The 71,146-nt window shown below is 51.2% G+C and overlaps 1 protein-coding gene across 1 annotated transcript; it reads right to left on the minus strand.

The window, feature by feature from the left end:
• Positions 1–1,282: 1,282 nt before the first annotated feature.
• Positions 1,283–56,180, minus strand: LOC113840669 (scavenger receptor cysteine-rich type 1 protein M130-like). Its single transcript, XM_072030366.1, has 16 exons — positions 56,054–56,180; positions 11,671–12,051; positions 11,168–11,476; positions 8,434–8,757; positions 6,925–7,233; positions 6,381–6,695; positions 5,946–6,272; positions 5,551–5,865; positions 5,079–5,425; positions 4,578–4,611; positions 4,182–4,490; positions 3,783–3,818; positions 3,365–3,505; positions 2,614–2,709; positions 1,771–1,923; positions 1,283–1,539 (listed from the first exon to the last, which is right to left on the minus strand). The coding sequence occupies exons 1-16, from the start codon at positions 56,178–56,180 to the stop codon at positions 1,283–1,285; spliced, it is 3,780 nt and encodes a 1,259-aa protein (XP_071886467.1).
• Between the last annotated feature and the right edge of the window lie 14,966 nt (positions 56,181–71,146).

Here is a 71,146-nt window from a genome sequence, read left to right on the forward strand (position 1 = left end):
AGGGTTTTGGTGCTTGAAAATCTCAACGTGTGTAGCCAATATGCACTTGTAGCCCTGAATGCAAAGTCCTGGGCTGCATCAGAATAAACACAGCCAGCAGGTCAGGGGAGGTGATTCTCATTTTCTCTTCCTAACTTGTGAGACCCCACTTAACATAGTGTGTTCACCTCTGGGATCCCCAACGTGAGAAAGACATGAACCCATTGTAGCAAGTCCAGAGGAGGGCCACAAAAATGATAAGAGGGCTGGAGCATCTCTCCTATGAAGAGGGAGAAGAGAGGAATTAAGAGCAGAAGGCCCTGGGCCTTTGTAAGCAGAACGTAGAGCAACCTTCCAGTAGCTCCAGAGGGCATAAAGGAAAGCTGGAGAGAGAATTTATTAGAGGATGTAGTAATAGGACAAGGGGAAATAGCTTTAAACTCAAAGAAGGTAGATTGAGATTAGATATTCAGAAGAAATCATTTACTCTGAGGGTGGTGAGGCACTGCAGGAGGTTGCCCAGAAAGGTTGTTGGATGGTGTCCCATCCCTGGAAGTATTCAAGGCCAGGCTGGATGGGGCTTTGAGCAACCTGATTTTGAGGAAGGTGTCCCTGACACAGCTAGGACAGCTGACCCTAATGGATCAAACAGATGTTCCAGACCATCCAGCACCACCTGCAGCCCACCACCCTACTACTAAAAGCATCTCTAATCCTGCAGCAGAGGAGTCTGCTGGGGAAGAGCTGGGGAGGACCTACCAGCAGGATCAGGGAGGGCAGTTTGGGTACCAAGTCCTGCCCAGGGGTCCAACACTTCTCGCCACTCTGATCCTGCAGGAGAGGTTCCTCTGTCTGTGGGTGCTGGGCAGGAATCCTTGGGTTCCATGAGGGCCCAAGGCTGTAGAAGATGGGCACTACCAGTGAGTGCATCATGAGGCGTCACACAGAGCCACTTTTGCTGGAAATTGCCTGTGGCTGGCAGGACGGAAATGCCTCTGTCAGTAGGAATAGTGTCTAGGGACTAGGGGTTCTGGCAGCCCTACAGCCTGATCCCAACCCTGTTGGTCCCAAGAAATGACCATTCCCCACTATTGCATCTTTGAGCTCTACTCCAATTGGTTAGCCTCAGAGAGACACCCCAAAACCTGGGCAGGAAAGCAATGGATCTGGGACAAAGCCCCCCCCCAGAGTGTTTTAATATAAACATTTGCCAATACAAAACACAAAAACAGGGGAATACAAAGACAGGAAATACCCGTGTGTGTCTGCTGACCGCTGGAAAAGGGAGACCGTTCCCTGGCACTCACGGCTCTCCCAGTGGCACTGAGCTCTCCTCCCTCCCGGCTGCACTCAGCTGCTCAGCAGGGCTGGGCTCTGCTGGCATGGGGCTCTGGGACCCTTGTGCACTGGGCTTCGGTGTCACATCCTGGGTGTCCTCATGGGGACATGCCAGAGACATCTCTTCAGCATCATCATAGCCCATGTGTACCAGAAAAGGGGACAAGATGTCTCCATCAGCTCCAGGGTCCTCAGCACTTCTCCGGGAGTGCAGGCTTCCCTCTGTAAGCATCAAGACAGGCTGTTGTGGTTGATCCTATGGGGTTCTTCTCAGGGCTGTACAACACCTTCCCCCTCCTCACAAGCCTGAGACATTTGGCACATCCACCAGCGTCCTGGAAATATCTCAGGCCAGGTTCCCCATGTCAGGAGATCAGGCTCTAAATACTTCATGGATTCTCCTGGCCCTGGGGTTAGCACTTATGCAGCAGCAGTGCTGCATTGCCCTCTCACCTGTGGTTGTATCCTTGGGCCCATCTCCTTCCTCTGGTGTCCTGGGCACTTCCCAGTCCCCCTGCCCAGGGACAGGATCCTCCCCAGGGTCAGAAACCTCCCCAGCATCGTCGTAGCCATCCGCTGGGTCACCTTCAGGCAGGACAGGGACATCTGAAAGGAGAGGGAAGGTGGTGGCAATGAGAAGAGATATTCTGCAGAGCAGAGGATGGGAGGGTGTGTGGGGACACAGGGCTGACATGCTGCTGGTGTCAGGGCCAGAGCAGAGCCCTCATCCCTCCAGCTCTGAAAGTGGCACTCAGTGGCACTGCTGTCTGTCTGTCTGCAGGGAGGAGAGATGGAGCCTCTCTTCCCGTTCTATCCCTGTGGCTGGCCCCAGGCCATCCTCCTGCTCATGTGTCTGGGATAGGGCTGCAGTTGGGTCAGGGACCCCTCTGAAAAGGAGCCTGCAGGGAGCTGCAGTGAGTGCTGTGTGATGAGCCCTGCTGCCCCATCTTGTGATCAGCACTGCTGGGGATGGGCAACCACAGAGCTGAGGGTGCATGGGGAGGAGACCAGTTCCCTTGGGACAAGGCACTTCCAGAGAGGTTCCCAGAGCTGGCCTGGGACAGTGCTTTGCTTAGCCCTTAGCTCTCAATAAGGTGCAGGGACAAGCAGAGAGGGGCTGTCCCCTCTGGGATGGGCAGAGCTAGTGCAGAGGAAGACCCTCTGTGGGGGCCAACACCTGGATGCTCTCCCACAGACCCCATGGCCCAACCATTTCAGAGACCATGGGCAGGAGATGCAGGGGACAGCCCTGATCTGAGGCAGAGAGAAAGTGCCCCTTCAGGAACATAAACCCACCTGAGAGACTGAACCTCGCCTGCTTCTCCCACGCCAGGCTGTAAGCGATCTCCTCATACACGGCCTCAGGAAAGGGCTCCCCAGCTCTTCCAGAGCCTGGGGACAGAGGCAGGGCTGGTCTGGGCATGGGCAGAGAGGGACAGGACCCCAGTGGGCTCCCTCAGCCCCATTCCTAAGGCCAGCACAGGGCTGTCCCCACAACACAGCCCCACTGTGTTGTGTTGGCACTGCAACCACATCCCCAGGGAGGGCAGCATCCCCATGGAGATGGTCTGGGGCAGAGTCAGTCTCGCATTTGGAGACAGACTTTGTGCCCCTTTGGTCCCTGGGTCATGTCCCAGTGCAGACCCTGCACCAATTCCATCATTTCCCCTTCCCATGGAGCTGCTCCATCTCTGCCCCACACAGCAATAGCACAGCCCATGCCCTGTTGGGGGGTGGATGACACAAAGGTGATGGACTCTGCTGCCCCGTGCTCCTCCTGCCAGTGCTGCCCAGAGCACTGCCAGCAATGCATCCTCCCCTTCTCACCCAGACCAGATCTCACATTTCTTTTCTCACCCCAGAACTGATGCCTCAGGGTCTGGGCTATCTCCATCCCTTGATGTTGGTGCCCCATGATCTGTCAGTCAGTGGGGCAGCACATGGGGCAGGAGGCAGCACATGGCTCTGTTTCTGTGCCCCAGGACACCAACACTCCCAGCCCTGCCAGGAGGCATCTCCCCCCCAGGACCACTGGGGAAGGACCCACCTCTGCGCCAAGCCCTGGCGCTTTGCACCTGCCCAGCCAGGAGGGCCAGGAGCAGGCAGAGGAGGGCCCCCAGGATGATGCAGATGACGACAGGCACCGAGAGTCTCTCACTGCTGGTGTTTGGACGGCCCCGTGGGGGATCTGCATGGGCAGGAACATGGCAGGGGCAGCATCAGACAAGGGAGAGGTTCGGGGTGGGACAGAGCACTCCACAAGGCAGCCACACAAGGCAGCAGGGGCTGGGGGGGGACACAGGGCTGGGTGATGGGGCAGCTCCCACCCTGCTGGGTGCATCACAGACTTCCCACAGCTCCATTGATTTCCTGGGAGTCTCACAGCCCAGCAAGGAGCCCCTTCCCCTGGATGTGGGTCACAGCCTGTCCGTGGGCAGACTCAGCCCAGGGGAAGGACAGCTTACCTGCTTGTGGGGGGGTTGTTGCTGTCCTTGGTGCAGCTGCAGGGGAGCAGAAGGAGAGCTGGGCTGAGAGGCTGGGGCTGTGGCACCAGGCAGCCTCCCTGGCAAATGGCCCCAACATGGACCACCTGAATTTTCCCTCCTTTGGGGCTGGGCAGGGTGGCAGGGACAGGGCCCAGCACCACTGCTCTGGGCTGCTCACAGGACAGTGCAGGCAGCCCAGGGGATGTGCTGGCACATCCAGCCCCACAGAGGCTGCTCCCCACCCACCACCAGCCCCCCACTCTACAGGGACAAACTTGCTCAGGCCTGCACCAGGGCCATGCCAGGATCCAGCAGGGCATACACCCAAGCCAGCTCCTTGCCACGCCCCCAGCCATGTCTCCCAGCCCCACTGCTCACCTGAGCAATGCACAGCCGCATCTGCCTTATGCTGGCAGGCAGCGCTGTCCCCTGGCTGGGCCCAGCAGTCCTGCAGAGACAGCTCCGTCCCCCTGCACTCCATCAGCCACATGGGGCCCGTCCCCTCTCCAGCAGCAGCCTGGCCCAGGGCATAGAGCGCGGGGCCACAGCCCAGCTGCCTGCACGCCACCTCAGCATCCCGCATGTCCCAGGCATTGTCACACAGCGTCCCCCAGGTGCCGCGGTGCCAGATCTCCACTCTGCCCGAGCAGCCATCCTTGCCTCCCACAGCGCGGATCTTCTCCCTGTCTGGGGAGGCAGAGACCTCCCATGGCACCGGGACAGCTGGGACAGCCCTGGCAGGTGAGGGGGGCACGTGCAGGGGCATCTCCCTACCTGTGCAGCTGGTGGAGTTGGGGCATGCAGCCACCTGTGGCCTTTCTGTCCATGTCCCAAAGGAAAGAGAAGTTGGGCTGAAAAGGGCTGCTCTAGGTGTTGTGCAGAAGAGCGCAGAGCTGACCTCTGCTCACACATCCCCATGCTCCCTGGGTCAGGGCAGCAGCAGAACCCTGTTCATTCACGGGACACACACGGCACTGCAGGGTGGACCCAAGTGCTCGGCCCCACAGGGTCCCTGATTCACGGAGCAGCAGGAGGCTGTCCCAGGAGGGGGGACTCCTGAAAGCCCTGCATGGACTCCTCTGAGACCTTGCCTGGAGATGCCTCTGCATCCCCCAGGGGCTTCTGGCAGCCCGGCTGTTGACTGCTGCTGGTGGACATGGGTGGCTCTGTGAACTGAAACCACCGTTGTGCCACCAGCAGCAACAGGGTCTAAAGCAGGAAATTCAAAACCCGTCTGCGTTCTTTCTCTGCATTTCACCATACTCAGTGGGGAACGGGAACCTGGTGCCTTGATGGCTCAGATTTACCATTGCAGGTGATGTGGGTCTCTTCTCGGCTGTCATCACACGACTGCGGATTCCAGGGATGAGAGGGACACTGCCAGAAGGAGCTGTTGCTCTTCCCACACTCCACATGATCCAGCCACGCGGTGCCAGACAGCTTGGCATAGTTAGAATCTGTTTCCAGTTCCCCTTCATTCCCACAGCCCAGCTCCTTGCACACCAGTGACACCGTCTCGGTGGTCATGGAGTTGGAGCAAACGCTGCCCCACGTCCCGTTGTAGAAAACCTGCAGGCGCCCGGAGCAGCCGTCGCTGTTCTCCAGCCTCAAGGCCATGAACTCTGGAAGGAGGAAAGGCCCCAGGGGCGTCCTTGGATGTCAGTCACTGATGGCCTTGGCCCTACCTGGCTCTACCCTTGCCCCAGCCTCACTGGCCCCAGCTCCCAGCCCCACTCCCAGCACAGACCTGAGCAGATGACTCCAGCATCCTCCTTGTGCCTGCAGTCGTGCTGCCCCCAGGCCTTGGCATGGCAGTCCCAGAGAGCAGCTTCGGTCCCGGAGCAGTTGACGCCATCCAGCCAGATCTGCCCGGAGCCTTCCCCAAACCGAGCAGAGCTGGCTGCCTCCAGGGCCCCTCCGCAGCCCAGCTGGCGGCAAACAACGGCGGCGTCGGCCAGGTCCCAGGCGTCATCGCAGACGGTGCCCCAGCGCCCCTGGTAGTAGATCTCCACTCTCCCGGCACAGCGCCCGGCCCCGTCTGCCAGCCGGACCCGCCGGCTTCCTGCAGCGGGGAGAACCCTGACCCTCAGGGGCTGGCTGCCCTCCGGGACCCACACCTGGGGGACGTGCAGCACCACTCACCCCGGCACACGACCCCCATGTCCTCCATGATCCCTTCTGTTGGCATGCTCTCAGGCAGGGAGGTTTTGCAGAGGCTCAGGTCAGCCTCGTGCCCTGCACACCGCACCCCACGCAGCCCCACAGGGCCTCGTCCTCGCTCGGCCCTCACGGGGGTGTAGGCTGCCTCTGCCTCTCCGCACTGCAGCTGCCGGCACACCACGCTGGCCTCCTGCATGTCCCACTGCTCATCCAGGACTCTGCCCCACGTCCCGTGCTGGAAGACCTCCACGCGCCCGTCGCACCGGCTCCCTCCACCCACCAGCCGTACAGACATGTGGTGAGCCGGGCCTGGTGAGAGCAGAAATTCAGCCTGGTGCTGCCGTGGGGTCCCCAGCTGTGGGTGGCCGTGTCACACACCAGGAGCAAATGGACTTTGCAGCACTGCCCAGCACTCACCTGAGCAAATGACAGCAGCAGCGTTCTCCTGGGAGCACGGCGAGGCCCCCAGGGCAGTCACTGGGCACTGCCCCAGGTGGGCTTCAGTCCCGTCACAGTGGAACGAGTCTCTCCAGACGGGGCCGGTTCCTCTCCCAAAATGCCCTCCTCCAGGAATGGACTCAGCAAAGCCACAGCCGAGGTGCCGACAGAGAACGTGGGCGTCCGAGAGGTCCCAGCGGGAGGCACAGAGCGTCCCCCACGTCCCCAGCACCTCCACCTCCACCCTGCCCTCACACGCTGTGCTGCCGTTCACCAGCCTGAACCCTGTGTACTCAAGGACAAAGGAGGGTGAGAGAGGCCACATTTGTGCTCTTGTTCCCACAGGAGCTGCAGGAGAGGCCAAAGGGACAACGTGCCTTTCTCCTCCTGCAGCACTCTAATTTTAGGGCTGCAGACCACCACCTCACCCCACCTGTCCCCCACCTAGCACAGCCCAGTTCCCACCCTGCTCTCCTGCCCCCACCACAACCCCATTGTCCATCATCCCACTGCGAGTCCTTACGTGTGCAGGTGACATGAGTGCCATTGCTGTGGGTGCAGGCCTTGTCCTTGGAGGCCCCCATGGGACAGAAGGAGAGGACGGATTCATTCCCCACACACTGCAGCTCTCTGTCCCAGACAGGACCGGCCCCTTCTCCCACGTGAGCTGCCCCATGGACAGACAGGGCTGTGCCACACTGCAGCTCCCTGCACACCACCTCGGCAGCTTTGGCATCAAAGTCGGAGTGACAAACAGCTTTCCACTGGTCCCTGTCGTAGACCTCCACACTTCCAGAGCAGGGGCTGTCCCCTCCGACCAGCCGGACAAATCCTGGAGCAACCAAGGAGACCTGTGAGTTCCCAGAGCCCTCTGGCACTTCCGTGCCCACCTCCCACCTCATCCCTAAGGTGGCCATAGGCAGAGCCCCACGGCCAGCCCAGCAGCTCTCCGTGGTTGCTGATGGCACAAAGAGGTCAGCCCCCCCCTGCTGATCCTCAGAATCCAGCCCAGCACCCATGGGCTACCCTCTCTCCCAACCCCCAGCCACAGGCACCACTCAGACAAACTGCTGCTACCCCGAGCCCCTGGGCTGCCTGTCCCCAGACCCAGCACTGCAGCACCCGCACCATGTTGGCCCAGGGAAATGGGCTTAAGCATTTAGGGCTGCTGCAGCTGGCTCTGCCCTGCCGGGCTCAGGCCAGGCTGAGGAACCCTTGGAGCTGCCAGAAAAGCTCCCTGTTCCCAGGGAATGCTGGGGCTCTTGGGGAGCTGCTGTTACATGGGGCACATCTGGTGAGCAGGTACAGGGGGGTCCTCAGGCAGGGATAGTGTGTGGTGCCAGGAATGCTTGTCCCCACCCACCAGCCACACATGGAGCAAAAGAGTAGCCAGAGAGCAGCCCTGGGCTGACACGAGCTCCTGGTATGAGGGCAGGCAGGAGAGGGTGGGCAGTGGATCAGCATGTCCTGGAGAGGCCGTGTCCCTGGGGACTGCCTCTCATGGGGTGACCCCAGGATAGGAACAAGGTGCTGCTTGCTACCCTGCTCCTCTTCTCAAGCCCAGTGCTCCTGCCCTCTGAGCAGCCCCTCTGCTTTGGCCGAGGTTCTCTTGTCTGCTGGGGGTACAACCCAAAAGTCCTGAGCTATTGCACGCCCTTCCCCGAGGCTGCTGGTGGCTGGGTGAGCTGCTCTAGATTCCCCCAGCCTAGGGACCAGCCTGCCAGACAGGGCCTGGGTGAATGGGAGGAGAAAGATGGGAACCAGGCAGCACACTAGGGAAGGGTGAAGGCTTTCCTTTTCCAGCCCCAGACACCTCCCCAGGGTTGGCTACTCCAGCTTCAGGGCCAGGCTCAGTGTGCTCCCATTGGGCTTTGCCCAGGGACAAGGGACACCAGCAGTGACAAACCCAACTCAGAGTAAAACTTGATACACAGAGCCATGTTCTGGTGTCCGCTTGTTGCTTCCTGAGATCACAACCAGGTCCCTTAGAAGTGTCCTCATCCCAGAGGTAGGGAACAAGTTCAGTCCTTACCTGAGCATGTCACTCCAGCATCCTCTTCGTGATAGCAGCCTGTTTGACCCCATTCTGTGTGTGTGCAGTCAGACAGGACAGATTCAGTGCCATTACATTCAACATCATCCATCCAAATGGAACCAGATCCTTGCCCAAAGTGTGCTTTCTGATGAGCTTTGAGAGCAATCCCACAGCCCAGCTGCCTACAAACCACTGCAGCATCGGTCATGTCCCAGCGGTCATCACACACGGTTCCCCACTGGCCCTGGTGTTTCACCTCCACTCTTCCAGCACAGCGACTGCCGCCATCCACCAGCCTTACCTCTGCAGTCCCTTCAAAGACCAACACAGGAAGGGTCAGGAGAGTTTCGAGCCCCACAATATGGGTCTGTGAGAGCCCCCTGCCCAGGCAGAGTCAGAGGCCCCAGGGTGGGATCCCTGTCCCCACAGACTGTCACTGGGGTATTGGGGGGGGTCCTTCCTCTGCCCATGTGCTGCACCGGTCTGGGGGTGCCCAACTCCAGCCCCCCTGGGCCATTTGCTGCCCACAGCCCTCATAACCCTCTCTTCCCACCCCAATGGTCCCCTGCCACTGCCCATGCCCACCCACACACCACCCCCCTGTCTAGAACAGGGTTCCCACTCCTCCCCAGCCGAGTACCCTCTCCAAAGCACCATGACTCTAACCCCATAATTATTCCTGTCCATCACCTGCCCCAGGCACTTCTCAAATGCACAAAACCCACAGGGGCTTCTGACAGCCTGGCCATTGACTGATGTTGTTGCATTTGGGTGGCTCTGTGAGCTGAAGTTACCGTTGTGCCACCAGCAGCAACAGGGACTAATGCAGGAAGTCAAAGCCCCTCTGGGTTCCTTCTCTGCATTTCACCATACTCAGTGGGGAACGGGAACCTGGTGCCTTGATGGCTCAGATTTACCATTGCAGGTGATGTGGGTCTCTTCTCGGAGGTCATCACACGACTGCGGATTCCAGGGAAGAGAGGGACACTGCCAGAAGGAGCTGTTGCTCTTCCCACACTCCACATGATCCAGCCACGCGGTGCCAGACAGCTTGGCATAGTTAGAATCTGTTTCCAGTTCCCCTTCATTCCCACAGCCCAGCTCCTTGCACACCAGTGACACCGTCTCGGTGGTCATGGAGTTGGAGCAAACGCTGCCCCACGTCCCGTTGTAGAAAACCTGCAGGCGCCCGGAGCAGCCGTCGCTGTTCTCCAGCCTCAAGGCCATGAACTCTGGAAGGAGGAAAGGCCCCAGGGGCGTCCTTGGATGTCAGTCACTGATGGCCTTGGCCCTACCTGGCTCTACCCTTGCCCCAGCCTCACTGGCCCCAGCTCCCAGCCCCACTCCCAGCACAGACCTGAGCAGATGACTCCCGCATCCTCCTTGTGCCTGCAGTCGTGCTGCCCCCAGGCCTTGGCATGGCAGTCCCAGAGAGCAGCTTCGGTCCCGGAGCAGTTGACGCCATCCAGCCAGATCTGCCCGGAGCCCTCCCCAAACCGAGCAGAGCCGGCTGCCTCCAGGGCCCCTCCGCAGCCCAGCTGGCGGCAAACAACGGCGGCGTCGGCCAGGTCCCAGGCGTCATTGCAGACGGTGCCCCAGCGCCCCTGGTAGTAGATCTCCACTCTCCCGGCACAGCGCCCGGCCCCGTCTGCCAGCCGGACCCGCCGGCTTCCTGCAGCGGGGAGAACCCTGACCCTCAGGGGCTGGCTGCCCTCCGGGACCCACACCTGGGGGACGTGCAGCACCACTCACCCCGGCACACGACCCCCATGTCCTCCATGATCCCTTCTGTTGGCATGCTCTCAGGCAGGGAGGTTTTGCAGAGGCTCAGGTCAGCCTCGTGCCCTGCACACCGCACCCCACGCAGCCCCACAGGGCCTCGTCCTCGCTCAGCCCTCACGGGGGTGTAGGCTGCCTCTGCCTTTCCGCACTGCAGCTGCCGGCACACCACGCTGGCCTCCTGCATGTCCCACTGCTCATCCAGGACTCTGCCCCACGTCCCGTGCTGGAAGACCTCCACGCGCCCGTCGCACCGGCTCCCTCCACCCACCAGCCGTACAGACATGTGGCGAGCCGGGCCTGGTGAGAGCAGAAATTCAGCCTGGTGCTGCCGTGGGGTCCCCAGCTGTGGGTGGCCGTGTCACACACCAGGGACAAATGGACTTTGCAGCACGGCCCAGCACTCACCTGAGCAAATGACAGCAGCAGTGTTCTCCTGGGAGCACGGCGAGGCCCCCAGGGCAGTCACTGGGCACTGCCCCAGGTGGGCTTCAGTCCCGTCACAGTGGAACGAGTCTCTCCAGACGGGGCCGGTTCCTCTCCCAAAATGCCCTCCTCCAGGAATGGACTCAGCAAAGCCACAGCCGAGGTGCCGACAGAGAACGTGGGCGTCCGAGAGGTCCCAGCGGGAGGCACAGAGCGTCCCCCACGTCCCCAGCACCTCCACCTCCACCCTGCCCTCACACGCTGTGCTGCCGTTCACCAGCCTGAACCCTGTGTACTCAAGGACAAAGGAGGGTGAGAGAGGCCACATTTGTGCTCTTGTTCCCACAGGAGCTGCAGGAGAGGCCAAAGGGACAACGTGCCTTTCTCCTCCTGCAGCACTCTAATTTTAGGGCTGCAGACCACCACCTCACCCCACCTGTCCCCCACCTAGCACAGCCCAGTTCCCACCCTGCTCTCCTGCCCCCACCACAACCCCATTGTCCATCATCCCACTGCGAGTCCTTACGTGTGCAGGTGACATGAGTGCCATTGCTGTGGGTGCAGGCCTTGTCCTTGGAGGCCCCCCAGGGGCAGAAGAGGATGGTGGATTCATTCCCCACACACTGCAGCTCTCTGTCCCAGACAGGACCGGCCCCTTCTCCCAGCTGAGCTGCCCCATGGACAGACAGGGCTGTGCCACACTGCAGCTCCCTGCACACCACCTCGGCAGCTTTGGCACCAAAGTGGGAGTGACAGACAGCTTTCCACTGGTCCCTGTCGTAGACCTCCAGACTTCCTGAGCAGGGGCTGTCCCCTCCGACCAGCCGGACAAAGCCTGGAGCAACCAAGGAGACCTGTGAGTTCCCAGAGCCCTCTGGCACTTCCGTGCCCACCTCCCACCTCATCCCTAAGGTGGCCACAGGCAGAGCCCCACGGCCAGCCCAGCAGCTCTCCGTGGTTGATGATGGCACAAAGAGGTCAGACCCCCCCTGCTGATCCTCAGAACAAGGGAACAAGTTCAGTCCTTACCTGAGCATGTCACTCCAGCATCCCGCTTGTGAGTGCAGTAAGATAATCTCTGTTTTAAATACTTGCAGTTAGTCAGGGCAGACTCCATGCCATTACATTGAATAGGATTCACCCAAATGGAACCGTATCCTGGTCCAAAGTTTGCATTCCGATGAGCTTTGAGAGCAACCCCACAGCCCAGCTGCCTACAAACCACTGCAGCATCCAACATGTCCCAGGAGGCACCACACACAGTCACCCACTGGCCCTGGAGTTTCACCTCCAGTCTCCCAGCACAGCGTCTGCCGCCATCCACCAGCCTCAGCTCCGCAACCCCTTCAAAAACCAACAGGGGAAGGGTCAGAAGAGCTTTGAGCCCCACATTGTATCTGGGAGCGCTCCCTGCCCAGGCAGATTCGCAGGGCCCAGGGTGGAAGCCCTGTCCCCTTAGGCTGCCCCTTGGTCAGTTGGAACGCAGTCCCTCTCCTCCCCATGGGCTATGCTGGGATGAGGGTACCACGCTCCAGCCCTCCTAGGATATTTGCTTTCCTACAGCCCTCAGCACCTCCTCCCACCCCAGTAGTCCCCTACCCCTGCCCATGCCCACCCCCACACAACCTTCAGCCCTGCACAGGGCTGTGTCTCCTCCCCAGCCCAGTGTCCCTCAAATATCCCCCTGCCCTTGAGCAGCTTCCATTGCCCATTGTCTGCCACAGGCACCTCCCAAACCCACCGACAAATACAGGACCTCCTGTGTACCTACAGAGCACAGAGTTGATCACAAGGATATCAGCAGTCCATGTCCCTTCCCCGTCCCTGCTGTCAGACCAATCCCTGTGCTTGACCGGGGCCCCAGAAAAGACACCTCTCTACCACCTCTGGGTGCGAATGCCCCAGTCCCCTTCTGTTAATGGGACACAACCTGCCCTCCTGGAGTCTGTGTTTACCCAGATCCCAGGGGAAGGGAACAGCACACAGCCCCCCTGGGGCACCCCAGACACTGGCTGTACCCTGGAGGTCACTGAGGGCCACCCTCACTGTCTGGGCTTCCTCCAGATCCAGAGTCACAGTGCTGGGGAACAAGGGGTCCCAGAAAGGTACCCAAGGACAAGGTGTCTAGAAATGAATCCAGGCATGGGCTGCCAAACATATGGGAGTTGTGGAAATGGATTGCTCTCTCCCACAAAGATAGGCACAGGTTAAAGCATGGGGCTGGGAGACTGAGAACATTCTCCCTCTCATTTCAGTGGTCCCTGGAAAACAACCCCACTCCCAGAGAGATCCCAATGACCCCACCGCTGCCCACTGGCCCAAAGCTCTGAAACAGAGGAGCTGGCACTTACCTCTGCATGGCTGCACCCAGAGGAGCAGACACAGCACCCAAGGGGACAGGAGTCCCTCTGTCCCCATCCTGAGGCTCTTGTCCTGACAGCAAGGCCCTGCTGCTGGAGCTCCTGGGGACCCAAAGTGAAATGGAGATGATGGGAGGGCAATATATCTGTGCAGATGCAGTCCCAGCTGCAGGAGGAGCCAATCGAAGCAGCAGGCACCTTTTTAGACGTTATCGGCACTTATCTCCCCTCCGACGCAGCCCAGCTCTCCAATGAACTTCTCCAGCGCTCATCATGACCATATATGAGGGACGGCTCCGCTGCGGCTCTCACGTCACTGCGGTGGGAGATCATCATGGGGTAGGGCTGGGTGTGGGGGCAGATGGCTCTGACACCCCTTGCAGCCTGCTGTGGGAGCACGGAGCATCTCCTAAGCTGTAGCATCCAAGAGCCCAAGGTGCGATTGTCTGGTCGTCCCTGTGCCATGGGATCCACGGGGCTGGTCCTGCAGCAGGGCTGTGTCAGGCTGGGAAGGGACCAGCCCCTGCCCCTGCTACAGCCCCTGCTGTGCTGGCAGCAGCAGCTGGGAAAGGCCCTTGGGCAGGGCCAGAGCCCCATGATGGGGGTGCTGGCTGTCCCGTCCCTCCCCAGGGAGCCTCCTGTGGGGTCCCGGCAGCAGCCAGAGCTGGTCCAGGGCCTGCCCTGGCAGCAGAGCTGCAGCCCAGAGCCTCAGGCGTCTCCCTGGCTCTCAGCGTGTCACCCAGGGGCCGTTATTCCCCGCGGCGGGTCGGGAGCTGGAGCCTGCCTGCCACTGCAGGTGCACAAACCGCAGCCCACGTGACATGGTGCCCGGGCAGGAAGACGGTGGTTTCCTCCTGGCCCCGTGCCCAGGCATGGCCCTGCGGTGCCTCCCAGTCTCCTCACAGCTCCAAGCCTGGCAGGGTTCAGGAAGTGTTTGGATAATGCTCCCAGACATATAGTTTATTATATATACATGTGTATATATATACATGTGTATATATATACATGTGTATACACATGTATACATGTGTATATATATATATATATATATATATATATGTATATATATATATATATATAAATACAACACATATATATACATTTTATATTTTTAATAGAACACACATTTTTATGAATATATACAATATATATATTTTACTTATACATTATTATATTATATATTTATATATTTTATTAGATTAAATATTATTATTATTTATTGAATTTATTATTATAGAGTTCATATTATGTAATAATATGAACTCTATATAATATAATAATAATAATATAATATAATATAATAATATAATTAATAATATAATATAATAATATAATTAATAATATAATATAATATAATAATAATATAATATATAATAGTTAGGTCCTGCCTAACTAACCTGATTTCCTTTTATGATAAGATCACCCGTATGGTAGACCAAGGGAAACCAGCTGATGTGATTTTTTTGGACTTCAGCAAGGCTTTTGACACGGTTTCCCATAGGATCCTACTGGACAAAATGTCCAGCATACAGCTAAATAAAAACATCATACGATGGGTGAGCAATTGGCTAACGGGCAGGGCCCAAAGGGTTATGGTGAATGGGGCTGCGTCAGGCTGGCGGGCGGTCACCAGTGGGGTCCCTCAAGGCTCCATTTTAGGGCCGGTACTTTTCAATATTTTTATAAACGATCTGGATGTAGGAATAGAAGGCATTTTGAGCAAGTTTGCTGATGACACCAAACTTGGAGGAGTTGTGGACTCGAATGAGGGTGGAAAGGCCTTGCAGAGGGATCTGGATAGGTTGGAGAGCTGGGCGATCGCCAACCGCATGAAGTTCAATAAGAGCAAGTGCCGGGTCCTGCACCTGGGACGGGGAAACCCTGGCTGCACGGACAGACTGGGCGATGAGACGCTGGAGAGCAGCCTAGAAGAGAGGGATCTGGGGGTCGTGGTAGACAGCAAGTTGAATATGAGCCGGCAGTGTGCCCTGGCAGCCAGGAGGGCCAACCGTGTCCTGGGGTGCATCAAGCACGGCATCGCTAGTAGGTCGAGGGAGGTGATTGTCCCGCTCTACTCTGCGCTGGTGCGGCCCCACCTCGAGTACTGTGTGCAGTTCTGGGCACCACAGTATAAAAAGGACATGAAACTGTTGGAGAGTGTCCAGAGGAGGGCTACGAAGATGGTGAAAGGCCTGGAGGGGAAGACGTACGAGGAACGGCTGAGGGCACTGGGCCTGTTCAGCCTGGAGAAGAGGAGGCTAAGGGGAGACCTCATCGCAGTCTACAACTTCCTCGTAAGGGGGTGTCGAGAGGCAGGAGACCTTTTCTCCATTAACACCAGCGACAGGACCCGCGGGAACGGGGTTAAGCTGAGGCAGGGGAAGTTTAGGCTGGACATCAGGAAGGGGTTCTTCACAGAGAGAGTGGTTGCACACTGGAACAGGCTCCCCAGGGAAGTGGTCACTGCACCGAGCCTGACTGAATTTAAGAAGAGATTGGACTGTGCACTTAGTCACATGGTCTGAACTTGGGTAGACCTGTGCGGTGTCAAGAGTTGGACTTGATGATCCTTAAGGGTCCCTTCCAACTCAGGATATTCTATGATTCTATGATTCTAATATAAAATTACCGATATTATATTATAGATTATATTATATTTTTATTTAATATGTATTTATATTACATGAAGTATTCCAGTATATTATACAGTATTATGTTATGTTATACAGTATAATATATTTTATTAATTATATTATATATTTTATTTTATTTTATTTTATTTTACATGTATTATACATATGTAAAAGGTTTGTTTTTCATAAATATATACATTATATATTGTAATATTTTTAACATATATTTAGAGTTTTTATAGCTTTTTAGATACATATATAATTTATTTTATTGTCTGGTGGCTGGAGTTTGACTCCCTGATCCTTGATTCTTTCCAACTCGGGCTATTTCATGATTCTGCCGAACACAGCTCCAGGTGACGCCGTAGCATATTCACCTGCCATGGGCCTTCTCCTGGCCTGCACCTGCTCCTGCCCTGTCAGCTACTCAGCCAAGAGTGGCATCACAAGTCCATTCCCCAGGCATGGGCCTCCTTCCTGCCTGTCATTTTCTCAGGCACCAGTGATGTCACAAGCTCTGACGAGAGCTGTGGGCCTGCTGCTGGTCTGTCAGCTCCACAGGCACCACTGACCTGAGCACCACATAGACACCTGTTTGGTTTCTACTCCCCTATGAAGTAGTATGATGCACCAGTAGACAGGTGCCTGGGGTTTCTGTTGGATTTCAGGAGAAATCAAGCATGGGGTGCCATCGCTGACATGACATCATAAGCTCCCAAAGACCCACACAAGCCATGTGCTTATTCCTGGCCTACTGGCTTCTCAGGCACCAGGGTCCTCCCAGCATCTAGCACAGGCCACCCTTGCTCTCATCCTGTCAGCTACTCAGGCACCACTGTTATCACAGGAATATTCACCTGCCATGGGCCTGCTCGTGGCCTATCAGATCTTCAGCTGACAGTGACCTCACAAGCAGAGATGATCTATTGGAAGATGTCAGTGTCCCTGTCCATGATGGGCGGTGGCTGCTCATGTTCAGCTGGCTGTTGACCAACATCCCCAAGTGCTTTTCTCCTGGACAGCTTTCCAGCCACTCTTCCCCAAGCCTATGCTACTGCATGGGGTTGTTATGATCCAAGTGCAGAAGCATTGTTGAATGTCATGTGATTGGACTCAGTCCATCAATCTAGCCTTTCCACATCCCTCTGCAAAGCTTTCCTACCCTCAAGCAGACCAACTGTCCCACCTAACTTCTTGTCATCTGCAAGTTACTGAGGGTGTACTTGATCCTCTCATTTGGATTGTAGATCTAAATATTAAATAAAACTGGACCCAATCCCAAGCCCTGGGGAATGTCACTGATGACTAAACTGGACATCTGGACAACTGACACCAACTGGACTGAACTCCCTTCACTCCCTCACTCTTTGAGCACAGCCATTTAGGAAGTTCTTCAACCAGCAAACTGTACACTTGTCCAAGCCATGAGCGGCCAGATGGGTTGTCATTCTGCAGGGTTACTTCTGGTGAGGCTGAGTGCATACTAAGATGTAGCTCCTTCTTTTATGCTTTTTCTAATGCCCTGTTCTCAGTCCTTTCAAATCAACTAAGCATGAATCTGGTGCTTGTGATGAGCTGGTGCTCAGGTCGTGTTCCAGTTACTTGCTATATCATGTATCATTGTCGTTGAGTTTGTACAGCACTGGCATTCTCACACTCCCTTTTATCTCTGTTTGCTTGAGTCTGTGTCGTGGTTCTGCTCGAGTGGGCAGCCGAGCTCCACCACAGCCGCTCTCTCACTCCCCCTCCTCAAAGAGGAATGGGGAGAAAATATGTGAAAAGGGCTCAAGGATTGAGATAAGGACGAGAAAATCACGCAATAATTAGTGTAACGGGCAAACCAGACTCAGCATAAGAAGACAGATAGTAAGATTTATTGCTCATTACTAACAAGCTAAAGAAGTGAGAAACAAAGGAAAGAAACCAAAAGCACCTCCCCCCCCATCCACCCTCTTCCACCTCCTCCCCCCGAGCGGCGCAGGGGAACGGGGGAATGGGGGTTATGGTCAGTCTACAGCACTTCTTCTCTGTCACTCCTTCTCGGTCACTCTCGTCCCCTGTGCTGTGGGGTCCCACCCACGGGATGCAGTCCTTAACGAACTGATCTGGCGTGGGCTTCCCACAGGCAGCAGCTCTTCCAGAACTGCTCCAGATATGTGTCCGTACCACAGGGTCCATCCCTCAGGAGAAAACTGCTCCAACCTGGCTCCCCTACGGGCAGCAGCTCCTGCCAGATGACCTGCTCCTGCGTGGTCTCCTCTCCACGGGCTACAGGTCCGGCCTGGAATCTGCTCCGGAAGGGGTCTTCCACAGGCAGCAGCCTCCGTCGGTGCAGGGCCACCTGCTCCACCGTGGTCTCCTCCACAGGCTGCAGCGTGGAACTCTGCTCCACTGTGGTACTCCATGGGCTGCAGGGGGACATCCTGCTTCACCATGGTCCTCACCACAGGCCACAGGGGACTTCTGCTCCGGCGCCTGGAGCACCTCTCCCCCTCCTTCTACACTGACCTTGGCACCTGCAAGGCTGTTTCTCACTCCCTTGACTCTCCCGGCTGCTGTGTGGCACAGCGTTTTTTTCCCTGTCTTAAATCTGCTCTCACAGAGGTGCAAAACAACATCGCTTATTGGCTCAGATCTGGAAAACAATGGGGCCCTTCCCAAACATGGGGCGGCTTCTAGATCTTTCTCACAGAAACCACCCCTATGGCCCCCTGCTACCAAAACCTTGCCATGTAAACCCACTACAGTCTGCGGTGTCAATGGTAGTTCAGGAAGACTGGGAGGGGAGTGGCTTCAGGGGAAGCACGAGGTTGCTTCTGTCACAGTGGGACTTTGGTCTGCCTGCACAGTTCAGTGGCTCAAGCTGTGACACAGACAGGAGTTCCACACTTCAAGGGAATCACAAAGGAAGTTCCTTCCTGAAAGGCAATGCCATCCTGAGTCCTGTCCTTGCCAGTGCAGCATCTATCAAAGGGTCGATACAAATTAGTCCTCAGAAGAAAGGCCCCATCACAAGGGGCTGCCTAGAGCTGGGCTCCTCTCCACACTTCTGACCTGGAGTCCTCTCCTGCAGGGCCTCTCCCTGGACTGCATCCTCCTTCAGGCCACATCCAAATGCTCCCACATGGGGTCTTCCATCAGTTGCCATGTGGAGATCTGCTCCAACATGGTGCACCATGGGCTGCAGGGGAACTTCTGCTCTACCACCTGGAGCACTTCCACACCCTATTTCTTCATTGACCTTGGTGTCTGCAGGGTTGTTTCTCTCAGCTTAATGAGGCCAAACTGCTTCAGTTAAGTGACTAAACCAAAAGAATGCAGGATATGGGGATTAGGTGTTCAGGTTAGGGTTTAGGGATTAGATCTTGCCTTCTAGGGTTAGTGGTTGGGCAGAGTATTAGAGGGAGGCCTGTTTACTTCTTTGGATTCTAGTCTGTGTCTAGTGTAGAGACTATATTATGTTACATTGGGATTTTCTTCAGGGCTCTGTTGAGGAATCATGTTAAGGCTGGAATTCAATGACAGGGATGAAAGGCTGAGGAACAGCATGAGAAATGAGCTAAGAGTGTATGGTAAGGCCTTATGGATTTGGGACTTGGCTAACCCATGCCAGGTGAGGTTTGAGGTTGGGGTAAGAGTAGTGGATTCCTTGCAGAGAGAGGGATAGCATTTAGATGTAGGGGTAAGTAGGGCTTACAGTTACTGCTTCAAAATACTGCCAGGGCTTGACATGGATGTTTTCCTAGTAAGTCTTGCAGCAGCACAGCCTTGCCTGAACCCCTCTCACCTCTTCCAGATCTTTCCTTTCTGTTAGCCAAGTCCCTCTTCTCTCCCCCAAATCTCCCACCTTTATTCTCTCAGCTTTCCCCTGGCCTCCCCAAAGGAGTCACCCTGTTGGGGGCAGCTTTCTGAAGGCCTTTATGACCTCAGAGGCTCTGCCTCCCTGCTGTTGGCCAGCCAGCTTCTGGGACAGAAGTGACCTCACAGCCAGCATCCACAGGGCTACAAGGAGGTGTTGTGCTCAGCAAGCCTCTTTCCAGCCCATCCAGGAATAGCCGGTGTAGGGGATGCCCTGCACAATCCCCTCAGGTACCCTGTGGGCCGAGCAGCTCATGCTTCAGAACACCTGCCACATGTCTGGACTCACATTTCCCTGGGAGTTCTTCAGCTCCTTCAGGGCGTCCTGAAGGAAATGACCACCTCAATATGCAAAAAAATTATCAAGTACTGAGTGCACATGTTAGGGAAGCGTTCAAAACTCTCTGTGGTAGGTGAGAAAGTCTTCATGTCTAGATTTGTTTCATTCAAGTGCATTCCCAGGGCACATTGCCATTAAAAGGAAGGTGACCTTGAGTCACTGTCTGTCCCACAGTATATTCCTAGGGAATATCTTATGGAACTTCTGCTCACAGGTATTCATCTCTCCATTCCCACATCTTGTGCACTCTCATATGGAGAATAAAGACATGGACTCCTGATACATTAATTCGATATCCCTCAGAGGAGGAAATATCAACCACTTGTGTGAGCTGTGGCAAGAGCCCAGTCTGAGAATGGTGGTTGCAAGGAGCTGTTGTACTGGGTCTGGCTGGAATGTTAACTTTCCCGGCAGCAACCCATACAGTGCCGTACTCTGTACTTGTAGCTGGAACAGCAGTGGTATCACACCAGTGTTGTGTCTGCTGCTGAGCAGCTGTGGCACAGCATTGGGCCTTTCTCTAACCCTCCTAGGGGATGGGCAAAAAGTGAGGAGAGAAACATCACTAGGGCAGCTGACCAAAACCGATCAAAGGGATATTCCATACCATGTGATGTCACACTCAGCAATAAAAGGTGGAAACTGGAATAAGAGGGGAGGGGTGGGCTCTCGTTGAGAAGACGTCGGTCCTCCTCTCAACACCGGCTGCGTGTGTTGAGGCCTTGCTTCAAGGACGTGGTCAATCATCGTTCATTTGTGGGAAGTAGAGAGTAATTTCTTTCCTCTGCACTTCCATATAGCTTTCATTTATTTTGTTTGTTTGTTTTCCTCCCTTCTTTTTATTTTCCCTTTTCCCCTCCCTTTTCCCCTTTCCCTTTTTATTTCCCCTTAGTTAAATTGTTTAGTTCATGGTAGTCTTTATTTAATTATTATAATTATTTCCCTTTAATTAAATTATCCTTATCTCAACCCGTGAGTTGTTCTTTGCTTTACTTCTCCCCCTCCTCATCTAAAGGAGGGGGAGTGAGAGAGCGGTTGTGGGGTTTAGCTGCCCAGCACGGTAAAACCACCACAGCTGTTCTGGGACCATTGCCCTGAGGCAGCATTTCCCAGAGTGTCCAGAGAACAGTGGTCCATCCCCTGCTCTGCTGGTCCTCCCTGTCTCACTCAGGAGGCCAGCTCAGCCCACACCCTCCCAAGCTCTCCACACCTCCATCTCCTATCCCCAACGCAGCCCAGCCCAGAAGAGCAGCCCATGCGGGGCAGACCCCAAAGCATCAAATGGAGAAGGGGAGGGCAGTAGCAGTATGTCTGCTGCTGCCATCTGCAGGAGATTCCCCTCCCACAGGCATCCTGAAGCCCCCCAGGCCAGCCCCCGTCCCCAGCACAGCACAGCACCACACTGCTGGCCCTGGGGCTCCTCAGGAAGCACCACTGCATACACACAGCGCCCTGCTCTTCTCCCAGGACACCCCATGTCCCACACAGCCTTGCCCCAACCCAGCACGTCTGGGATGGTCTGAGCAGCCATTCCTGCAGCCCCTGCCCATGCTGCCCATAGCCCCCCAGCTGCTGGTGCTGCTCTGTAGAGCAAGGGGGCTGTGGTGCACAGGGCCGTGAAGGCACTCTGCAGGGCTGTGCTGGCCAGGCAGGGAGGCAGAGCCAGCTGGTGGGGGGCACTGCCACTGAGTGCCTCCCACACAAGTGGTTCCTTGGCCATGGATAGCCGGCACAGATAGCCGGACTTCTTCAGAGTCAGAGACGCATGGAATAGCCCGAGCTGGAAGGGACCCACAAGGATCATCGAGTCCAACTCACTTCCAATGTCAGGATATGTTTTGGGGTGATTCACTGTATTCAGTCTATGAAATTTCACCAGAGGTATAACAACCAATTCAACAGAGAGCTTTCCCTATGCCTGCAGTGTTCCCTGGAGTTGCAGAGCTCTGCTTTTCCCACCCAGATTTAGCACCTCAGGGTGGCTCCACCTGGGACGTGCCCGTGCTCTATGGCCTCCATGTGCTATTGACTCCTGGGCACACACTGTCCCTGACGAGTGCTTGGGCTCTCCTGGCAGTTCCCTCTTTCCTCCTGAAAGAAGCCTGCCTGCCATTATCCCTCTCACCCACTGTGCACAGAGGCAGGAGAATTCACTGTCTCTGTGGGTGCTGTCCAAGAACAGGGAACAATCACAGGTTCAGCCTGGCAATGCTGCTGTGGCAGGACCCTTCTCCCCTCCACCTCTGCACTCTGCCATGTGTCCCTGAAGCTCCACCACAGGTCTACAAGGAAGGGTATCAGGCAAGTAAGTCAATGCATGGTCTTCCTTTTATTAAAACACACAGAAAGCCTGACCCACAATTTATACAAAGACTTGGAGTCACATGAGACAGGTACATACAGTGTAGGAAGGTATGACCAACGATATTTCTTTGTGGGGAACACTATGAGAAGTAAAGCAAAGTAAAAAAGAAAAAAAAAAAAAAAGAAAAAAAAAAGATTTCTGGGTCTGTATACAGTTAAAATTAAGAACACAGGCAGTTTATTCCTTCTGAAAAACCTCCATTCATCACTTTCCACATGGCTTCCTTCAGCTCCTGATTCCTCATGCTGTAGATGAGGGGGTTCACTGCTGGAGGCACCACCGAGTACAGAACTGCCAGCACAAGATTAAGGGAGGAGAAGGACATAGAGGGGGGTTTCAGGTAGGCAAAAAAGGCAGTGCTGATGAACAGGGAGACCACAGCCACGTGAGGGAGACATGTGGAAAAAGCTTTGTGCCGGCCCTGCTGTGAGGGGATCCTCAGCAAGGCCCTGAAGATCTGCATGTAAGAAAGCACAAGGAAAACAAAACACCCAAAGGCTAAACACACACTAGGCACAATAAGCCCAACTTCTCTGAGGTAGGCATCAGAGCAGGAGAGCTTGAGGATCTGGGGAATTTCACAGAAGAACTGGTCCAGGGCATTGCCTTGGCAGAGGGGAGGGAAAAGGTATTGGCAGTGTGCAGCACAGCATAGAGAAAGCCACTGCCCCAGGCAGCTGCTGCCATGTTGACACAAGTTCTGCTGTCCATTATTGTCCCGTAGTGCAGGGGTTTGCAGATGGCAATGTAGCGGTCATAGGCCATGATGATGAGAAGAGAAAATTCTGCTGAGATGAAAAAGAAAAAGAATAAAACTTGTATAGCACATTCCGAGTAGGAGATGGTCCTGGTGTTCCACAGGGAATTGGCCATGGCTTTGGGACCAGTGGTGGAGATGGAGCCCAGGTCGAGGAGGGTGAGGTTGAGGAGAAAGAAGTACATTGGGGTGTGGAGGTGGTGGTCGCAGGCTACGGTGGTGAAGATGAGGCCGTTGCCCAGGAGGGCAGCCAGGTAGATGCCCAGGAAGAGCCCGAAGTGCAGGAGCTGCAGCTGGCGTGTGTCTGCGAATGTCAGGAGGAGGAACTCTGTGGGGAAGCTGCTGTTGGACATTTGCTGCCTCAGAACATGGTTGGCTGTCAATGGAGGAAAAGACTGTGTCAACTTAGAAAAACTTCTCTGCACAAAACCTCATTTGTGTTTCACAGAAACCCTCTTCACAAGATGTACTGTCTATTCCCTATGAGCTCTCTTTCTTTCTGTCTAAGGGTGCCTAAGGGATCAGGTGGATCATCTGTATGATCAGCATGTTTCAGTACTGTTCTATGGTATGTGGTAAAGTGCATTGCACACGGATCTCAGATGCCCACAGTCCAGAGGCATGCTCTTTGAGCTTCTGCCGCTTCTAATAACCTGACAACTTTTATCATCATTATCATCCCCATGATTCACCCTCATGGCAGGCATGAAAGCAGAGAGTCCAGAGAGTGCCTTCCCTTCAGGTAGCTCCTGCCTTGGACTTCCCTAACAAGAATCTCCCCACAAAATTCCCTGGGGGTGCTGTGGAGCTCTGAAGGAGCCTTCCCCAGGCAAGAGCCTTTGGACACCAGCAGGACCCTGCCCTACCCTGTCCTGTAAGGGGACTCCTTCCACCTACAGCTTCTCCCCATAACACCCTGGGCAGCTCCCTGAGCAGGCTGAGTGCTGAGACTGGCAGGCGGCAGAGGCCCTGCCCCGGCACACAGCCCTTGGGGCATGGCAGAAACCCTGCTCTGCACCACAGCCCTGGACACCCCTGCCTGCACCCTGGCTGCACAGCCTGCAGCTGGCCCTGTGAGAAGAAACCCTCATGTCCTGTCCCTCTGAGAGTTTGGGCAGGCAATCCCTGCTCTAGAGTTTGTCATACTCCTCTGCAGTAGAGAAACTCTGAGAGTGCTCCTGAAAAATTCCATAGGCTGTGGGATTTGGCAGCAAATCTGGAGATGGAATCAGGAACAAGAGCTGCATGGCCCTGTAGCCACACACTTACCCTGTTCAGGGTTGTGAAGATTTCTCCTGCAGTGAGCTCTCAGCATCCCCCCTCCACACTGCCTTTAACATCTCCCTCCCTTCTCTCAGCCAACTTTGTCCCCTGCAGGCAGTGTCCCCAGCCCTGCTGCTGTGCTGTGCAGAGGAGCTGCTCCTGGGCAGAGCTGTCTCTGCAGCGCTGCCCGCTTGCCAGGAGCTCCCCTTGGGCCCATGAGCCCGGCCCAGCTCAGCAGCACAGGGAGTGCTTGAAAAGTCCCTGGGCCTCCAAGGGAATCAACTTTGAAAAACACTAAAGTAATCATTTATGTTTCTTCCCTCCATTGTAGAGGGAGCACTGTCCTTTTTCATTTCAGAATAGGTATGATGTCCAAGGATCACCTTTCCATGTCCTGGTTTTCGGCAGAACACCCACCCAAGGATCTCCCTCCCCCTGCTCAGGGAAGGGTTTCAGCTGAGTCAAACCAGGCATCTCATACTTTGTTTGCAGTTCAGAGGCTAGAAGGGGGCTTATCTTCCTCTTCCATGCCTCACAGATGCTCACAGGAGTTGGGATTCCTCTTGCCTTGGTTCAGGTGGGCACAAACCAGGCAGCATGTAAGCTGCTTGTCTCAGCTCCCAGCACACTGAATGCAGACAGAGGCAAGAGGGAGGTATTCAGATGCAGACACCAGGTGATATTGGAGATGGCAGAGTGACATCTGAGTGACATTTGAAGTGCCTAATTCCTCTGGGCCATAAACAGAGATTTTATTATTGCATGTACAATATAATATAACTGTAGCCATTGCTCAATAGCAAAGAAGTAAAAGAAATAAAAGGCATGCTGTGACCTGGTTGCCATCACTGGTACGTGGTGGGACCACTCCTATGACTGGAGTGCTGCAATGACTGGTTATGAGCTCTTCAGAAGAGACAGACAGAACAGAAGGGGTGGTGTGGCTCTCTATATTAGGGAGTGTTTTGATGTTGCAGAACTTCAATCTGGGAATGATATTGTTGAGTCCATATGGGTCAGAGTCAGAGGGAAGGCCAACAAGGCAGGCATCCTGGTGGGGATATCTTATTGATCGCCAAACCACGATGAGGAGACAAATGAGGCATTCTACAAGCAGACTTCGAGCTGTTCAGGACACTGGTTGGCAGAGTCCCTTGGGAGGCAGTTCTAAAGGGCAGAGGAGTCCAGAAAGGCTGGACTCTCTTCAAGAAGGAAATCTTCAAGGCTCAGGAGCAGACTGTCCATCCTCACGTGCCCAAAGTCCAGCCAGTATGGAAGAACAGAGAGCTGAACAGAGAGTTGTGACTAGAGCTTAGGAAAAAAAAGAGGGTTTAGGACCTTTGGAAAAGAGGGCAGGCCACTCAGGAGGACTATAAGGATCTTAAGAGGATGTGCAGGAACAAAATTAGAAAGGCCAAAGCTCATCTGGAGCTCACTCTGGCTACTGCTGTTAAAGATAACAGAAAATGTTTTTATAAATACAGAAACACAAAAAGGAGGACTAAGGAGAATCTCCATCCTTTACTGGATGTGGGGGGAAACTTAGTGACAAGAGATGAGGAAAAGACTGAAGTGCTTAATGCCTTCTTTGCCTCAGTCTTTAGCAGCAAGACCAGTGGTTCTCTGGGTACTCATCCCCCTGATCTGGTGGAAGGGGGATGATCTGGTGGAACTAACTGCTGTGCATCAGAGAGGCAGCAATGCCACGGTCTAGAAGGATCACAACCAGCTCACTTCAACCTGGACAGATTCTGGCCCAAGAAGGGAGTGTTTTAAAAGTATGGTATTACGAGGGCAGTGGTGCCTCAGAAACTTCAGTAAGTCCAGAAAGTCCAGTAGGCAGCAAATGGCTGTTAAACAGCCTCAGAATTGACTTCTTTCTGAAGTAGCTGACAGGTCATCCCTTGACTCCTGGCTGGGATCTGTGCCTTTAGGCTCACATCTGCTGGTCTCCATGATATGCCAGCAGATGCACCTGCTTCGCACATAGTCTGTGCATAGATCCTTTCTTCCTAAGTACCTGATAGGCCCCATAGAGGAAGAGGTCTTGAAGAGGTGTTGTCATATCAGAGGTTTTGGCTTTTGACTCATTCACCTTTCAAGGCTGATTTCAAATTTCTATACATTGGAGGCCACTGCCTCCCAGATGCCCGGGGAAACACAAAGCCTTCATGAAGCCATGGAAGACGTTACCCTGGGTCCATAGGAACCATTCTGGAACCAAAACATGTAGGCAGGAAGCACACTTTTGTGGTGTTGCAGAGCTGTTGGGCACATTGCACAGGATGTTCTGACAGCCTTTGTGTCCTTCTCAATGCTGGTTTAGGAGCTGCTTCTTTCTCGGGAACAGAGTAGCGAACAGAGGTGAGACAGATACTCTTGAGTTCATGAAAGCCATCAGAAAGCTGCCACTAAGAAGATGACTGATATGGGGAAGGCAGGAGGAGCCTGGCCAGGAGAGATGTGAGATTTGGGGGAGGAAAGAAGAGCTCAGATAGCAGAAGGTAATGATTTTGGAGAGGTAAGAACATTCAGGTAATGCTGATCCCACCATAAAGCTGACTTAAAGCAGTCATGTGAGGCCCTTACCATATTTTAATCTGTTATATTAATATCCAAATCTAAATGCCACTCTACACGCTGACAGGAATCCACTGCTCTAATTTTTGACCACAATATCCCTTGAAGCCAAAATTAGTCCATAACCCCTTTCCATTACCTTTCTTCTCTAGCTCACCCTCATCCCTGCCCTTAACACTAGCATTAAAATGCTCTATTCAACCCTAGTCTTCTTGCAGAACTAAACAAAACCCTCAACCAAAGAGCTTGCCCATACCCTAACCACAGACCTGACACCACAAGCAGAACACCAAACCCTCCCACTAAACATCTGCTTAATCTCTCACCCAGAAAGGTTTGCCATAGTCCCTAATGCCATACATGAACAACTATCATCTAAAGCCTGTCTTCCTGTGCATTAACCTTCTCACCTGTAACCCTTTTCCTAACCCTTAACATAGGTTCTTGTTCTCTCGGGGCAGGGCAGGAACCATGAGATTGCTATGCAGTCACATGGCATTCAAAATGAACGTGAATGGCCATGGATTTGATCAGCTTGTAGGCCACAAGGAGGAGATGGGTGGGAATGCTCTGATGAGCTCAGCTCTGCCTCAGGATCTCCCAAACCAGAAGGAGGAATTGGCCTGTGAAAGGGACTATGAGGTCACTTCTGTCTCTGCAGTTGATAAGGTAGCAGCAGGAATGTGTCACAGAACGGGACTGTGAGGTCACTTCTGTCTGAAGCAGCTAACAGGTCACATTTCTACCTGGGAACTGTAGTTTTCAGCTGACATCTGCCAGTGGTCGTGGTAGGCCAGCAGAAGGCACCTGGTTGGCATGCTGACTGTGGGATCCCCTCTGCCCACATACCCAGGAGGACCCAGACAGAAAGAAGGCCCACATATGGGTTGTCCTGTCCCTTCTGCTTGAGTCCATGACTGGACAGCAGCAGGCACAAGGCTTAGGTGTGTCTGCAGAAAAGTCTGTAAGGTCAGCAGCCGGAGCATGGCTTGGAATATCCTGGTGAGGTGACTTCTGTCTGGTTAGCTGACAGACTGCAAGAAGGATGACAGGTTGCCATGCCTACTTCAGGAGTGGTTTCCACCCTCATGGAGCTTTCTTTGGTAGTAGAAAAGAGCAGGAGAGAAAAACGTGCCAGAAAGTACACCTTGGAAGGTTGGCACTGGCCATGAAGAAGACAAAATGTCCCTCAAAGGGTTGTGCTGTGGTGTTAGAGGTCACCAAAGGGTGTATTTGATCAGACCATGGGTTTGTGTTTGAAGGAACAGCTGGTGAGGGTTGACGAGACATTGGTGAAATGATGGAAATGCCAGGATGAGTGCAAGGTGAAGAACAGAGATGGGTGTCTTCAGCTTTCAAGGAAATAAGGCAAAGTGTGGGGCAGCATAGGAAAGTCTGGAGAGGAAAAAGAGGTGGGTGCTGTCAAAAAGAGAAGGCCCCAGCAGCCCTGACATTTTTGTCCCCTTGGACAGAGCTTATGAGGAGATGAAAGGCATTGCAAGGGGGATTATTGCTTTCTTGAGACCCTGTGTAGAGGCAGGAAGGAGTCATACCACTGTTCTTCTTATGGCATCACACTGCCCACCACACCCCACAGACTGCCAGCAAGAGCCCTGAGCCAGACATGGGAGTGAAGGACATTCCCTTCTAGTGGCTGGAGTCAGGACCTGGCCCTTTTACTTCAGCACAACAAACCCAGACTTTTCTCAGCACAGTGCTTTGCCTATCTGTAATCATGGCCTCCAATTATCTGCCCTAACAAGTCCCTGAGGAGAATCTCTTGGTAACGGCCCTCAGTGGGGCCCATTAATACTCCAAGTCACTTCAACTTTTCCTTCTGACTTTACTTTCTCAAGCAGTTGCATCATTCTCCTCTCATTACCTCAGGTTCACAGACTGAGCACCAAAATCCACCATGGAACTCATTAAAAGGCAGAAACACCTAAGGAACCATATGTCTTCCATAGTGTTATTCATATCCTCAAGACTTGAACAGCTAATTGGAGAGCTTTCATGGTGCAGTTAAGGAGGAAGATTTCAAAAAGCACCTAATAAATACCTCTTCTAATTTTAAAGGATGATTTTTGTTGCATTTCAGTTTTGAGCATCTTTCTTCAATTGATATTAATCCAGGGCTTCTCCAGTGGAGACGTCCATAGGAAGGAAAATCAGACTCTTGAGGTCTGACAGTGCTTGGGTAATTTTGCTCTTCACCACCCCAACCCTGACATTTCTCTCACTGGCCACCTGGTGCTTGCATCACTTTTCCTTACATCAGACTTCTGCACTGAAGTCTGCAGCTGGATGTTACAGCCCCTTTGCACCAGCTCCCACCTGCTTTCCTTAGAAAACTGGCTGCACACAGAAGGGTTTTTTTCTATTTTAAAACAATCAACAGGAAAACATGCAGCAATTTTCCAAACAGAAAAACAAGTTCCTCATCTTATTGCTCTTTACAGATACCTTAAAGGAGGCTGTAGCGAGGTGGGTGTTGGTCTGTTCTCCCACGTGCCTGGTGACAGGACAAAGGGGAATGGGCTTAGGTTGCGCCAGGGGAGTTTTAGGTTGGATGTTAGGAAGAACCCTTTCTTTACCGAAAGGGTTGTTAGACATTGGAACAGGCTGCCCAGGGAAGTGGTGGAGTCACCATCCCTGCAAGTCTTTAAAAGATGTTTAGATGTAGAGCTTAGGGATATGGTTTAGTGGGGACTGTTAGTGTTAGGTCAGAGGTTGGACTCGATGATCTTGAGGTCTCTTCCAACCTAGAAATTCTGTGATTCTGTGATCTTGTATGTCTCCAGTCAGGTTTATCTCACTAGTTTATCCTCACAAAAGCATGACTGTAAATTAAGTATTTTATACTGATTGATAAGAAATTACAGGTATTAAGATTAGTATTATTCCATATGACCTTAATTCAACAATAAATGATGAGGAGCTTGCTACAGAAACAATTAGGCAGACCGCTAATCAATGGGCAAGCTTGAACTCAATGAAGCTCAAAGCAGCAACTGGGTCAGTGAGAGCAGTCTGAATGATCAAAGAGTAAGGGGAGGACAAAGCAGGAGAACCATGGGAAGTGCATAGGTCCAGACAGGCATCTGGAAAGGGGACATTCAACAGGGATTGTTTGTTCAAGGTAGGTGGAAGTACCTGGAAGATGAGGGAGTACACCATGATGGAGAAAGCGATGACAATGCAAGTACAGGTGACCATCAGTATTTCTTCTCCTGTGATGAATATAGATCCTGAAAATTCATCTGAAGGATGTAGATCCGTTGGGGCCAGCCATGTCTCTGGAAATGGAGGTCTGTGAAGCTGTAGGACTCCTGGTCTCTTGCCTGGGAGATCCCCAGCACAGAGTGCCTGTGTCCCACAGGTCCAGCCCCACTCCCCAGGCCAGCACAAGAGGCCTGGCCCAGGCACAGGGCAGCTCCAGATTCCCCTCCAGCATACCATTTGCCATCAGTCCCAGCACCTATGGGACACTCCCAGGCCAGTGAAAGGCCAGCTACTATTTGCTAGGCTATGTGCAATCCAGAAGGCATCTCGCAGTCCTTCAGTGATCTCTGTGTGACTGTGATCCATGGTGAAGCCCAGAAAAGTAACAGGCCTGTCCAGGGAAGGTGTCCTGGGTTGTATTTCTGACACTATCTTTGGAAGATGAGTGCAGAGATGCAGCAGAGATGCCACTGTGGAGACATCAAGACTGTCACCAAAGTACACGAGATCTGAGGGCTAGGAGAAATGCAAAGGAACAAGAGAACAAAGTGGAAGCCAAAAGAGAGCAGCAGGGAAACAGCCATTTCCTGCTGCTGGCCATGGCCGTGGCTCCAGGGAAGCAGGAGCCGTGACCTGCAGGCAGCACAGAGGCAGAGCCCAGTGGGCAGTGAGGGACAGCCCCAAAGGCCACTGGGGCTGCTCCTCCATGTGGCAGCTGGGCTCTTGGTCTGAGCTCTTCGTGAATGCTGGGGCAGCTCCCGCAGGTGCAGAAGAGATGGGAGGAGATGGGACATGAGACCAGTAAAATTCTATTCTGCTCTCTTCTTTATTGTCGTTATCTGCACAAGAAGCCCAGTTCTATAAGTACATTAGAGGATTGGGTCAAAATTTAAAAAAAAAAAAAAAATAACAAAAAAACTAACATAGCAGACACTAAGAATAAAAGTAAGTCAAATTCACCAGCTTTAGACAGTATTAATAAATAAATAAAAATTAAAGAAAATTGTCCTAACAGTTCATTTCAGAAAACGTCAGAGTCCTGAAATGATTGTAGGCACATGATTAATGTAGAAGAAGAATGTCTGCAAATACTTGCTTTAAGAATGTATTCAAAGAGTTTCCTCACTGCACCCTTGAGCTCCTGGTTCCTTATGAAGTAGATGAGGGAGTTCACTGCTGGAGGCACCACTGAGTACTGAACCACCAGCAAAAGATTTGTGGATGAGTATAGAACTGCCACCAGCAGGTCCGTGGATGGGGTGGAGAATGAAGGGAACTTCAGGTAGGCAAACAAGCTAGTGCTCACAAACAGGGGGACCAGAGCCAGGTGAGGGAGGCATGTGGAAATGGACAGTGGCAGTGTCCACCCTGTTGGTCCTCCCAGTGTCTCCTAGGAGGCCAGCACATCCCAGATCCTCCCCAGCCCTCCACACCTGCCTCTAGTCTCCCCAGCTAAGCCCAGCCCAGCCCAGCCCTGCCCGGCCCAGCAGAGCAGCCTAGGCTGGGATGGCAACAAAGCAGCAAATGGAGAAGTGGGGGTCAGTGCAGTGTCCCTGCTGCTGCCATCTGCAGGAGATTCCCCCATAAGTTACTCACCAGGGAAGCCTGCAACCACCCAGGCCAGCTGTATTCCCCAGAACAGCACCACACTGCTGGCCCTGGGGCTCCTCAGGCACCACCACTGCACACACACAGCACCCTGCTCTGCTCCCAGTACACCCCATGTTCCACACAGCCTTGTCCCATGCCAGCACATCTGGACTGGCCTGAGCAGCCATTCCTGCAGCCCCTGCCCATGCTGCCCACAGCCTCCCAGCTGGCGGTGCTGCTCTGCAGAGAGAGGAGTCTGTGGTGCATGGGGCTGTGAGTCACTCTGCAGGGCCGTGCTGATCAGGCTGGGGAGGCAGAGCCAGCTGGTGGGGGGCACTGCCGCTGACTGCCTCACACACAAGTGGTTCCTTGGCCATGGAGGGTGCATACAGATAGCTGGCCTCCTTCAGAGTCAGAGACTCATGGAATAGCCAAGATGGAGGGGATCCACAAGGATCATTGCATCCAACTTATTTCCAATGTCATTAGATGTTTTGGGGTGATTCATTGTATTCAGTCTACAAAATGTCAGCTGAGGTATGACAATGCAGCAAACTGCTTTCCCTGTACCTGCTGTGTTCCCTGCAGTTGCAGAGCTCTCCTTTGCCTGCTCCCACCCAGATTTAGCACTATATCTATACTTCAAAAAGTTATCTTTACTTTGCAATATCCATGAGAGTAGCTTTGGGAGAAGAGCTGAGCCTTCAGGTACTGCCCTCAGCAGATCCCCTTTTATGCTGCAGATGCTGGTACGGAGCCAGCTGTATTAGAGAATTGCCCCTGGCCTGTCCCTGCCTGTGGACACAGAACTGCCCCAGAGCAGCACGGTGAGCAAGAGACAACAAGAGCAACGAGTCCTCACAGCAACACAAGGGCTCTGTAGGAGAGTACAAGGTGAAAGGGAGAGCAGCTTGGGAAAGACAAAGCTCTGGAGCTCCTTGACAGTGCTGCTGTGCCAGGACACTTCTTCCCTCCACCCCTGTACACAGCCAAGTGCCCCTGCAGCTTCACTGCAGGTCTCTGATAGAGGATCTCGGGCAAGCATATCACTGCAGGGTCTTTTTTTTTTTTTATTTAAATACACAGAGCTCCTTGTTTACACCAAGTCCGGGAGTCACATGGGACATGTAGATACTTAAATGAAAGAATATGAACAAAGACATTTCTTTGTGGACAATAATTTCACAAGTAATATAAAGAAAAAATTATACTCAAACAAAATAAAAAACAAACCTGCATCTGGGCCTTTAATGAGTTACATTATGAATGATATGCAGCTCTGCAGAGAAGATTCTTGTTCTGGTGGACATGAACTGTTCAACATGAGCCATCAGTGTGTGTTTGCATCCCAGAAGGCCAGCTGCATCCCAGGATTCATCAAAGGATGAGTGGCTAGCAGGTCGAGGGAGGTGATTGTTCCCCTCTACTCTGTTATTGTGAGGTCCCACTTGGAGTACTGAATCCAGGTTTGGTGCCCCAGCACAAGAAGGATGTTGATCTGTTAAAACAGGTCCAGAGGAGGGCCATAAAGATGATCAAGGAGCTGGAGCACCTCTCCTATGAAGGAAGGCAGAGAGAGTTGGGGTGGTTCAGCCTGCAGAAGAGAAGGCTTTAGGGTGAATTCATTGCCTACAAACCACCTGTCTGAGCTGGGGCAAAAGCCCAGTGCAGGGAACGGTGGTTACGAGGGGCTGTCTGTGATGATGGCATCTTCTCAGTAATTAAAGGGGGCATAATAAAAGATGGAGAACAACTCTTTGCTCAATCAAATAATGACAGGACAAGGGGGAATGGTTTTAAACTAAAAGAGCAGAGATTTTGATTAGAGGTTAGAAGGAAATTCTTCACTCAGAGGGTGGTGAGGCACTGTAAGAGGTTGCCCACAGAACTTGTGAATGCCCCATCCTTGGAGCTCTAAAAGGCCTGGGTGGATGGGGCCCTGGCAAACTTGATCTAGTGGGTGGCATACTTGCCCATGGCAGGGGGGTTGGAACTAGATGATCTTTGAGGTCCCTTCTAAACCAGGCAGTTCTATGTTTCTATGTTTCTATGTTTCTATGTTTCTGTGTTTCTATGTTTCTATGATTCTAAGACAGGCAGTTTATTCCTTCTGAAAAACACTCATTCATCACTTTCCACACCACATCTTTCAGCTCCTGGTTCCTCATGCTGTAGATAAGGGGGTTCACTGTTGGACTCACCACCGAATACAGAACAGCCAGCAAAAGATTCAGTGAGGAGGAGGACATGGAGGGGGGCTTCAGGTAGGCAAATATGGCAGTGCTGGTGAAAAGGGAGACTACGGCCAGGTGAGGGAGGCATGTGGAAAAAGCTTTATGTCGGCCCTGCTGTGAGGGGATCCTCAGCAATACCCTGAAGATCTGCACATAGGACAGCACAAGGAAGACAAAACACACAAATAATAAAGAGGCACTAACCACAATAAGCCTAGCCTCTTTGATATAGGCATCAGTGCAGGAGAGCTTGAGGATCTGGGGAATTTCACAGAAGAACTGGTCCAGGGCATTGCCTTGGCAGAGGGGAAGGGAAAAGGTATTGGCAGTGTGCAGCACAGCATAGAGAAAAGTACAGCCCCAGGTACTTGCTGCCATGTTGACACAAGTTCTACTGTCCATTATTGTCCCATAGTGCAGGGGTTTGCAGATGGCAACGTAGTGATCATAGGCCATGATGGTGAGAAGAGAAAACTCTGCTGTGACAAATGTGACAAACATAAAGACCTGGGTAGCACAACCGAAGAAGGAAATGGCCGTGGTGTCCCACAGGGAATTGGCCATAGCTTTGGGAACAGTGGTAGAGATGGAGCCCAGGTCGATGAGGGCGAGGTTGACAAGGAAGAAGTACATGGGAGTGTGGAGGCGGTGGTCACAGGCTATGGCGGTGAAGATAAGGCCGTTGCCCAGGAGGGCAGCCAGGTAGATGCCCAGGAAGATCCCGAAGTGCAGGAGCTGCAGCTGGTGTGTGTCTGCGAATGGCAGGAGGAGGAACTCATTGGGGAAGCTGCTGTTGGACATTTGCTGCTTCTCGGCATAGCAGCCTATTTATGGAGGAATTTAAAGAGGCAAGTTAGATAGTGTTTTCTGAGCAAAACCTAAGCCATATCTCATTGAAACATCCTCAACAAGACACACTGCCTTTTCCAGGGAAGAATACATGCTTCTGCCTGGAGCTTTTGATTTGGTTGACTAAGAATGCCTAAGAGACCAGGTTAGTCAACTTCACTCTCTGGAAGGGTCAGTACTGCCCTGTAGGTACATGATAAAGACCACCAGGGACTGGTGGTGGTCTCTGAGACAGGTACCTGCCCCAGGTAGCAGGCTCTGGGAAGCAGAAAGACTCCCCCTTACCCTTCTGGGTGACCTCCTTCCTCCCACAGCTTCTCCCCGCAGTGTCCTGGGCAGCTGCCCAGGCAGGCTGACTGCTGAGCCTGGCAGGCAGCAGAGGCCCTGCCCCGGCAAACATTCCCTGGGGCACAGCAGGGACCCTGCTCTGCACCACAGCCCTGGCCACCCGTCTAAACGCCCGGCTGCAGAACTTGCAGCAGGCCCCACAAGAAGGAAACCTCATGTTTTGTCCCTCTGACAGCTTTGGAAGGTAATCCCTGCTCTGGAACTTGTCATTCTCCTCTTATGCAAAAAGCTCCTCCTGAGTCCTGAGTCCTCCTGAAAGCTCCCATAGGCTGTGGGATTTGCCAGCAAATCTGGAGATGGCACCAGGAATAACAGCTGCGTTTCCCTGCAGCCAGAGACTTACCCTGTTCAGGGTTGTGAAGATTTCTCTCGCAGTCAGCTGTCAGCATCCCCCCTTTAACATCTCCCTCCCTTCTCTCAGCTGCCCTTGTCCCCTGTAGGCAGTGCCCCCAGCCCTGCTGTGCAGTGCAGAGGAGCTGCTCCTGGGCAGAGCTGTCTCTCTGCCCACTTGCCATAAGCTCCCCTTGGGCCCAGGAGCCCGGCCCAGCTCATCAGTACAGGGAGCTCTTGACAAGTCCCTGGGACTCCAGGGAAATCAACTTTGAATCACACTCAAGCAGTCTTTTGGGATACAATCACTTCTCTAAAGTTTTGATCAGGACTTATTTCCCGTGCTGTCTTTGCTCCTAATTCCATAGAAGATGTTAGCAGGAGAATCATCTATTCTTGTCCCATTATGTGACCAGACACCCTCAACGTGAAAGGCAGGGTGAATACCACCTCTTCCAAGCACTTGTAGATATTGGTGGGATGCTGTGGAGTGTGTGTGGGGGAAGAGACGACACGACTTTTCCACAGAAACTCAAATCTCTCTGTCTACATATGCTACAAAACCACTTGTCAGCCCACAGAGTCATAGAAACATACAATGCTTTGGGTTAAAGGGACCCCAAAGACCATCAAGTTCCAGTCCCCCCTGCCCTGGGCAGGAACAAATCCTACTAGTGTTGCTCAAGATCCCATCCATCCTGGCCCTGGACACTATCAGGGAGGGGGCATCCAACACTTCTCTCAGCAACCTGTTCCACTCCCTCACCAACCTCCCAGTGAAGATTTTCTTCTTTAGATTTAATGTAAATGTACTGTCTTGTAGTTTAAAGGGATTGCCCCTTTCCTAGAGCTAAAATCCCTGATAAAGATTCTATCCCTATCTTTCTCCTATTTTTCTCCCCTGGTTCTGTTAAGGAGAGTCAGGAAGACAGTGGCTGCGTTGTACTTCACTAACAGCTGGGGATAAACCACAGAACATCTGAGGACACAAATCTGACTGACAATTGACAAAGGAGGCAGTGAGGGAACCAGACCTGGTCAATCACACTGACTGAAGGTAGCACGGGAGAGAGAGAAAATATTTATTCCAGTGAGATTATCTGATCAGGGACTTGTTGGTCTGGAAACCAATAGAAAAGGGGGAATGCTGGTTAAAGGGTATGAGAAGAGGCTGAAGACACTTGGGTTGTCTAGTCTGGAGAAAAGAAGGCTGAGGGGTGACCTCATTGTCCTCAACATCTTCCTGAGTGGGGGAAGTGCTGAGGGAGGTGATGACCTTTTCTCCTTGGTAACTGACCACAGAAGGTATGGGAATGGCACAAAGCTGTGCAAGAGGATGTTCAGATGGGACATCAGGAAAAAATTTTGTACTGTGAGGGTGGTTAAATGTGGAACAGGCTCCCTAGATACCTGGCTGATGCCCCATGCCTGTCAGTGTTCAAGAGACATTTGGAAATTGCCAGAAATTAACCAGGGATTTTTTTTTTCCTATATATATGCCCATAGTTATGTATATTTATGTTCATAACTATGAATATTACTATAGAATCATAGAATATCCCAAGTTGGAAGGGACACATAATGATCATTGAGTCCAACTCCTAGCTCCACATGGGTCTACCCAAATGTTTTTATAAACAATGTGGATGTAGGACTAGAAGGTGTTTTGAGCTAATTTGCTGATGATACTAAACTTGGAGGAGTTGTTGACTCCATTGAGGGTGGAAAAGCCTTGCAGAGATAGATTGGAGAGCTGGGCAATCACCAACTGCATGAAGTTTTAAAAGAGCAAGTGCTGGGTCCTGTAGCTGGGATGGGGCAACCCTGGCTATGCTTACAGACTGGGGCACTAGATGCTGGAGAGCAGCCCCACAGAGAGAGATCTGGGGGTTGTGGTTGACAGCAAGCTGAATATGAGCCAGTAGTGTGCCCTGGCAGGCAGGAGAACCAACCGTATCCTGGGGTGCATCAAGCATGGCTTTGCTAGTTGGTTGAGGGAAGTGACTGTCCTGCTCTACTCTGCGCTGGTGTGGCCTCGCCTCGAGTACTGTGTGCAGTTCTGGGCACCACAGTACAAAAAGGACATGAAACTATAGAAGAGTGTCCAGAGGAGGGCAATGAAGAAGGTGAAGGGCCTAGAGGGGAAGATGTATGAGGAGCGGAAGAGGTCACTTGGACTGTTCAGCCTGGGAAAGAAGAGGCTGATGGGAGACCCCATCATAGTCTACAGCTTCCTCACGAGGGGGAGTGGAGGGGCAGGTGCTGATCTATTCTCTTTAGTGACCAGCAGGACCCGGCACTTGGTCTTCTTAAACTTCATGCAGTTGGTGATCACCCAACTCTCTAATCTGTCCAGATCTCTCTGCAAGGCATTTTCATGCTCAACAGAGTCAACAACTCCTCCCAGTTTAGTATCATAATCCAATTAGCTATAAACACCTTCTAGTCCTACATCCAAATTGTTTATACAAACATGTAATTGAACTGGCCCTAAAACGAAGCCTTGAGGGACCCCACTGGTGACTGGCTGCCAACCTGATGCGGAGCCATTTACCACAACCCTTTGAGTCCTACCCATCAGCCAGTTATTCACCCAAGGTATGATATTTTTGTCCAGCTATATGCTGGACATTTTGTCCAGTAGGATCATATGTGAAACTGTGACAAAAGTTTTACTGAAATCCAAAAAGATCACATCAGCTGGTTTCCCTTGATCAATTAGATGGGTGATCTTATCATAAAAGGAAATCAATTTTGTCAAACAGGACCTACCTCTCACGAACCCATGTTGACTGGGACCAATGACTGCATTGTCCCCCAAGCACACTTCAATAGCTACCAGAACAATCTTCTCCATACTTTTACCAGGCACTGACATGAGACTAACAGGCCTGTAGTTACCAGGGTCTTCTTTCTTGTCCTTCTTGAAACTGGCACGACATTTGCCAACTGGGACCTCTCCACGTTCCCAAGACTCTTATAATAATTGAGAGAGGCCCTGTGATAATGTCAGCCAGCTCTCTGAGCACTCTGGGATGAATCCCATCTGGACCCATTGTCGTGGTTTAACCCGGCCGGCAGCTAAACACCACGCAGCCGTTCGCTCACCCTCCCCCTTCCCTCTCTGGGATGGGGGAGAGAAACGGAAACTGAAGCCCATGAGTTGAGATAAAGACAGTTTAATAAGACAGGAAAAATAATAATAACAATAATAATAATAATAACAATGATGATAATAGTACTACTAGTAATAATGTGTACAAACAAGTGATGCACAATGCACTTGCTCACCACCTGCTGATCAATGCCCAGCCTAACCCCGAGCAGTCCGGCTCCCTCCCCTGGCTAGCCACCCCTATATATTGTTTAGCATGACGTCAGATGGTATGGCATACCCCTTTGGCTAGTTTGGGTCACCTGTCCTGGGTCTGTCCCCTCCCAGCTCTTGCTGCACCCCCAGCCTGCCTGTTGGCAGGACAGAGCAAGAAGCTGAGATGTCCTTGGCTTAGTATAAGCACTGCTCTGCAACAATTAAAACATCGGGGTGTTATCAGCATTATTCTCATCCTAAGCCAAAACATAACATTCCACCAGCTACTAGGAGGAAAATTAACTCTGTTCTAACTGAAATCAGGACACCCATGGACTTGAATGGATCCAGGTGTAGCAGCAAATCACACACACTTTGAGGGTCAGTTGGGCGTTTATCATTCCCACTGTCACGGTTCTCCAGCTCAGGGCACCCAGGGTCCTGAAGCCCATCCTTGGCATTGAAGACGGAGGCAAAGAAGGCATTAAACATCTTTGCTTTTCCTATGTCCTTGTCTGTGAGGTGACCTTCCCCATCAAGTAGAGGATCTATATTTTCTCTGGCCCTCCTTTTTCTATTCATATATTTAAAAGAAAACTTTTTATTGTCACCCACAGATGTGGCCAGCTTCAACTCTAATTGGGCTTTGGCCACAGGAATCTTCTCCCTACAAACGTGAACAGCATCCCTGTAGTCCTTCCACTTTTCCTGACCTTGCTTCCAACAGCCATACACTCTCTTTTCATCCCTCTGCTCCAGAATAAGATCCCTGGTCAGCCAAGCTGTCCTTCTTCCCCACCTTCTTGACTACCTGTGTTTTTAGGATGCAGTGTTTAAAGACTGACCAGCACTGATGGATGCCGACACCTTCAAAAGCAGTTTCCCAGGGGACCTTGCTAACTAGTCCTCTGAGCAGCCTGAAGTCTGCTCTCCCCATATCCAGGGCTGAAGTTTTGGTAGCAGTTTTCCTCCTGTCACAAAAATTTTAAGCTCAACCACTTCATGGTCACTATGACCAAGACAGCTACCAATTCCCACAGCCCCCACAACACTCTCTGTATACTCCAGCAACAGATCTAGGAGGGCACCTTTCCTAGTTGTCTCCCTTAACACTTGCACCAAGAAGTTATCATCGCGGTGCTTTAGGAACCTCCTGGATCTGCTTGTGTCAGCCTTGTGATATTCCTACTTGACATCTGACAAGGTTTTGCACTCCATCACTTAGCTTATCACCGGCGGGCCTTATTTTATCCCTTTTCCCCTTCAACTCTAGTTTAAAGCCCTATAAGCCCTGCTAACTCCTGGGCAAAAATCCTTCTCCCCCTCTGAGAGGGGCGCATCCCATCTGGTGCCAGTAGGCCCAGTGTCGCATAGACCTTCCCATGATCAACAAACACAAAGTTCTGCCAGTTGCACTGGTCCCAAAGCCACGAATTAATATGGCGAGTGTGCTTGTCAACACTGATCCCTCCTATCAGAAGGACAGAGGCAAACACAACCTGTGCCCCTGATTCTTAAACGGTCACCCCAAAGTCCTAAAGTCCCTTTTGATTGCTCTTGGACTTCTCCTTGCTACTTATTACCAGCCTGAAAAAACAGTAAAGGGTGGTAGTCAGAAAGCTGTACCAGGCGAGTGACTTTCCTTGCAATGCCTTTTAACCAAGCCACAGGGAGGCAGCAGACTTCCCTGTGGGCTGGGTCCAGTCGGTGTATCAGGCCCTCTGTCTCTTTCAGAAGGAAGTCATATAATCATAGAATCATAGAGTATCCCGAGTTGGAAGGGACCCATAAGGATCATCAAGTCCCACTCCTTGCACCGCACAGGTCTGCCCAGAAGTGTAGACCATGTGACTAAGTGAACAGTCCAATCGCTTTTTAAATTCAGAGAGGCTCTGTGCAGTGACTACTTCCCCGGGGAGCCTGTTCCAGTGTGCAACCACCCTCTTGGTGAAGAACCTCTTCCTGACATCCTTTCTGGCTCCTGGTGGCTCCCGAGTGGCCTCAGTGCAGGAAAAAGCCTTGTCTGCCTCGATGCCCTCTCCACTACAGAACACATCTGCCCTGGAACCGATCTCCTTATTTGTGATCACAAGTTTGTGATTTCTTTATTCTGGAATGCCTGGTAGAGTTTCTGGGAAGTTTTCAGTAGTATTCTTGTATCAGCTGTACTCCAGGTTCCCTTGGGGAAGAACATTGTTTTGAGAATTACCCCACTCACTGGGTAACCTTGAGAAGCAGGGATTACAAACACCATAAAGGCCTCAAAGCACAGGATTGTCATACACTCTGACTGCACAGTCCAGCCCCTTCTCCCCTGAGTCAGAAGGGACCTCTGGAGGTGTCCACTACCATCATCTTCTCTGAGCCGTGATAGCTTTACAGGTAGATGACATTAGCTTTCAACATCCCCCCATCCACGCTGCCTTTAACATCTCCCTTCCTTCTCTCAGCCACCCTTGTCCCCTGCAAGCAGTGTCCCCAGCCCTGCTGCGCTGTGCAGAGGAGCTGCTCCTGGGCAGAGCTGTCTTTCTGCAGTGCTGCCCGCTTGCCAGGAGCTCCCCTTGGTCCCAGGAGCCCGGCCCAGCTTAGCAGCATAAGGAGCTCTTGACATGAAGGAACTCCAGGGAAATGATTTTGAATCAAGCTGAAGCAATCCCTGATGTTCCCTCTCTGAGCTGGGGAGAGACACTTACTTCCAGCAGTGTCATTTCTCCTACTGGGAGAAGATTCATCAAAGAATCACCTTGTCTTCTTCCACTTTTAGGCCGGACACCCAGAATGTGACTGGCAGGGATCACATTTTCCCAAGCTGAGGGAAGTGATCACAGGGAGTCAACTGATGCATCTCATTCTGAGCTTGATGTCCTAGGCCTGTAATGGGGCCCAGAACCTTCCTTATCAGCCACAAACCCACACAATTTCAGATTTCTTTCACCTCTGCTAAAAAATGTAAAAAATAATATAGGCTAAACTCCCACAGTAATTACAGGAGATAGAGCAGAGCAGTGAGTTGTTCATCTGTAAACACCATTTGACATTTGAGGTGCACAAAGATGTCTGTCTTAGCGGTAATCCTTTAAGTTAGGACTTCAGAGACGGGGAATATAGGTATTAGAGTTTTGTCAGTGCAGACTGCCTAAAAATGTGGCCTCCCTTTGTGCCTTGTCACTCACCTGGGAGCTGTCCCTTGTCATTTAGCTAAATAATATAAACCTCCCCTTTAACGTATCTCTCTCCTCCCCAAAATTGGGAGTAGATTAATGGAGAAGTGGTAATTTAGAGACAGTACTTTCTAAAAGGTGTTTGAGAGCTTAGGCACATGAGTGGACTGCCCTACATCTAGTACATTAGGAAGCTCGATCAATTGCCTTGAGGGTAGAGGGGCCTTACAGAGACATCTTGATAGATCAGAACGTTGGTCAGTCGCTACAATATAAAATTCAATAAGAACTAATACTAGATTCTGTACATCAGACCATGTATTCCTGAATGTACATATAGACTGAGGGACAAGTGGATGGAGCATAACTCTGAAAAAAAGGGATCTGGGGGCTGTGGTTCATGGTAAGCTCAGGATAAGTTAACAATGTTCCCTGCAGGGACCATGGTGGAGTTGATCCTGCGGGAGGGCAGCATAGCTCTTCAGGAGAGCCATCTTTGGCCCCTTCAATATCTGCTTGGAAGAGTCCTTTGGAGTAAGGCCCTGTATTGAAGAGCAGTCCAAGAAAGGTGGTTAATATTCCAGGACCACCCCCTCCAACATCAAGGGCAGTCCAACCCAAGAAAAACAAAGTCAGGTAAAAACGGCAAGAGGCCGGCATGGGTGAACCAGAAGCTTCTCACTAAACTCCAGCGCAGAAAAAAAGCATAGAGAAGGTGGAAACAAGAACAGATACCCTGAGAGGAATACAAAGGCCTTGTCTGAGCATGTAAGGAAGAATATCGGAAAACTAAAGCACAACTCCAGTGGAATTAGGACAAGGATGTCTAAGGCAGTAAAAAGAGCTTCTAGAAGTACACAGGTGACAAAAGAAAGGTTCTGGAATATGTGGACCCACTGCTGAATGAGGCCCAGGATCTGTTGATACAGGACAGGGAAAAGACAAGAGGTGCTGAATTCCTTCTTCACCTCAGTCAGTACAAGCAAGGCTGCCCTTTGAGAATCCCAGGTCACAAAGAAAGGGGAAAGTCTGGGGCAAGGAAGATGTACACTTGGTGGGAGTGGATCAGGTCAGGGCATACTTGACCAAATGGGATACACATATCTATGGGACCTGACGGGATTCACCCATGACAGCAGAGAGAGCTGGCTGATGTCCTTGCGAGGCCACTCTTGGTCATCTTGGATCATTCCTGGGGAGTAGCAGAATGTCCATTCTAGATCCAAGAAGTATTACTTGAAAAGGCAAATGCCATGTTTCCTAACATTCTCCACACCATCAGTAAAACAACAAAAAATTTTAGTGTTTTTTAAATAGCTCAATAAATGCATATCTTTTTATTTATGTCTCAGACTTTTTTTTTTTTTTTTTTTCCAAACACATTTAGCCTCACCTTTGCCTTCCAGACAAAGACTTTTGTAGCCTCTTCCGTCTTCTAAGACTCGGTCACATGTTAAAGGAAAGATGAAAACAAAACACTCTTCCAGACAGCTGTTGCACTGGAGTTCTCCAGGAATAAGGTGTGTTAGTGCAGAGGGTAAATGTTTTTGAGTGTTTAGAAACAGTCATGGAGAGTGTCTACAAAGCATCAAGGGTTTCTGTTTCTCATACTGCACCCCATGCCATGTAGGTTGGAATTGTGCAGGACATGGAGATGGGACACAGCCAGGAAAGCTAACCCAAAGTGTTCAAACTGATGTTCTTCACCATCCAGAAACCCCCTGCAGCCTACCACCTGACTACCAAAAGCATTCTGTGCACACCAAATACACCTGTGAAGAGCAGCTGAGAGAGATGGGATTACCTTGAAGAAAAGAAGACTCCAGGAGATATTATTGTGGTCTTCCAATGCATAAAGGGGGCCTACCCACATGTGTAGTGACTAGACTAGACTAGAACAAAGTAGTTTAGTTGGAAGAGACCTTCAAAGATCATCTAGTCCAACTACCTGACCTCTTCAGAGCTAAACAAAAGTTACAGCATGTCAATGAGGGCAATGTCCAAATGCTTCTTGAACATTGACAGGCCTAGAACTACAAGCAGGTCTCAGGGAATCCTATTCCAGTGTTTGACCACCCTCACAGTACAGAAATTTTTCCTACTCTCCAGTCTGGACCTCCCCTGGTGCATCTATGTGCCATTCCCACACTTTCTCTGATCAGTTACCACTGAGAAGAGGTCATCATCTCCCTCTCCACTTGCCCTCCTAAGACAGTGGCTGAAAGCAATGAGGTCACACCTCAGCCTTCTTTTCTCCAGACTAGACAACCCAAGTTTCTTCAGCCTCTCGTCATAGGACATCCCCTTTCACTAGTATTCCCTGTTTTCCCTTGGTTTCCCAACTGACAAGATTCATGGTCAGATAACCTCACTGGAAGAAGCATTTTCTCTCTCTCCCATGCTCTCACCAGTCAGTGTGACTGACCACGTCTGGCTCCCTTCACTGCCTCCTTTATCATTTGTTGGTTAGGTTTGTGCCCCAGATGTGTTGTATTTTATCCCCAGGAGGTAGCCAAGCACCACACATCCACTCTCTCCCTCATCTGTCTTAACAGAACAGGGAGAGAAAGATTGGAGAAATATCTGGAGAAACTCTATCAAGGAGTGTAATGATAGGACAAGGGGCAGTGCTTTGAAGCTAGAAAAGAGTAGATTTAGATCAGATATAAAGAAGAAACTCTTCACGCAGCGGGTGGTGAGACACTGGAAGAGGTTGCCCAGAGAAGTGGTGGATGCCTCTTTCCTGGTAGAGTCCAATGTCAGGTTGGATGAAACCTTGAGCAAACTAGTCTAGAGGGAAGTGACTCTGCCCATTTAAGAGTGACTGGAACTAGACCTTAAGGTCCCTTCCAACCCCAAACATTCTATGATTCCATGAGCTTGCTGGCCAACAATTGGCTGTGTAGTCTGTGTAGACAGAGGGATTTCATTTGCTGTGAAAAAGATTCCTTCTCCTCAAAGTTAACAACTGCTTGGAAGAAAGAGAATACAGCTCTCAGTCAATTTGTGGGTGTCCTAACTAATAAAAGGACAGGAAAAATGATTCCCATAAAGAACTCTTATTTTGATTTAGGAGAAAAAATATAACTGGAAGTAGGTGTCTCTCTCTAGCTGACAGAAGGAAGAGCAGTGATTACACCAGTTTGATTCAAAGTTGTTTCCCCTGGAGGCCCAGGGACTTGTCAAGAGCTCCCTGTGCTGCTGAGCTGGGCTGGGTTCCTGGGCCCAAGGGGAGCTCCTAGCAAGCGGGCAGTGCTGCAGAGAGACAGCTCTGCCCAGGAGCAGTTCCTCTGCACAGTGCAGCAGGGCTGGGGTCACTGCCTGCAGGGGACAAGGGTGGCTGAGAGAAGGGAGGGAGATGTTAAAGTCAATGTGGAGGGGGGATGCTGAGAGCTCACTGCAAGAGAAATCTTCACAACCCTGAACAGGGTAAGTCTGTGGCTGCAGGGCAACACAGCTGTTGTTCCTGGTGCCATCTCCAGATTTGCTGGGAAATCCCACAGCACATGGGATCTTTCTGGAGGACACTTAAGAGTTCCTAAGATAGGAGAAGAAAAACTTCCAGAGCAGGGACTACCTGCCAAAGCTATCAGAGGGACAGGAGAGGGGGATTCCTTCCCACAGGGCTGCTGCAGGTTGCGCAGCCGGGGTGCAGGCAGAGGTGCCCAGGGCTGTGGTGCAGAGCAGGGTCCCTGCTGTGCCTCAGCGGCTGTGTGCCAGGGCAGGGTCTCTGCCACCTGCCAGCCTCAGTACTCAGCCTGCCCGGGGAACAGCCCAGGGCACTGCGGGGAGAAGCTATAGTTGGAAGGAGCTCCCTGAAGAGGCTGACTCCCAACTCCCCACAACTTCCTTTTGGTAGCTGGAGAGAGCAATTAGGTCTCCCCTGAGCCTCCTCTTCTGCAGACAAAACAACCCCAGTTCCCTCAGCTGCTCCTCATTAGAATTTGTTCCAGACCCTTCACCAGCTTTGTAGCCCTTCTCTGGATATGTTGCAGGGCCTCAATGTCCTTCTTGTAGTGAGGGGCCCAAAACTGAACACAGTACTCAAGGTGCAGCCTCAGCGGAGCAGTGTACAGGGGGATGATCACCTCCCTGGTCCTGCTGGCTGCACTATTCCTGACACAAGGCAGGATGCCATTGGCCTTCTTGGCCACCTGGGCAGACTGCTGGCTCATGGTCAGGTGAGCATCAATGAACACCCCCAGAACTTTTTCCTCTGCACAGCTTTCCAGACACTCTGCCACAAGCCTGTAGTGTTGCATGAGGATGCACTTAGCCAAGTTGACCCTCATCCCATTGGCCTCTGCCCATTGATCCATCCTGTCCAGGTCACTCTGAGGGGCCTTCATACCCTCTGGCAGATCAACACTTCTCCCCAGCTTGGTGTCGTCTACAAACCTACTGAGGGTGCACTCAATTCCCTCATCCAAATCATCAGTAAAGATATCAGATAGGATGGGCCCCAACTCTGACCCCTGGGGAACATCACTGGTGATGGGTCGCCAGCTGGATTTCACTCCATTCACCATCACACTCTGGGCCCATCTGTCCAGCCAGTTTTTAACCCAGCAAAGAGTGTACCTGTCCAAGCCATTGTGCTGCCAGCTTCTCCAGGAGAATGTTGTGGGAGACTGTGTTAAAGGCCTTACTGAAGTGTAGATAAACTATGTCAACAGCCTTTCCCTCATCCACCAGGTGGGTCACTCGTTCATAGTAAGGAATGAGGTTGGTCAGGCAGATTCATGCCTTTCATGAACCCATGTTGACTGGGCCTGATTCCCTGGCTGTCCCACATATGCTGCGTGATTGCCTTCAAGATGGCCTCTTCCCTCACCTTTCCTGGCACTGAAGTCAGGCTGGCAGGCCTGGAGTTCCCCAGGTGTCTGTGATCCTGTAGCTGAAGACAATTGTCTTCTACATAGAACCCCAGTTCTGGGAAACACTGACCTTTAACAAGAAAGAAACAAATGAACAAACAACATGCTAATAGACACAGACTCTCCTCAATGACTACTGTATTAAACCAAAAGAAAACAAACCCCCAAAGAATTGTAGAAGCTGAAAAGTGCATGGACACATTTTCTTAGATTTTAACCTTTCAGTTTTTTGTTTCATTTTAATTGATATTAATTGACATCAATTGACATCTTTCAGGCCTAGAGCTTTTTTTAACGCACGCCAGGATCCCATTAGCCCTCTTGGCCACAAGGGCACAGTGCAGGCTCATGGTCAACCTGTCGTCCACCAGGACCCTCAGGTCCTTCTCCTCAAAGCTCCTCTCCAGCAGGTCATCCCCCAGCCTGTACTGATACTTTGGGTTGTTCCTTCCCAGGTGCAGGGCTCTACACTTGCTCTTATTAAATCTCATTTGGTTTCTTCCTGCCCATCTCTCCAGCCGGTCCAGGTCTTGCTGAATGGCAGCACAGCCTTCTGGCGTGTCAGCCACTCCTCCCAGCTTTGTGTCATTGGCATACTTGCTGAGGGCAGACACTATTCCCTCATCAAGGTCATCGATGAAGATGTTGAACAAGACCAGACCCAGCACCAATCCCTGGGGAACACAGCTAGTCACAGGCCTCCAGCCAGACTCTGCTCTTCTGATCACCACCCTGAAGAAGACTAAGGCAAAGAAGACACAGAGTGCCTCCAGCCCCATCAATGTCTGCTCTTATGCAGTCACTCTCCCCTTTCAACAGCAGCCCTGCTTTTGTCTTGTCCAGCCTTGGGCTCTAATGCAGTCACTGAAGCTTGGATTTTTACTCTTGACTTTCCTTGCAGCTACAAGTTCCAGGTGAGCACTGCCTTTCCCCTGATCACACCTGCATAACAAAGGAATCATCCATTAATTCCTTGTTAATTCCTTCTTTGCTGTCACCTCCTGGCAGAGGTTTCATGGCCCCTGTCTGGGCTCTATCCCTGCACCAGCCTGTCCCTTCTGTCCCTGTCCTGGTTTCAGTTAGCACAGAATTAATTTCCTTCCTAGTAGCTGGTGGAATGCTGTGTTTTGGCTTAGGATGAGAAGAGTGCTGATAACACCCCGATGCTTTAATTGTTGCAGAGCAGTGCTTATACTAAGCCAAGGACATCTCAGCCTTTTGCTCTGTCCTGCCAACGGGCAGGCTGGGGGTGCAGTAAGAGCTGGGAGGGGACAGACCCAGGACAGGTGACCCAAACTAGCCAAAGGGGTATTCCATACCATCTGACGTCATGCTAAACAATATATAGGGGTGGCTAGCTGGGGGGGAGGGGGCCGGACTGCTCGGGGTTAGGCTGGGCATCGGTCAGCGAGTGGTGAGCAATTGCATTGTGCATCACTTGTTTGTACATACTATTATTACTTTCCTATTATCATCATTGTATTATTATTGTTATTATTTTTATTATTATTTTGTTATTATTATTTTCCTGTCTTATTAAACTGTCTTTATCTCAACTCACGGGCTTCACTTTCCATTTCTCTCCCCCGTCCCGGAGAGGGAGGGGGGAGGGTGAGCGAACGGCTGCATGGTGTTTAGCTGCCGGCCGGGTTAAACCACAACAGTCCCACACATGGTCCCATGGCCCCACTGTTCAGGCACAACACAGGGAAGGGCGTGGTCAGGGTGGGCAATGGTCCCCCAGCATGATCCCCACTGCAACCCTTGCTTCCTTTTCTCTACAGCTCTCCCCTTCCCCCTGCGCCTGATGCCTGCCTTGCCCTGACCATGTCCTATGGGGGGTTTCACAGACATCCCTGCTCTGGGGTCTGAAGGTGTCTGGTCCAGGGAAGAGGTTAGACAGGGTTGGCCATTCCCCCACACAGGCAGGGAGCTGAAGGTGAGGATGGAGGTGGCCTGGCAGCAAACCCCAGCCATAAATCGGAGTGAGCAGCCAGTACTAGGAACAGCCATCGCTAAGGCTGGGGATGACGAATGTCCTGGGCCACCTTCCTATGCTAATCATTCCAACAATGGCCCAGAGTGGCCACCTGCCTCCTGCACTTGCATGTTACTCCTGTCCACGACCTCTGGCTCTGCACCACAAATGCCCTGCTGTGAGTCCTCACCCAGCATGGCCACACAACTCAGACAATATCTGAGTTTTCCTCTGGAAGAACAGGACCTGCCACTCCTGTCCCCTTTCTGTGGTCCCTGAGGTGCCCAGAGCTGGTGATGATGCTCTGCAGAGTGAGGGGCCTGGTTTAAAACCATTCTCTCTTCTCCTGTCATTACTGGCCCAAGCAAAAAGTTACTCTTTATCTTATTTATAAGACAACTTTAAGCACTGAAAAGCTGCATTTAGGTCTCCCAGAACCCTTCTTTTCTTCAGGCTGAACAGCCCCAGCTCTCTCAGCCTTTCTTCACAGGTGATGTGCTCCAGTCCTCTGATCAGCTATGTGGACCTCCTCTGGACCCACTTTAACAGATTAACTTCCTTTTTGTGTTGGGGACCCTACACTCCAAATGAGGCCTCACAAGGGCAGAGGAGAGGGGCACAGTCGGCTCCCTCATCCTGCTGGACACTCATCCTGCTGGACACTTGTTGATGAAGCCTGGGGTGCAGTTGGCTTCTGGGCTGCAAGTATGCACTGCTGGCTCATGTCAAACTTTTTGTCCACCAGAACCCACAAGTCCTTCTCAGCAGGGATGCTCTCAAGGAGTTCTTCTCCCTGTCTGTCCTCATGTCTGGTATTGCCCTGGCCCAGGTGCAGAACCTTGCACTTGGACTTGTTGAACCTGTTTAGATTCACATGGGCCCACTTCTCAAGCTTGCTCAGGTCCAAACAGTTATCATCCTTTCCTTTTGTTGTATCAACAGCACCACTCAGATTGGTGTCATTGGCAAAGTTGCTGAGGGTGCACTTGATCCCACTGTCTACATCACTGATAATAATATGAAACAGTGCTGATCCCAAGACAAGCCCTGAAGGACACTACTCCTCACCGGCCTCCACCTGGACATACAGCCGTGGATAGCAATTTCATAGAGCAATGATTTCCACCTGATAATAAAACAATTTCTTCATCCTGTTCCTGACCACAACATTGGAAGGAGAACCAGCACCAGCACTGAAAACCAGCTGGTCCAGGCACCAGCACTGAGGAAATACCCTTTTATTAAAGAGATGTGACAGAGGTAGCCAGCTATATCTTAACAATAGATACAGATACAAGGGCCTCTGGGTAAAAAAGAGTGGGTTTAAGTCACTCTGCAGAAGTGGAGTGAAGGAAGAAAAACAAGATTATCACAGAAAAATAACACAAAGACCAGCAGTTTCCTGAGATGAATTGGAAAGCCCTTGTGAAGAGACATGTGTATCTTACTGCTGCTGAAGGACTACTGATTGACTCAGCTTCTTCAGTGCATCCTTGAGCTGCTAGTTCCTCATGCTGTAGATGACGGGGTTCACTGCTGGAGGCACCACTGAGTACAGCACTGTCACCACCGGGTTCAGGGATGGGGAGGAGATGGAAGGGGGCTTCAGGTAGGCAAATAAGGCAGTGCTGGAAAAGATGGAGACCACAGCCAGGTGAGGGAAGCACGTGGAAAAAGCTTTGTGCTGTCCCTGCTTGGATGGTATCCTCAGCACTGATCTGATGATCTGCACGTAGGAGAAAAGAATAAAAATAAAACATCCTGAAGTTAAAGAGAGACTAATCAGAACAAGCCCAGCTTCCCTGAGGTAGACATCTGAGCAGGAGAGCTTGAGGATCTGGGGGATATCACAGAAGAACTGGTCCAGGGCATTGCCTTGGCAGAAGGGGAGGGAAAATGTATTGGCTGTGTGCACCATGGCATTGAGAAAGCCACTGCCCCAGGCAGCTGCTGCCATGTTGACACAAGCTCTGCTGTCCATTATCGTCCCATAGTGCAGGGGTTTGCAGATGGCAACGTAGCGGCCATAGGCCATGAGGGTGAGAAGACAATAGTCTCCTCCAATCATGAAAAGAAAGAAAAAGACCTGGGCAACACATTCTGAGTAGGAGATAGTCCTGTTGTCCCACAGGGAATTGGCCATGGCTTTGGGAACAGTGGTGGTAATAGTGCCCAGGTCGAGGAGGGCGAGGTTGAGGAGGAAGAAATACATGGGGGTGTGGAGGCGGTGGTTGCAGGCTACGGCTGTGAGGATGAGTCCGTTGCCCAGGAGGGCAGCCAGGTAGATGCCCAGGAAGAGCCCAAAGTGCAGGACCTGCAGCTGGCAAATGTCTGCGAATGGCAGGAGGAAGAACTCTTTTGGGAAGGTGCTGTTGGACATTAAATGCCTCAGGGCATGGTTGCCTGTCCATGGAGGAAAATGCACAATCAGGACAGGGTATCTGAGCAAAATCCACTCTGTTTCTCATGGGAGAGGAGAGCTGAGGGGAAATGTGGAACCTGCATTGCAGGGGATAGCACGGAGGTGCCCGTGTATCCACTGCAGCAGGGTTTCCTTTTTCAATTGCCTTTCTCCCTGCCCATTTCTGCTGCCTGCAGGAGTCCCTTCCAGGAGCTCTATTTCTTTCCCCATATCTGTGCCTTGCCAGTGCTCACACATCCCATCCCATCTGCTGTGTAATCAGCTCTGTCCTGAACCCTCTCAGTGTGTGCAGGTGCAGAAGAGAAGGTCACACAAGACCCTGATGAAACTGGGAAGGTGATGCTGCTGCATTATGAAGGACTGAGGGTGCTGATAGGAACTTTTTGAGGTTCCTCATAAAAATTGAGGTGACAGAAACTCCAAATCTTCTGTACTCTCTACAGCTCTGTTTCCATTCCTATCCTGATGAACCAAAGAAACCTGAAAGCACAGCATCAGGAAAGCCCAGACCACATCAGGCAGCCACAGACTTGATCTTCTGTCTTAAGAGTCCCCTCTGATATGGTCTGGGAGTGCTGTGGTGCTGTGAGCATCCTGCCCCAGGCAACAGCAGGACCCTGCCCTGTCCTGCCCTTGTTGGGAGGCTTCTTCCACCCACAGCTTCTCCCTGCAACACCCTGGGCAGCTCCCCAGGCAGGATGAGTGCTGAGCCTGGCAGGCAGCAGAGGTTCTGCCCAGGTACACAGCCCCTGGGGCACAGCAGGGACCCCCTGCTCTGCACAACAGTCCTGGACACCCCTGCCTGTACCCTGGCTGCACAGCCTGTAGCCAGCCTGGTGATTAGGAAGCCTCATGTCCTGTCTTTCTGACAGCTTTGTCAGGTAATCAGTATTCCAGGGAACATCCCTGTCCTCTGTACTAGAGAAACCAGCAGTGGTAGAGAAGCCTGCATGGGAAGTGGCAGCTATAGAAGAACCCTGTAGGATATTGCATTACCTGTCCTCACACAGACACTTACCATGTTAGAGCTGTGAAGATTTCTCCCACAGTGAGCTCTCAGCACTGCCTTTACACTGCTTTTTTTTTTTTTTACAGTGCCTCCACACTGCCATTAATATCTCCCTCCCTTCTCTCAGACGCCCTTGTCCCCTGCAGGTGGTGCCCCCAGCCCTGCTGTGCTGTGCAGAGGAGCTTCTCCTGGGCAGAGCTGTCTCTCTGCAGCGTTGCCCACTTGCCAGGAGCTCCCCTTGGGCCCCCGAGCTTGGCCCAGCTCAGCAGCACAGCTCTATCCCAAGGCCTCCCTGTCTCTACCCCTTCAGCCTCCCTGGAGGTGTCCCTGGACCTCCAGGGGAATTGACTTTGAAAGTGAAGCAATCCCTGATGTTCCTTCCCTGCACTGGGCAAGGAAACTCATTTCCAGCACTGTCATTATGCATTGTCAGATGAACAATATGGGGAATGACACAGAATCACCTTTCCATGTCCTGGTTTCAGGCAGGTCACCCATGCAAGGACCCGGAGAGATTTTTCTTCCCCCTGGTGAAGAAAAGGCTTCAGGTTAGTCAACCAAGACATCTCATTCTTTGCAGTCCAGAAGCTAGAAGGGGGTTCAGCTCCCTCTCATGCCTTACACAAGCCCACAGGATTCCTCTTGCCTGGGCACAAACCAGGCATCTGCATGTAATCTGCTTGCCTCAGCTCCCAGCACATTGAATGGAGACAGAGTCCAGGAGGGAGCCGATTTGCCAGAGGTTGTCAGAGACATATGCAAGTATCTATATGGTCTGATGGATTAATTGTGGGAGCCAGGGAGCATCCGGGAGCATCATTTTTAAGTGCAGGGAGATTTTCTTGGGCTAACAAAAATGAGAGCAGATGCCTGCATTTAGCACCACTGAATCTTTTTAGTGTCCGTTAGTATTCTCTGAGCAACCTACACTACTTTCACTTGACGATATGGAGTCATGTAGCACAGGGAGAGCTAACTTTCTGTGTTTACCATATTTCCATTACTGACCATAATGGCAGTGGCCTCATGGACGTCTCCACATTGCCTAAGCCAATTCAGGGAAGGTTCTTGATTTTGTTATGGCCAAATACTGGGCCTGTAGCGCTACATCAGATGTCAAGACTCTCACACAAAACTACCTGTGGCTGGAAGGGCCAGCACTGGTCCTGGGAAGGAAAGCCATCCCCATCCAGAGTAAATGCATGGCAGAAAACCAAGGCAGCAATTGCAGACAGTTTGCTTCCTCCCTCCACTTTTACTCAGCCTCTTGATGTCATTGAACAAGCCAACAGTTTTCACAGAGTGCCTGTCAGCAGCACCTGGTTGTTCCTGGAGATCAGCTTCACCTCTGCCAGAGGCCTTCAGGGGCTGCAGAGACACACCTGGCAGCAAATCTTTTTCCTGCCAGGCCTGCCCAGGGCATCCCAGCTCTGATTCTCTCTGTCCTTAGGGACAGCAGGGTTTGCTCTCTCAGTTGGCATCCCATTTCAACTGTACGTTCCCAACTGCTGTCCACTCCAGCATGTCTCTGGCTTCAAACAAAGCCTTTGCACACGTGGAGTTTTGGAAATTTGTTACCAGGCTTCCCAAAGGAAAAGAAACATCTTGGCCTGATGTCAGAGCTGAGGGACATAAAGAAGGAGATAGAGGACTTAGGTGCCAGACCTCAAAGCAGCATTTCTGGGCCTGTTCAGGAGGCTGTTAGTGGAGATCTCATTGTCAGTAGCCCTGAAAGTCAGAAAAGCTCCTTGCCATAAAACATTCCTCTGCAAAAGTTGCATGCAGATTTCAAGAAGGTCCACGAGATGAGCTGGGGAGCTAAAGCTTGCTTAGTATTACTTTGGTTGAGGAGTCTTTTCCAGAGCATGTCCTCTTAGATCTCATTGCTTGGAGTATTGATAAGAAGGTGACTGAAAGTGAGGGTAGACCATACCTGACCACCGGCAATATTTCCTAGGATGAAATGACCACATCTCTGTGTGAAAGGAGAGAAGTGGGTCTCATTTACCTGGATTCAATACAATCCCCCACAGTATTCCCTTTTCCAATAATAACAGTGTCGGAGGGATAGGCTAATTAAAACTCCATGATGTCCAACAAGGACAAAACCCCATTTCTCCTTCTGAGGTGGACAACTGCCCTACCATGACACAGGCTAGGGGCTGTACAGGTTTATAGAATAGAATTTAAAAGGATCCAAACAAATTGAACCAAATGGAACAGAATAGTTCAGTCTGAAGGGACCTTCAAAGTGTATCTGGTAAAAGTGACCAATTTATCACAAAGAATTTCTAGAATTTTCTAGAATTTCTAGGTTGGCAGAGACCTCAAGATCATCGAGTCCAACCTCTGACCTAACGCTAACAGTTCCCACTAAACTATATCCCTAAGCTCTACATCTAAACGTCTTTTAAAAACTTCCAGGGATGGTGACTCCACCACTCCCCTGGGCAGTCTGTTCCAGTGTCTAACAACCCTTTCGGTAAAGAACTTCTTCCTAACATCCAACCTAAAACTCCCCTGGCACAACTTAAGCCCATTCCCCCGCATCCTGTCACCAGGCACGTGGGAGAATAGACCAACCCCCACCTCTCTACAGCCTCCTTTAAGGTATCTGTAAAGAGCAATAAGGTCACCCCTGAGCCTCCGTTTCTCCAGGCTGAACAAGCCCAGCTCCTTCAGCCGCTCCTCATAGGACTTGATCTCCACACCCCCCACCTGATTCGTCACCCTTCTCTGGACCCGCTCAAGCACCTCGATGTCCTTCTTGTAGCGAGGGGCCCAAAACTGAACACAGCACTCGAGGTGTGGCCTCACCAGAGCCGAGTACAGGGGGACGATCACCTCCCTAGCCCTGCTGGTCACACTGTTTCTGATACAAGCCAGGATGCCGTTGGCCTTCTTGGCCACCTGAGCACACTGCTGGCTCATATTCAGCCGACTGTCCACCATCACTCCCACGTCCTTCTCTGCCTGGCAGCTCTCCAACCACTCATCTCCCAGCCTGTAGCTCTACTTGGGGTTGTTGCGCCCCAGGTGCAGGACCCGGCACTTGGCCTTGTTAAACTTCATGCAGTTGACCTCAGCCCATCGGTGCAGCCTATCCAGATCCTCCTGCAGAGCCTTCCTATCCTCAAGCAGATCGACACACGCACCTAGCTTGGTGTCATCTGCAAACTTACTGAGGGTGCACTCAATGCCCTTGTCCAGATCATTGATGAAGATATTAAAGAGGACCGGCCCCAGCACCGAGCCCTTGGGGAACGCCACTAGTGACTGGCCTCCATCTGGACTTGACTCCATTTACCACGACTCTTTGGGCCCGGCTATCCAGCCAGTTTCTAACCCAACGAAGCGTGCGCCAGTCCAAGCCAAGAGAAGCCAGTTTCTTGAGGAGAATGCTGTGGGAGACGGTGTCAAAAGCCTTGCTGGAGTCAAGGTTGACCACATCCACAGCCTTTCCCTCATCCACCCAGCATGTCACTTTGTCATAAAAGGAGATCGGGTTCGTCAAGCAGGATCTGCCTTTCATAAACCCATGCTGACTGGGCCTGATCGTCTGCTTGCCCTGCAAGTGCCGCATGATGACTCTCAATAGAATCTGCTCCATGAGTTTCCCTGGCACTAAAGTCAAACTGACAGGCCTGTAGTTTCCCAGATCTGCCCTCCGGCTTTTCTTGTAGATGGCCATCATGTTTGCTAGCCGCCAGTCAACTGGGACCTCCCCCAATAGCCAGGACTGTTGATAAATGATGGTAAGCGGCTTGGCCAGCTCCTCTACCAGTTCTCTCAGTACCCTTGGGTGGATCCCATCCGGCCCCATCGACTTGTGCACATCCAAGTGCTGTAGCAGGTCACCAACCAGTTCTTCATGGATGGTGAGGGCCACATCCTGCTCCCCATCCCCTTCCACCAGCTCAGGGTACCGGGTATCCAGAGAACAACCAGTAAATTGCTTTCTCCATCATGGCCATCATTGGCCATCTCCATCAACTCCATCATTGCTTTCTCCATCATGGTGTACTCCCTCATCTTCCAGGCACTTCCACCCATCCTGAATAAACAATCCATATTGAATGTCCCCTTTCTAGCTCCCTTTCTGGACCTATGCACTTCCCATGGTTCTCCTGTTTTGCCCTCCCCTTACTCTTTGATCATTCAGATTTCTGTCACTGACCCAGTTGCTGCTTTGAGCTTCATTGATTAGCAGTCTGCCTTATTGTTTCTGTAGCAAGCTCCTCATCTTTTATCACTGAATTAACAACATACAGAGTAATACTAAACTTAATACCTAGAATTTCCTATCAGTCAGTATAAAATACTGACTAATAATTTACAGTTATGCTTTTGGGAAGGTAAATCTGACAGGAGACATGTAAGATGAGGAGCTTGTTTTGCTGTTTAGAAAATTGCTCCTTGTTTATTCCTGCCTGTTTTATAATAAGGAAAAACCTTTCTGTGTGCAGCCAGGTCTCTAAGGAAAGCAGGTGGGAGCTGGTGCAAAGGGGCTGTAACATCCAGCTGCAGACTTCAGTGCAGAAGTGTGGAGTAAGGAAAAGTGATGCAAGCACCAGGTGGCCAGTGAGAGAAATGTCAGGCTTGGGGTGGTGAGGAGCAAGATTGTCCATACATTGTCAGGCCTCAAAAGGCTGCTTTCCCTCCCTATGGATGTCTCCATTGGAGAAGCCCTGGATTAATATCAATTGAAGAAAGATGCTCAAAACTGAAATGCAATAAAATTCACCCTTTAAAATGAGAGGAGAAATTTATTAGGTGCTTTTTGAAATCTTCCTCCTTAACTACACTATGAAAGCTCTCCAATTAGTTGTCCTAGTCTTGAAGACTTGAATAAAACTATGGAAGACATGGTTCCTTAGATGTTTCTGCATTTTAATGAGTTCCATGGTGGATTTTGGTGCTCAGTCCGTGAATGTCAGATACTGAGAGGAGAATGATGCAATTGCTTGAGAAAGTAAAGTCAGAAGGAAAAATTGCAGTGACTTGGAGTATTAATGGGCCCCACTGAGGGCTGTTACCAAGAGATTCTCTTCAGGGACTTGTTAGGGCAGATAATTGGAGGCCATGATTACAGATAGGCAAAGCACTTTGCTGAGAAAAGTCGGGGTTTGTTGTGCTGAAGTTAAAGGGCCAGGTCCTGACTCCAGCCACTGGAAGGGAATGTCCTGCACAGCATGGGACACAGAGACAGACATGGAACATAATGTCCCATGTCTGTCTCTGTGCTCTTGCTTGGGGTCTGTGGGCTATGGTGGGCAGTGTGTTGCCTCAAGAAGAACAATGGTATGACACCTCCCTGCCTCTGCACAGGGACTCAAGAAAGCAATAAGCCTCCTTGCAATGACTTTCATCTCCTCATAATCTCTATCCAAGGGGACAAAAATGTCAGGTCTGCTGGGGCCTTCTCTTCTTGACAACACCCACCTCTTTGTCCTCTCTAGACTTTCCTATGCTGCCCCACACTTTGCCTTATTTCCTGGAATGCTGTAGACACCCATCTATGTTCACCACCTTGCTTTCATCCTGGCATTTCCGTGGTTTCACTGATGTCTCGTCAACCCTCACCAGCTGTTCCTTCAAACACAAAGCCATAGTCTGATCAAAGACACTCTTTGGGTGACCTCTAGCATCACAGCACAGCTCTTAGAGGGACATTTCTGCGGGTGCGGGATCCTCCAATTTCGGCGCGGGGAAGCAAATCAACTCAATATGAGTTGTAATACAAGCTTCAACTTTATTGCACAGATGTCCATATATTTATACACAGCAATAATTATGCCTACTGGTCAATATCCTATTGGCTAAGCCGAGAAGTGTTGCAAAAAACACTGTTCCTCCTACTTGCAGTTACAGCGTATAAACTACATCCTTATCTTCCCGGGACTCAGATCCAGCTGTTTATCTCTCTCTCAAGGACTGACTGCTTCTTGCATATTTCACAAGAATGCTTCTCATCCGGCCTACTTCATGGCTATAAACTCTGTATTTTCATTGCCTTGCTTGTACAATTGCTCTAGGGACCCATGCCCTTGCTCTCTGAGCCATTCTTCAACACATTTCTTCCTCTTCATGGCCAGTGCCAACCTTCCAAAGTTCACTTTCTGGCAAGTTTTTCTCTCCTGTTCTTTCCTACTACCAAAGAAAGTTCCATCTAGGTGGAAACCACTCCTAAAGTAGGCATCGCAACCCAATGGCCTTCTTGCGGCCTGTCAGCCAACCAGACAGAAGTCGTCTCACCAGCATCTTCCAAACCATGGTCCTGCTGCTGGCCTTGCAACTTCTTGTGTAGACACACCTAAGCCTTGTGCCTCCGGCTGTCCAGTCATGGACTCAAACAGAAGGGACAGGACAACCCATATGTCGGCCTTCTTTCTGTCTGGGTCCTCCTGGGTATGTGGACAGAGGGGATCCCACAGTCAGCATGCCAACCAGGTGCCTTTTGCTGGCCTACCAGGACCACTGGCAGATGTCAGCTGAAAAGTACAGATCCAGGGTGTAAGTGTGACCTGTCAGCTATTTCAGACAAAAGTGACCTCACAGTCCCTTTCTGTGACATCTTCCTGCTGCTGCCCTATCAACTGCAGAGACAGAACTGACCTCACAGTCCCTTTCACAGGCCAATTCCTCCTGCTGGTTTGGGAGATCCTGAGGCAGAGCTGAGCTCATCAGAGCATTCCCACCCATCTCCTCCTTGTGGCCTACAAGCTGATCAAATCCATGTCCGCTCACATTCATTTTGAATGCCATGTGACTTCACAGCAATCTCGCAGTTCCTGCCCTGCCCCAAGAGAACAGGAACCTAAACTTCAGGGTTAGGAAAAGGGTTAAAGGTAAGAAGGTTAATGCACAGGAAGACAGGCTTTGGATAATAGTTGTTTATGTATGGCATTGGGGACTACGGTGAACCCTTCTGGGTGGGAGATTAAGCAGATGTTTAGTGGGAGGGTTTGGTGTTCTGCTTTGGGTGTCAGGTCTGTGGTTAGCATAGGGCACGCTCTTTGCTTGAGGGTTTTGTTTAGGTCTGCAAGAAGGCTAGGGATAAATAGAGCATTTTAATGCTATTCTTAAGTGCAGGGATCAGGGTGAGCAAGAGAGGAAAGGTAATGGAAAGGGGTGATGGACTAGTTTTGGCTAATTTTGGAAAAATTAGAGCAGTGGATTCCTGTAAGGGTGTAGAGTGGCACTGAGATTTGGATATTAATATAACAGATTAAAAAAGGATAATGGCCTCACATGACTGCTTTAAGTCAGCTTTATGGTGGGATCAGCATTACCTGAATATTCTTACCTCTCCAAAATCGTTACCTTCTGCTATCCAAGCTCCTCTTTCTTCCCCCAAATCTCACATCTCTCCTGGCCAGGTTCCCGCTGCCTTCCCCATATCAGTCATTTTCTTAGGGGCAGCTTTCTGATGGCTTTCATGAACTCAGAGTATCTGTCTCACCTTTGTTGGCCACTCTGTTCCTGAGAAAGAAGCAGTACCTAAGGCAGCGTGGAGAAGGACACAAAGGCTGTCGGAGCACCCTGCACAATGTGCCCAACAGCTCTGCAACACCACAAAAGTTCACTTCCTTCCTACATGTTTTGGTTCCAGAATGGTTCCTATGGACCCAGGGTAACGTTTTCCATGGCTTCATGAAGGCTTTGTGATCCCCCAGACATCTCGGAGGCAGTGGCCCCCTCTGTGTCAAAAACTGAAAGTAGCCCTGAAGGATGAAGGAGTCAAAAGCTGAAACCTCTGACACGACAACACCTCTTCAAGACCTCTTCCTCGATGGGGCCTATCAGGTACTTATGAAGAGAGGATCTCACAGACTATTTGTAAAGCAGGTGCATCTGCTATCCTATCATGGAGACCAGCAGATGTGAACCTAACGGCACAGATCCCAGCCAGAAGTCAAGGGATGACCTATCAGCTGCTTCAGAAAGAAGTCAACTCACAGGCTGTTTAACAGCCATTCACTTCCTACTGAACTTAGAGCTCCTGAGGTACCACTGCCCTCGTAATGCCACACGTACAAAACAGCCCGTTCTTGGACGAGAATCTGCCCAAGCTGAAGTGAGCTGGTTGTGATCCTTCAAGCCCATGGCATTGCTGCTGGACTCCCAGCCTCTCTGACGCACAGGATCCAGATCCATGCCAATCCTATGTGGTGCTAGGGCAGGAGGGACCTTGCAGGCAATGTTCCAGCACCCTGTCTGTTGGTGCTCTCTCAGCTCCTTGTGCAGAGTGAAGATCACGTTATTATTCAGAAGCCATGTGCCTGAAGCTGGCCTAGAAGACACTCAGGCGAACTGCCCTCCCAGCCCTAGCCCCAGCTCCAGCCACAGCTGGGGGTGCTGCTCTGCAGAGCAAGGGGCCTGTAGTGCCCAGAGTATGGGGGCATTATGCAAGGTCATGCTGGGCAGTCTGGGAGGCAGACCCAGCTCAGGGGGTCACTGCCATTGCCCCAGGGCTGCAACAAATCACTTGCCAGACTCCTTTGGTGGGGCTGCTGTATGTCCTGGGGCTGCAGAGCTCTCCTCTGCCTGCTCACACCAGATTGAACACTTGAGCCCTAGTCAGTCCACCTTGGACAGGCTCATGCTCTGAGGTTGTCTCCAAGGCTCATATTGTCCGTGCAGATCACCTGGGCTCTCCTGGAAGCTCCTGGCTCCCTCCAGGATAAAAATAAATAAATAAATAAATAACATTAAAAAAAAAAAAGAAAAAAACTCATGTACCATCAGCACCATCATGTTCTGCGGAGCCTGAGAGTCTAGGAAATAGAAATATTCATCAGGTACATGGCCACTAGCAACTAACAGGGAACATGTGAACCAGCCCCAGATCCCTAAAAGTCCATGCTGGGACTCTGCTCTCACCACACCAAGCTCTTGTGGAAAGCAACAAAGCATGGAGCTTCTTTGGAGTCTCTTTCTTGGGCTTGTTCTTGACAGCAACTGTGCAGGAAGGCCTCAGCCTTCAGACAGTGCCCGGAGGAGATCCCTTCTTAGGAGGGAAGTGCTGCAGTGGGGGCCATCTGTGCCACTGCTGTGCCCACTGCCTGTCCATGCCTGCAGTCTCAGCACAGCCCCCAGCAACACTGGCACCAAGCCACAGGAGCAGCCGGGCCTGACCGCACCAGCAGATTCTGTCGGAATCATTCTGTTACATTGGTTGATGATTAAATGTTGATTCAGTGCACTTAAAAACCTTACTGTCTAACCTTGCTGTTTACCCCCAAAATAAAAAATAAATCATAATTTTCCACTGCATTCATAGAATCATAGAATCATAGAATATCCTGAGTTGGAAGGGACCCTTAAGGATCATCAAGTCCAACTCTTGACACCGCACAGGTCTACCCAAAAGTTCAGACCATGTGACTAAGTGCACAGTCCAATCTCTTCTTAAATTCAAGTTGTGTAAAGTCTAATTTGTGACACCTGCCCAGGAGCCAGAGAAAGCCCCTTGGGCACAGGCCTGGAGTGCTCCTTCTGCAAGCAGCACTCTGTCCCCTGGGGGTTTGGCTGAGTAGAGGAAGTCACCCAAAGACGTACCTTCAGGAGGCCTTGCAGTACTCTCCCGCTTGGCACATCCCTTTCCAACAGGTTAGCAGCTGGTCCCAAGACAGCAAGAAACAGCCCTTCCTGCCTTGGTCATTTGCAGAGCCAGCTTCCCCAGAAATGGAAATTTAGCAAGTCTGTTGACAACACCAAGCTGTGTGGTGCCATTGACACACTGGAGGGAAGGGATGCCATCCAGGGGGAACTTAACAGGCTTGAGAGGTGGGCCTGTACAAATGTCATGAAGTTCAACAAGGCCAAATGCAAGGTCCTGCTCCTGGCTCAGGGCAATCCCAGACATCAGTACTGAGTGGACAATGAGCAGATTGAGAGCAGCCCTGCAGAGAAGGATTTGAGAGTACTGGTGGATGAAAAGCTTGACATGAGCCATCAGTGTGCACTCACAGCCCAGAAAGCCAACCAAATCCTGGGATGCATCAAAAGCAATGTGACCAGCAGGTTGAGGGGGTGATTCTCTCCCTCTACTCTGCTCTCAAGAGACCCCATCCGGAATACTGCATCCAGTTCTGTGGCTCAAGCACAACAGATGCGTTAGACCTAGGACAGGACTTCTGGTGTGAGTCTAGAGAACGGCCCCAGAAATGATCAGAGGGCTGGAACACCTCTGCCATGAAGACAAGCTGAGAGGGTCAGGCTTGTTTAGCCTAGAGAAGAGAAGACTCTGGGGGACACCTTCTTTGAGCCTTCCAATAAGGGGACTTATAAGAAACATGGGGAGACTCTTTACCAGGTTGTGCAGTGAGAGAAGAAAGTGTAATAGTTTTCACCTGAAGGAGGGGAGGTTTAAATTAGAAATAAGAAAGGATTTCTTTACTCTGAGGGTAGGGAGGCACTGGAACAGGTTGCCCAGAGAAGTGGTGGATGTCCCATCCCTGGAAGTGTTCAAGGCCAGGTTGGATGGGGCTGCGAGCAACCTGATCTAGAGGGAGGTGTCCCTGCTCATGGCAGGGTAGTTGGAATTGGGTTATCTCTGAGGTCCCTTCCAACTCAAAGCACTCCATGGTTCTATGATTTTGGAAGATTATGCACCTCGAATGAGTGTCCTAAGGCCTAAAAGAAAGCAAATCTTATTCTGATCTTAAAGGAAGACAAGAAGGAGAATCTATGTCACAGAGAAAGTGATGGAGTCCATAGTCCTGGAACTACTTCCCGACAAGGGATGGACAAGAATGTGATTGGGAGCAGTCAGCAGAAATTTACAGAGAGGAAAATGCACTGAATGCGGCCTTCCACTGTCATCAGGTGGTAGAGGCTGTAGATGAAGGGAGAGTAGAGGATGTTGTCTGTCCTAACCTTAGGAAAGTTTCTGTCACTTTCATAACACCCATATAAACAAGATGATGAAGTAGTGAGCATATACATGTAGGTAGAAAGCAAGGTTGATTAGGATCAGGAGCTGGACTTGATGATCCTTATGGGTCCCTTCCAACCCGGGATATTCTATGGTTCTATGATTCTATGATTTCATGATTAAAAACTCACAGACTTCCTGACTTCAGATTTCCTGCAATATTTCTGAGAACTTTTCTGTAGTTTTCTTGCACCCATTTTACTCTAGGTTCCCATGGGTCAGATCCTCATTTTGGGAATTACCTCACTCACCAGGTAACCTTGAGGAGCAGAGATTACAAACACTAGAAAGGCCTCAAAACACGGGATGCTCATGCACACTAATTCCACAGTCCAGCCTCTTGTCCCCTGTGTCAGAAGGGACCTCATGAGGTGTCCACTACCATCATCTTTTCTGATCAGTGATAGCTTCACAGGTAGATCAGGTTAGTCAGTGTTTTCTACAGCTAGGTATTGAAAATCTCAGGGCCCATGACCCAGTGCTGATCCACCGTCTTGGTTGCTGTTCCGCCAGCATAGACACTGATGCCAACAGAAGGATGGAGCTGGTCAAATTTCAAAGATCAGCTCCCCTTGGGCAGTGGGGAATGGCTGTCTCCATGCTTCCCACATGTTTTCCCCAAGCTGTTGCTGCTGCTGTGCAGAACAAACGAGCTGTGGTTCTGTACCAGACAGAGGTACTTGACGAAGGGAGAAATGAATCACTCCTAAATTTCCCTTCCCTCTGCCCGCTGGCTGCCACTCTCTTCTGAGACTGCAGAGTCCCTGTGAATACTTGGCTTTAGTTTTTTCCCTGTGGCTGAGCCCATGGTGGGAGATCTCTCACTTTCAGAGGGGCTGCAGTCACTGCCCACCCCAGGCTCTGCTGTCCGTGGAGGTACCCTGGGCTCTGCAGGCAGCTCCAGATTCCCCTCCTGAAGGACATCACCTGTGGGTCACATGTGGGAACAGCCCTGGCTATGTAATACAATAATTTGCTGCCTCTGCTGTCAGCAGAGGTCCATGGGAGAGTTTAAATCTAGCCCTCTGACAGGTAGCATATGTGACAATGAGCCACTCCTTCCTGAACTGGAACAGGAACAGATCATTGTGGGGAGCAATTCTTTGGGCCTATTCTTGACATTGGTTTGAGAAGGAAGTCCTAGCCTTCAGTCAGTACACTCTGGTGATTCTGTTTTATTATGGAGATCTTATGTGGGAGCCTTCACTGAGTCTTCACAGTGCTAGACACACACTTATACAGCCTCCATATGGGACAGAAGAGGTTCATAGTGGGGGGGGGGGAGGGAAAGAGAATCCAAACAAGAACAAGAAGAAAAAGAAAAACACCACCACCACCACCACCACCAAAAAGGAATATTAAAAATAATGAGAACAACCAAAACACAAGCCTGGAAGGGGTTGTACTGAAATTCATTATGGGAAAGTGAAGGAATCTTTATGAGTATTGAAAAATATCCATGAAAGCAGTTTCCTAACTGCATCCTGGAGCTCCTGGTTCCTCATGCTGTAGATGAGGGGGTTCACTGCTGGAGGCAACACCGAGTACAGAACTGCCAGCAAAAGGTTGAGGGATGAGGAAGAGATGGACGGGGTCTTCAGGTAGGCAAATGTGGCAGTACTAAGAAACAGGGAGACCACAACCAGGTGAGGGAGGCATGTGGAAAAGGCTTTGTGCCGACAATGCTCTGAGGGCATCTTCAGCACAACCCTGAAGATCTGCACATAGGACACCACTAGGAAAACAAAACACCCCAAAAAAAAACAGGCACTACCCACAAGAAGCCCAACTTCTCTGAGGTAGGCATGTGAACAAGAGAGCTTGAGGATCTGGGGAATTTCACAGAAGAACTGGTCCAGGGCATTGCCTTGGCAGAGGGGAAGGGAAAATGTATTGGCAGTGTGCAGCACAGCATAGGCAAAAGTACAGCCCCAGACAGCTGCTATCATGTTGACACAAGTTCTGCTGTCCATTATTGTCCTGTAGTGCAGGGGTTTGCAGATGGCAATGTAGCGGTCATAGGCCATGATGGTGAGAATAGAAAACTCTGCTGCAACAAAGACAACAAAGAAAAAAAACTGAGCAGCACAACCTGCATAGGAAATGGTCGTGGTGTCCCACAGGGAATTGGCCATGGATTTGGGAACAGTGGTGGAGATGGAGCCCAGGTCGAGGAGAGCGAGGTTGAAGAGGAAGAAGTACATGGGGGTGTGGAGGTGGTGGTTGCAGGCTATGGCTGTGAGGATGAGGCCGTTGCCCAGGAGGGCAGCCAGGTAGATGCCCAAGAAGAGCCCGAAGTGCAGGAGCTGCAGCTGGCGTGTGTCTGCGAATGTCAGGAGGAGGAACTCTGTGGGGAAGCTGCTGTTGGACATTTGCTGCCTCAGGGCATGGTTGCCTGTCCATGGAGGAAAAGACAGAGACATGTTAGACAGACTTCTCTCAAAGTTCAAAATCCATGCCTTTTCTCAGAGAATTCACCCTTCCCTGAGCTGTATGAGTCTGCTTATTCTCCAGCTCTGTCAACCCAATGACACCATGTCTGACAGTTTAAAATGAAGCTTGGGCATCTTGTTCCCAGGAAGAAACCCTGAGGGCAGCACCCAGTAGTCCTTGTCAGAAGAGAAGATTACACCCCCCTGTACCCCAGACAAAGAGAGTAGGAGGACCACACACAGGTGGAGAAATAAGAAAGAATACTAAAATGCTCCAATCCACTGCCACAGAGAAAGGAAGGGGGGCATGCAGGGAAGCCTTCACCTTACCAAGCTTGCATGCCACCTATGGAAGTGACACTGCAGGGAAGGCATTCTTAGCCTCAACATTGTTAATCACACTGCAGGACACAGGCTTCTCTCCTGTTCTGGAGGTCCAGTTGAGGAGGAGGTGGCTCATGCCCTAAAGCCCCTCAAGGCAGAGGCTGTGCTGGGTGTCAGAGGAGAGCAGGGGGTTGATGCAGAGAAGGTGCCTGCACTGCAGGCCTGGCAGGGACTGCCTGAATCCCCCTTCCCTTGGCATTTTGGGCAGCAGCTCCCTCTCCCTCCCTGTCGAGGTCTCTGCTGCCTGGAGCTGTCCCTGCTGGCAGCTCCTTCCCTGTCCCCACATCTCCTCCCTGCCATTCCTCACAGACCCTATCCCACCTGATGTGTGCTCAGCTTTGTTCTGCACACACCTCCTGTCCCAGAGAACTGTCCAGGGACATCTCTTCATGTTCAGCAGATGTACAGCAGCTCTGACCTGTCCTAAGAGCCCTCCAGTGCAGGAAATTGAAAGTAGAGACCCAGGAGAACGTCTTCCCTAATTCTAGTGCAGGCATTTCTTTTCCCTTTCAAGAATCTCCCTGAAAGATTCCCTGGGGATGTTGTGGAGCTGTAAGCAGCCTGCCCAGGCAGCTTCTGAGCACCAGCAGGATGCTGCCCTGCCCTTCCCTGCTGTGGGAGCTCCTTCCACCCACAGCTTCTCTCCACAGTGTCCTGGGCAGTTCCCCGGGCAGGCTGAGTGCTGAGCCTGGCAGGTGGCAGAGGCCCTGCCCCAGCACACAGCCCCTGGGGCACAGCAGGGACCTGCTCTGCACCACAGCCCTAGACACCCCTGCCTGCACCCTGCCTGTGCAGCCAGCAGCTGAAACCTGAAGGAGGAACCCTCATGCCCTGTCCCTCTGACAGCTTTGGCAGGTAGTCACTGCTCTGGAGCTTGTCATTCTCCTCTTATCCAAAGAAACTCTGAGAGTCCCCCTGACAGCTCCCATAGGCTGTGGGATTTGCCAGCAAATCTGCAGATGGCAACAGGAACAACAGCCTTGTTGCCCTGCAGCCACAGACTTACCCTGTTCAGGGCTGTGAAGATTTCTCCTGCAGTGAGATCTCAGCATCCCCCCTCCACACTGCCTTTAACATCTCCCTCCCTTCTCTCAGCCACCCTTGTCCCCTGCAGGTAGTGTCCCCAGCCCTGCTGCTGTGCTGTGCAGAGGAGCTGCTCCTGGGCAGAGCTGTCTCTCTGCAGTGCTGCCCGCTTGCCAGGAGCTCCCCTTGGGTCCAGGAGCCCAGCCCAGCTCATCAGCACAGGGATATCTTCCCCTGGGCCTCCAGGGAAAGCGACTCTGAAACTGACTGATGCAATCACTGATGGTCCTTCTGTCAGCTAGAGAGGCACCTACTTACAGTTTTATCTTTTCTCCTAGTTCAAAGGAGGAGTTTATTATGGGAATCATCTTTTTGATTTTGATTCGTGGTATCCCCCACAAATTGCCAGGCAGGTGCATCCCACCTCTTCCAGGCATTGGTCAATATGCAAGGGGAATGAAACATTTTCACAGCAAGTGAAATCATTTTCACAGCAACTGAAATCCTCCTGTCTATACCAACTGCATCATTTATTTTCTTTCCCACTTCCTTTCTTTATTTTCCTTATCTCAACTCACTAGTCCTTATATATATATGTTTTATATATAAATATATATATATATACAGTTCTCTCCTCCATCCTCCTCACAGGAGGTGGGGAGGTAAATGAACAGCTGTGGTGCTTATCTGCCTGCCAGGTCCAGCCACTCCTCAAGGAAGCTCAACAAGCAGAAAACCCCATAACGAAGTGTAAGCACTGCTCAGTAATAACCTAAACGTTGGTGTGTTATCACGTCTATTTCCACCACAAATCCAAATCATAGCATCATAAGAACCTCTGTGAAGTAAATTAACTCTATTCCAGCCAAAACACACACACCAACAGCCAAAAACAAAGTTAGGCATAATTCAATATAAAAGACATGACATTCCTCTGCAGAGCATGACAGTAATTCTGCCTTCACTGATGTCCACTTCAAAGTGGAAAGCTTTCAACCTATGGAAATTATATTTGTTTATCTTTCTCATTCCAAAGCAGATCCCAAGACCTTCAAAATACCTCCTGATACCAGAAGGGATGATCATGATCTTTTCTAACATGAAACAACTTTCATTCCGTTGCCCAGACTTCTCTTTCTAGTCAAAGGAGAGAAATCAGATGTGTCAACTCAGATGCCTTGGACTAACCTGCTTCTGCACCACCTTCATCCTTCAGAAAGGTTCCTGTAGGTGCAAGATCACACTCCCCAGCCCCATTGGAGGGCTTCAGCTGCCCCAAGAGGGCAGAGTCTCTCACTGAATCAAGTACGGCAAATTCATTCAAGTTTGGCAACTGAATCAAGTATGCCAAATGTATGCCAAAAAGTTGGCTGTTCAGTAACAGCACATCTGGGAAGCCGTGGCCCTCTCTGTTTAGATAACTGAATCAACCCCTGCATGATGTTAGGCAAAAGGTGAACCATATGGAATAATATGGAATAAGAAAGGACATTGTTGTGATTGGTGTGTAAGAAGTCTTCATCTTCACAATTTTGAAGGTTGTCTACAAAACCATTCTCATGACTTCTTTCATAGACTGTGGAGACGTAGTAGCAAATGATGACACTTTCCCTTTATGTGAATATAAATTTACCCTGACATTTCAAAAAATGCATTTCCTCCCAACACTTTGAATGGAGAAACTGTTCCAATGACATGTTTGTATTGGCATACTTCACACCTACATTCCATATCTAAATGGATCTGGGAGCAATAAAGTCTTGGGAGTTTGGATGGATCTTGCCTTTCCTTCTGTGCTCTGAAGCAATGGCTACATCTGCTAGCAGTTTCCTCCTATCATCCCTGTTTATGACACAGACAAATTTTATGGGGTATCCAATAGCATAACACCATAGCTTTTCAAAAACCAGACCCCAGATCCTACACAGAGGCCTGGTGCTTCTTGAAGTGGATCACTGCTTGTGCCACAACATCTGTGAGCTGCAACTGTTTTTATATATACAGCAACACAAAACGGAGGACTAAGGAGAATCTCCATCCTTTACTGGATGCGGGGGGAAAGTTCCTTACAAGAGATGAGGAAAAGGCGGAGGTGCTTAATGCCTTCTTTGCCTCAGTCTTTAGCGGCAATACCGGTTGTTCTCTGGATACCCAGTACCCCGAGCTGGTGGAAGGGGATGGGGAGCAGGATGTGGCCCTCAATATCCACGAAGCACTGGTTGGTGACCTGCTACGGCACTTGGATGTGCACAAGTCGATGGGGCCGGATGGGATCCACCCAAGGGTACTGAGAGAACTGGCAGAGGAGCTGGCCAAGCCGCTTACCATCATTTATCAACAGTCCTGGCTATCGGGGGAGGTCCCAGCTGACTGGCGGCTAGCAAATGTGACACCCATCTACAAGAAGGGCCGGAGGGCAGACCCGGGAAACTACAGGCCTGTCAGTTTGACCTCAGTGCCAGGGAAGCTCATGGAGCAGATCCTCTTGAGAGTCATCACGCAACACTTGCAGGACAAGCAGGCGATCAGGCCCAGTCAGCGTGGGTTTATGAAAGGCAGATCCTGCTTGACGAACTTGATCTCCTTCTATGACAAAGTGACGCGCTGGGTGGATGAGGGAAAGGCTGTGGATGTGGTCTACCTTGACTTCAGCAAGGCTTTTGACACCATCTCTTACAGCATTCTCCTCAAGAAACTGGCTGCTCTTGACTTGGACTGGCGCACGCTTCGTTGGGTTAGAAACTGGCTGGATAGCCGGGCCCAAAGAGTCGTGGTAAATGGAGTCAAGTCCAGATGGAGGCCAGTCACTAGTGGCGTTCCCCAGGGCTCGGTGCTGGGGCCGGTCCTCTTCAACATCTTCATCAATGATCTGGACGAGGGCATTGAGTGCACCCTCAGTAAGTTTGCAGATGACACCAAGCTAGGTGCGTGTGTCGATCTGCTTGAGGGTAGGAAGGCTCTACAGGAGGATCTGGATAGGCTGCACCGATGGGCTGAGGTCAACTGCATGAAGTTTAACAAGGCCAAGTGCCGGGTACTCCACCTGGGATGCAGTAACCCCAAGCAGCTCTACAGGCTGGGAGATGAGTGGTTGGAGAGCTGCCAGGCAGAGAAGGACCTGGGAGTGATGGTTGATAGTCGGCTGAATATGAGCCAGCAGTGTGCTCAGGTGGCCAAGAAGGCCAACGGCATCCTGGCTTGCATAAGAAACAGTGTGACCAGCAGGGCTAGGGAGGTGATCGTCTCCCTGTACTCGGCTCTGGTGAGGCCGCACCTCGAGTACTGTGTTCAGTTTTGGGCCCCTCGCTACAAGAAGGACAGCGAGGTGCTTGAGCGGGTCCAGAGAAGGGCGACAAAGCTGGTGAGGGGCCTGGAGAACAAGTCCTACAAGGAACGGCTGAGGGAGCTGGGCTTGTTCAGCCTGGAGAAGAGGAAGCTCAGGGGCGACCTTATCGCTCTCTACAGATACCTTAAAGGAGGCTGTAGAGAGGTGGGGGTTAGTTTGTTCTCCCACGTGCCTGGTGACAAGATGAGGGGGAATGGGCTTAAGTTGCACCAGGGGAGTTTTAGGTTGGATGTTAGGAAGAACTTCTTTACCGAAAGGGTTGTTAGACACTGGAACAGGCTGCCCAGGGAGGTGGTGGAGTCACCACCCTGGAAGTCTTTAAAAGACGTTTAGATGTAGAGCTTAGAGATATGGTTTAGTGTGGACTGTTAGCGTTAGGTCAGAGGTTGGACTCGATGATCCTGAGATCTCTTTCAACCTAGAAATTCTGTGATTCTATGTGCCTCAGGCAGAAAGCGTCCTCTGCAGAGGGAGATCATCACTTCCGCTGCTCATACAGCCTGGAATATCATTGGACTGCTTTGAAAGTGGCTCCTGTTTTGTCCAATGTAAACTAAAGCCCACCTGGGAGGTTTCTGCAGAGTTACCATGCATCTGTAACATTTTTAGCTGTGATCTGAGTGCAGGAATGAAATGCATCCTCAGCAAGTTTTCAGATGAACTGAACTGAGACCTCCTACTGACTTCCTGGAGGGATGAGAAGCCTTGCAGAGAGGTCTAGATAGATTGGAGCATTAGGTGATCAGCAATGACGTGAATCACAGAGTGGTTTAGGTTGGAAGGGACCCCTAAAGATAATCCAGTCCAATCCCTCTGCCTAGTATCACCTAGACAATGCCAGGTGCTGCACCTGGGATAAACTAATGCTGGACACAGGTCCAGCACAGACTGAGAG

This window comes from Anas platyrhynchos, chromosome 32, assembly GCF_047663525.1.
Source record: "Anas platyrhynchos isolate ZD024472 breed Pekin duck chromosome 32, IASCAAS_PekinDuck_T2T, whole genome shotgun sequence".
Lineage (NCBI taxonomy): Eukaryota > Metazoa > Chordata > Aves > Anseriformes > Anatidae > Anas > Anas platyrhynchos.

Bases quoted from the DNA above. Each gene is read 5' to 3' on its own strand.
- LOC113840669 (XM_072030366.1), bottom strand. From the start codon at position 56,180: ATGGGTGGAAGTGCCTGGAAGATGAGGGAGTACACCATGATGGAGAAA. The intron at 7,234-8,433 runs GTAAGGACTGAA...TGGTTGCTCCAG, and splicing joins TGCTGGAGTGACATGCTCAG to GATTTGTCCGGCTGGTCGGA. The intron at 3,506-3,782 runs GTAAGCTGTCCT...CTGCCCATGCAG, and splicing joins AACAACCCCCCCACAAGCAG to ATCCCCCACGGGGCCGTCCA.